Source organism: Tasmannia lanceolata, unplaced genomic scaffold, assembly GCF_043159265.1.
Source record: "Tasmannia lanceolata isolate RefF3 unplaced genomic scaffold, GAP_Taslan_0.1 ptg000004l, whole genome shotgun sequence".
NCBI classification, from domain to species: Eukaryota; Viridiplantae; Streptophyta; class Magnoliopsida; order Canellales; family Winteraceae; genus Tasmannia; species Tasmannia lanceolata.
Window position 1 is genome coordinate 2,035,655 of NW_027518681.1, and position 72,089 is coordinate 2,107,743.

General features: G+C 39.1%; 1 protein-coding gene and 2 long non-coding RNA genes across 5 annotated transcripts; 2 read left to right on the forward strand and 1 right to left on the reverse strand.

The window, feature by feature from the left end:
* The first annotated feature begins 1,815 nt into the window (after positions 1 to 1,815).
* Positions 1,816 to 3,536, forward strand: LOC143875904 (uncharacterized). The gene is made up of 3 exons (XR_013250237.1): positions 1,816 to 1,856; positions 2,488 to 2,539; positions 3,364 to 3,536. It is a non-coding gene; the product is annotated as an uncharacterized LOC143875904 (long non-coding RNA).
* Positions 3,537 to 19,121: 15,585 nt separating this feature from the next.
* On the forward strand, positions 19,122 to 58,379 carry LOC143875700 (uncharacterized). 3 transcript variants are annotated; one of them, XM_077377302.1, is made up of 10 exons: positions 19,122 to 19,756; positions 20,253 to 20,402; positions 20,588 to 20,737; positions 34,495 to 34,584; positions 34,716 to 34,874; positions 35,718 to 35,942; positions 48,917 to 49,014; positions 49,520 to 49,589; positions 55,904 to 56,238; positions 57,594 to 58,379. In XM_077377302.1, exons 1-10 carry the CDS (start codon positions 19,225 to 19,227, stop codon positions 58,200 to 58,202), a joined length of 2,418 nt encoding a protein of 805 aa, XP_077233417.1. In that variant the 5' UTR covers positions 19,122 to 19,224; the 3' UTR covers positions 58,203 to 58,379. The 3 variants fall into 3 exon arrangements, with proteins under 3 accessions (XP_077233417.1, XP_077233418.1, XP_077233419.1); XM_077377303.1 differs by having other exon boundaries at positions 34,725 to 34,874; XM_077377304.1 differs by lacking the exon at positions 34,716 to 34,874.
* Positions 35,559 to 39,517, reverse strand: LOC143875701 (uncharacterized). Its single transcript, XR_013250175.1, has 3 exons — positions 39,496 to 39,517; positions 39,279 to 39,332; positions 35,559 to 35,932 (listed from the first exon to the last, which is right to left on the reverse strand). It is a non-coding gene; the product is annotated as an uncharacterized LOC143875701 (long non-coding RNA).
* Positions 58,380 to 72,089: the final 13,710 nt, after the last annotated feature.

Sequence of the window (72,089 nt, forward strand, 5' to 3'; positions counted from 1 at the left end):
TATGTTCCAAAACGACAAGAAATGAATGGAGAGATCCAAATTAGGGTTAGTATTTGTTGAACTTTTTTTTCGGTTTTTTGTCTACATTTACTGAAGTATAGAAGGATATTTTTGTTGACAAATGCTTTAACTAGAGCATGACCATGCTGATTTTGGGGCCTAATGAAAAAATCTTTAGTCAAGCCTACTTTTGATTTTTGGGTCTATCTCATATCAATCAAAAGTAGGCTTGGTTAAGGATTTTTTATTTTGGCCCAAAAAATCAGGCTATCATGCAGTCTTAACCCCTGTTTGGGATTGCAGGAATTTTCTCAAAATGTTTGGAAAAGGAGAACTTTTCGCAAAATTTCATGCTTCTCATAGTTTGGTTGCACATGAAAAAATGTAACTTGAGCCACCTCAGTTGGAGTTTCATTTACAAGTAGCTTTAATTTATAATGATAACTCTACAATTTATCATTTATATCTAAATTGTGTGAACAAAAATTTCCTAGTAAAAATTTTTACAAGAAATATTATTCCGGCAATCCAAACAGGCCGAGCTTATTGGCGAGATCCTCGATAGTGTGGAGGGTCGTATAGTTCAGCTCCACCGTATCAGAAGATCAGCTAACAGAAATGTCGATACACTAGCCCGGCCGAGTGTGTCTGCATTACTAAGTAATTGTATGCCTCAGTCTAGGTGGCCAATTAGACCAAATAGTCTATTTCATAGCTAAGGCACTTTGGGGTATTTTTCTTCTTTTCAAATTTCCAAGAAAATGGAGTTTTGATGTACTAACCTAGTAAAAGATGAACTCATTGATTAACTAACTAACCTCTTGAACTCTATTTGAATTCATGCCCTCTTAGAACAAATGATCCCAATGTATGCTTTAAGCAATCATTGTACAGAGATTTTATATCATGTGTGAGCATCCAGTATTATTCAAAATGTGCAGTGGGGGGCACTTCTTAATATGATCCAAACTGTTCATTTCATGGGCTTTACAACGTTAAAAAAAGTTGTACCCTGTCAATCATCTCCATAGGATGATCCTAACCCTCAGATCTGCAGAGGTTTATTTAATGTGCAGTCGCTCTAAAAAAAAATTTTAAAGTCATTGAGAAGTGATTAAATAAATTTTTGGTGAATTTTGTTAGAAACATTGGTAAGGGGGTTCTAGTAATTCTCCCTATATTGCCATTCAAAAAAGTACTTCTCCGTACATTTTAAGAAAAAGATATCAAAATAGGAAAAATTACAATGGGGGACACCAAAATACGAGAATTGCCAACGGGGGACGTACTTTTGAAAAATTATTTGAGAGGGACGAAATGGGGTTATCAAGTCTCTAAAAGGGGGTTATCAACCCTCTAAGTGGGGTTATCAAACTCTCAAAAGGGGGTTATCAACCCTCTTTAACAATTTTTCAAAATTGGGTCAACCGTTGGCCATTCTCATATTTTGATGTCCCCCATTGGTAATTTTTTCATCAAAATATGCATGTCATGGTTGTCTAAAACAGTCACCCAACGAGACCTCTTTTTGCCAAAGTCACAAGGTATCGAGATTTGGCTTCTCCAGTAAGAACAAAAACAAGGTCTCCCTTTTCCCCATAAACGATGAAGGAAGGCTACCTCAAACTTTGCTTTAATGGTGATTTCATTAGATGCCTAATCCTCTACTACTCTTAAAGCCTGAATGAAAAAAATATTCATGGGCTTCTTCTCCTCAAATTCCTTTATCTGTCCTGCCACATGTACCTCTCAGCAATAGACTTCATTTTGTTGATTCAATACTAAATTCTATTGTATTTTCTGTATTCGTTCCAGAGAGATGCGCCATTTACCTAACTGGATCCGTGAAACCTGAGGTTTGTTATGCCTGCATGGATTTTTCTTTGGGTTTGCATTTTTTCGTTGATTATTTGGTATAATATGTATTAATTCCCCATTAACATTATGGATGTCATTGACCTTCAAATTGTAGTGGATTTTCACTAAGAGGACGATTCTCATACTATCTATTAGTCATGAACTTTATTTTTATATCTTGAATAATTCATCTGCTATTTTTTATCCAAAGCCTTTTTTTTTTTTCTATCCAAAGCTTTTTGACAGGAAAAATATCTTGGTATTCTTTGAGTTTCTTTTTCTTCCTTTCTCAACGTTGATCTATGTTAAATTGTATGATAAGCTTTTGCTTAATGTCTGACAAGTAGTCTTTCTACACTAAAATGCATTTAAATATGACATTGTTGAATTTAGGTATCAAAGAACAGAGGTTGTGCAGTTGCAAATATCTTTTTGTCAGCACAAAAGCCTGTGACACATCTATGTCAATATCTATTATGTTTTTCTTTCTTTTCTTTAGCTTCTGCATATTCCAATGGAGAATGCAAGTTCTGTATTTTTCTTCTTTGCTATTTATTCAAATAGTTCAAAGAAAGCATTATCGGTATGTTACATCTCATGACATTGATTACTGGCTCGCACTTTGAGTAGGATATGAAGAGAGGATGCAAGGATCACTGCGGTAGACGGCGTTGGGCCATCGGTATGTGAAACATTGAAATTTTCATGGCTCTTTCCAATTTTAATTATAGTTCATGGCTTTTTTTTTTAATCCTGAATTTACTAATTTGCTTGTATATGAGTTACAAAACTTTACATAGTCATAAGGTCTTTTGATGAAGGACAAACGCTTAATTTTTTTTATGAATTTTATTAATTCGCTATAGAGCTTTTTGATGTATAACGATGGATAAAATTACGCTATTTGTCATTTTTCTAGGCTATTTTGGATTGTGTTCTTAGAGGCACAGAAATTAACAGATTTTTATTGATTTTAGTGGAAGCAGTAGCTATATAATTCTACTCATATGTTGAGAGTTCCTCTGAATATGTTTGTTTTTGCTTATATGTTAAGATTTTCTTTTATTGTTTTTTATATAAAAAAATGTAAATTTGTGGATTTGTTTTATTGGTTTTTTCGATATCGGAGACCAATTTCAAGTGGGTGCATGTTAATTTTCTTTCTTAGAAGTATTTGAGATATTTTTCTCGATTCTGAATATTTTGGTCATTCTTATGGAAATAGGTTTTGGTTTTACTCAATAAATGCAAAATCCCATTAGATCTATAGTTGTTGATCTATTTACCATAAATCATATAAAAGTAACTCATATTAGATGAACTTAATAGTGCTTTTTTTTTTTTGGGTCTTTTCGTTTGTATTGGATAGAAGATCTCAAATCTCTTAATTTCATTGTGTGATTGTGGGCGTTGTAGAGTTACTTGATTCCTATGATTTTATATTTGTGATCCTTGAAAAGCAAGTTTCCTGATCGACGGCTATACACCGTGTTTTGATCATTCCAGATGGGTCTCTTAAGTGCCAATTCGTTTTGGCAGCATATACATACCACATTTGTCGACAAAGCCTCCGAAGAGGAAAGAACTAGGAAGGCATCATTGGTGGATCCTCCTTGAAATCATTCTCAAGTTGGTCTCCTTCAAATGTCTCTGCTTTTGTGAACATGCGTTGCAGAGTTGTTTATGGTAATTCAATGAAATCTACCTCTCTTTGTAAATCAGAATTTTAATTTATGTTGTGTTGTGTTTCCTCTCTAGGGTCTTTCCTTTTTTTCATTCTCTCTAATATCAAGAAGACATATTGTTCAAAAATAATAATATTTCTTTCTTTCTGATTTCTTTTATTCAGAGCTATTTTGCTTTTGCATATATGCAGTGGATTTGCAGGTGAAATTTTCCGAAGGGGTTACCTTTTTGAACAATTTCTTCATCTTGCCAGGTGGTTATTTTTTTTCTTTTTTTACTTTTCATATGTTTGCTTTCATATTTGAAAAATCATAGAAATATATTAATTTTTTATGTAATTTTGAGGAAATCAATCTCATTTTTTTATGTATAGTGGAAAAATACCCATGTCCCCTTTTATTTTGGGTTATTCTCTTTTTTATATGTTTTATTTTATTTGAGTGAGTGAGTCATCCAAATATAATGAAAATCAACATGGCTTTGGGGATGGCGGGTACACATCTTCATGTGTCCTCGATCCTGTTGAATTGATATTGTGTTACTCTTTCCACAATAGCTACAAGAGCTTTAAGTGTTTATCACATAAAGCTCTCACAGATAAAAGTATGAAATAGAGAACAAGTTTAAAGGATTTGTTACATTCTTGATTCCTATTTACTTTCATTAGATTTCTAGATAAATTACTTTCATTAGATTTCTATTTATCTAGAATTGGTTCTTTTCTCATAGGGTACACGAAACTGCAGTTTCAAAATCCATAACGAACAGGGCCTAAGGTGTTTAATAGCTATTAGGTGCATCCTCCCTGACCGAGTTGGTCCCAGGTTTTACATACCCGAGCTCCCCATTCAACAAGACCCCGACCAAGTTGGTCCCACAATTTACCCGAGTTGCCCATTCAACAAGCCTTACTTTGGTTATCTAATAACCCAACAAATCAATGAAAAAACAAGATCAGCATAATCGTCATGGCCGCATAGTGGTATTCGTATCTTACAGTTGTTTGGAAACAAGATGCATACTGTTCTGTTAGAACTTGCAATTGTTTGGTTTTTTTTTCCATATTTGGGATCTTATATCTACCCTGGGTCTATTCTTGCTCAAACTAATTTTTTGTTTCTGTTTTGTAAGCTGCATGAGTTGTGGTTTTGGTGTCTAAACTCTAAAGCATGTTCATGTTTTTTTTCCCTGAAGATTGAGGCTGAGGTTAGTGAAGATGGAGGACTTAGAGGGCTCTGATTCAAAATGTATCGAGAGGCTAGAGCTATCAAAGATCATTGCGATCCTAGCCAATGTATCCTTCAATATCATGCTTATCATTTATGATTAAATAGCTGTGTAAAAGGTGAAGGGATTTATGTGCTATTTTTTTACATGTTGTCACTTCCATACTTTTACCATGGTGTCGTGTGACAGTGTGAGCATCGGGTTCATTTTGGGACTTTCTCTATGCATGCAGTTTATTGTTTCTTATGTGTACTTGTGCGAGCAAACACATCTATTTCTCTGGGCCTATATATTTGTTTGTGTACATGTCAATGCAAGTGTATATATGGGATTACTATTTTTTTCTGTCGCTTATTCCTAAGTCGGTTGTATTAGTTTGATATCTTATAATCTTAAGTATTGTTTTCAGGTCATGGTAAAGTGCGAAATTATTTATTGATTCTGTACCATGGTTTTTCTTGCTTTGTTAGGTTGATGCTGATGGGAATGGGGACTTAATTTTGCAGAAAAATCACTTCACTCCTTGAATGGATGCACAAATATGCTTCATGCTGGCAATGCTAAAGTAGTTTCACATCATATTCGTATAATTTCTTTTTGTGTTTTCTGCTGAAAACGGGAATCTAAGTGTGATTTTATGACTGATATGTTGGAATTCCTACTCATAGTGCTTAATTGAATATGGAATTACATATTTTGTTTATTTATCTTAGTTTGTATTTGTCTTTCGAAAGTTATACAGTGATGTTCCATAATTCACTTATAACATTAGTCATATGTGAGGTAATACCTAGGCAATGCTTGTGAGTGCACATGTGTTTAATATTTGCAATGAGCTTGCAGAGCATAGTGATTTTTACAGTGGAGAGAAGAGTTATGTAGTTACCATTCAAGAAAAAGAAAAACTTTATCATTTCATGAGAAGGATGTCTACTTGGGTTTCACTAATTCAACCCAATTTTTACACCCCATCACTTTCTACACTAAAATGCATTTAAATATGACATTGTTGAATTTAGGTATCAAAGAACAGAGGTTGTGCAGTTGCAAATATCTTTTTGTCAGCACAAAAGCCTGTGACACATCTATGTCAATATCTATTATGTTTTTCTTTCTTTTCTTTAGCTTCTGCATATTCCAATGGAGAATGCAAGTTCTGTATTTTTCTTCTTTGCTATTTATTCAAATAGTTCAAGCAAAGCATTATCTGTATGTTACATCTCATGACATTGATTACTGGCTCGCACTTTGAGTAGGATATGAAGAGAGGATGCAAGGATCACTACGGTAGACGGCGTTGTGCCATCGGTATGTGAAACATTGAAATTTTCATGGCTCTTTCCAATTTTAATTATAGTTCATGACTTCTTTTTTTAATCCTGAATTTACTAATTTACTTGTATATGAGTTACAAAACTTTACATAGTCATAAGGTCTTTTGATGAAGGACAAACGCTTAAATTTTTTTATGAATTTTATTAATTTGCTATAGAGCTTTTTGATGTATAACGATGGATAAAATTAGGCTATTTGTCATTTTTCTAGGCTATTTTGGATTGTGTTCTTAGAGGCACAGAAATTAACAGATTTTTATTGATTTTAGTGGAAGCAGTAGCTATATAATTCTACTCATATGTTGAGATTTCCTCTGAATATGTTTGTTTTTACTTATATGTTAAGATTTTCTTTTATTGTTTTTTATATAAAAAAATGTAAATTTGTGGATTTCTTTTATTGGTTTTTTCGATATCGGAGACCAATTTCAAGTGGGTGCATGTTAATTTTCTTTCTTGGAAGTATTTGAGATATTTTTCTCGATTCTGAAAATTTTGGTCATTCTTATAAAAATAGGTTTTGGTTTTACTCAATAAATGCAAAATCCTATTAGATCTATAGTTGTTGATCTATTTACCATAAATCATATAAAAGTAACTCATATTAGATGAACTTAATAGTGTTTTTTTTTTTTTCGCTTTTTTTTTTGGGTCTTTCCGTTTGTATTGGGTAGAAGATCTCAAATCTCTTAATTTCATTGTGTGATTGTGGGCGTTGTAGAGTTACTTGATTCCTATGATTTTATCTTTGTGATCCTTGAAAAGCAAGTTTCCTGATCGACGGCTATACAACGTATTTTGATCATTCCAGATGGGTCTCTTAAGTGCCAATTCGTTTTGGCAGCATATACATAGCACATTTGTCGACAAAGCCTCCGAAGAGGAAAGAACTAGGAAGGCGTCATTGGTGGAACCTCCTTGAAATCATTCTCAAGTTGGTCTCCTTCAAATGTCTCTGCTTTTGTGAACATGCGTTGCAAAGTTGTTTATGGTAATTCAATGAAATCTACCTCTCTTTGTAAATCAGAAGTTTAATTTATGTTGTGTTGTGTTTCCTCTCTAGGATATTTCCTTTTTTTCATTCTCTCTAATATCAAGAAGACATATTGTTCAAAAATAATAATATTTCTTTCTTTCTGATTTCTTTTATTCAGAGCTATTTTGCTTTTGCATATATGCAGTGGATTTGCAGGTGAAATTTTCCGAAGGGGTTACCTTTTTGAACAATTTCTTCATCTTGCCAGGTGGTTATTTTTTTTCTTTTTTTACTTTTCATATGTTTGCTTTCATATTTGAAAAATCATAGAAATATATTAATTTTTTATGTAATTTTGAGGAAATCAATCTCATTTTTTTATGTATAGTGGAAAAATACCCATGTCCCCTTTTATTTTGGGTTATTCTCTTTTTTATATGTTTTATTTTATTTGAGTGAGTGAGTCATCCAAATATAATGAAAATCAACATGGCTTTGGGGATGGCGGGTACACATCTTCATGTGTCCTCGATCCTGTTGAATTGATATTGTGTTACTCTTTCCACAATAGCTACAAGAGCTTTAAGTGTTTATCACATAAAGCTCTCACAGATAAAAGTATGAAATAGAGAACAAGTTTAAAGGATTTGTTACATTCTTGATTCCTATTTACTTTCATTAGATTTCTAGATAAATTACTTTCATTAGATTTCTATTTATCTAGAATTGGTTCTTTTCTCATAGGGTACACGAAACTGCAGTTTCAAAATCCATAACGAACAGGGCCTAAGGTGTTTAATAGCTATTAGGTGCATCCTCCCTGACCGAGTTGGTCCCAGGTTTTACATACCCGAGCTCCCCATTCAACAAGACCCCGACCAAGTTGGTCCCACAATTTACCCGAGTTGCCCATTCAACAAGCCTTACTTTGGTTATCTAATAACCCAACAAATCAATGAAAAAACAAGATCAGCATAATCGTCATGGCCGCATAGTGGTATTCATATCTTACAGTTGTTTGGAAACAAGATGCATACTGTTCTGTTAGAACTTGCAATTGTTTGGTTTTTTTTTCCATATTTGGGATCTTATATCTACCCTGGGTCTATTCTTGCTCAAACTAATTTTTTGTTTCTGTTTTGTAAGCTGCATGAGTTGTGGTTTTGGTGTCTAAACTCTAAAGCATGTTCATGTTTTTTTTTCCTGAAGATTGAGGCTGAGGTTAGTGAAGATGGAGGACCTAGAGGGCTCTGATTCAAAATGTATCGAGAGGCTAGAGCTATCAAAGATCATTGCGATCCCAGCCAATGTATCCTTCAATATCATGCTTATCATTTATGATTAAATAGCTCTGTAAAAGGAGAAGGGATTTATGTGCTATTTTTTTACATGTTGTCACTTCCATACTTTTACCATGGTGTCGTGTGACAGTGTGAGCATCGGGTTCATTTTGGGACTTTCTCTATGCATGCAGTTTATTGTTTCTTATTTGTACTTGTGCGAGCAAACACATCTATTTCTCTGGGCCTATATATTTGTTTGTGTACATGTCAATGCAAGTGTATATATGGGATTACTATTTTTTTCTGTCGCTTATTCCTAAGTCGGTTGTATTAGTTTGGTATCTTATAATCTTAAGTATTGTTTTCAGGTCATGGTAAAGTGAGAAATTATTTATTGATTCTGTACCATGGTTTTTCTTGCTTTGTTAGGTTGATGCTGATGGGAATGGGGACTTAATTTTGCAGAAAAATCATTTCACTCCTAGAATGGATGCACAAATATGCTTCATGCTGGCAATGCTAAAGTAGTTTCACATCATATTCGTATAATTTCTTTTTCTGTTTTCTGCTGAAAACAGGAATCTAAGTGTGATTTTATGACTGATATGTTGGAATTCCTACTCATAGTGCTTAATTGAATATGGAATTACATATTTTGTTTATTTATCTTAGTTTCTATTTGTCTTTCGAAAGTTATACAGTGATGTTCCATAATTCACTTATAACATTAGTCATATGTGAGGTAATACCTAGGCAATGCTTGTGAGTGCACATGTGTTTAATATTTGCAATGAGCTTGCAGAGCATCGTGATTTTTACAGTGGAGAGAAGAGTTATGTAGTTACCATTCAGGAAAAAGAAAAAGTTTATCATTTCATGAGAAGGATGTCTACTTGGGTTTCACTAATTCAACCCAATTCAGCCATTTTTTCTAAGAAAATTACATCACACTCGATTGTTTTTACATTGGAGGAGAGTTATATTAATTTATGATTCTATGAGATCACTATTTTAGTTCCTCTTGAGAAAACGGGCTATATGAAATTTTCGGGAATGTCTTAAGAAGACATGCAAGTAGTGAGAGGTTACAAATCCAAAGTATTTCGGAAAAACAAGGGAAAGCCTTCATAAAAGCTTACAAAATTGCAGCCACCGGTGTCTTTCATGGAGTTACTGACATTTGGATTTATTCTGAACCATGGTTTTTCTTGCTTTGGTAGGTTGATGCTGATGTGAATTGGGACTTAATTTTGACGAAAAATCATTTCACTCCTTGAATGGATGCACAAATATGCTTCATGCTGGCAATGCTAAAGTAGTTTCGCATCATATTCGTATCATTTCTTTTTCTGTTTTCTGCTGAAAACAGGAATCTAAGTGTGATTTTATGACTGATATGTTGGAATCCCTACTCATAGTGCTTTATTGAATATGGAATTAGATATTTTGTTTATTAATCTTAGTTTGTATTTGTCTTTTGAAAGTTATACAGTGATGTTCCATAATTCACTTACAGCATTAGTCGTATGTGAGGTAATACCTAAGCAATGCTTGTGAGTGCACAAATGTGTTTAATATTTGCAATGAGCTTGCATAGCATAGTGATTTTTACAGAGGAGAGTAGAGTTATGTAGTTAGTTACCATTCAGGAAAAAGAAAAAAGGTTATCATTTCATGAGAAGGATGTCAACTTGGGTTTCACTAATTCAGCTTCAGCTCAGCCATTTTTTCTAAGAAAATTACATCACACTCATTTTTACATTGTAGAAGAGTTATATTAATTTATTATTCTTGAAATCACTATTTTAGTTCTTTTTGAGAAAACGGGCTGTATGAAATTTTCGGGAATGTCTTTAAGAAGACATGCAAGTAGTGACAGGTTACAAATCCAAGGTATTTCGGAAAAACAAGGAAAGGCCTTCCTAAAAGCTTACAAAATTGCAGCCACCAGTGTCTTTCATAGAGTTACTGACATTGGATTTATTTGAAAAGGTTAATGTTTACACTCTTTTTTTTCATTTAAAATGCGTCAAATTTTAGTTAGTATCAATATCAAATTCAGAGAACTAATGATTTGGTTTTGTTAATTAATTGCCTCTCTAGATAAGAACATTTGCCCGTATGAAAAAGGGTATGAAAAAGGGGGTGAGGCACCCGATGGAGATGAGTTGCTTGTGGGGGCTCAATCTAGATTGACCAAGGGAGGTGTGTAGCAGGATTTGCAACTCATCTTGGAGACCGGACAAAGCTAATGCAGAATTCACTACGACAAAAGGAACTTCAAATTTGAACATTGCAAGCAATTTCTTCATGAACATCCAGATCTTGTGATTCGATTTTTTTTGTTGGTTGATTCACACATGCTTATATGAATTTCTCTTTTGTTACTATATGTGAATGTTATGTGAATGTTTACCATTGGAGGGAAAAACTGTATAGGTGGAGGTTTATCCTCTCTAATTTGGATTGTAGGGAAAATATTTCTCACAAGCTGTATTCTTGTGCAAGCTATATTCTTGTAGTCGGTGCTGTCATTTAGGCCCTGTTTGGATTGCAGGAAAAATATTCCTTGCTGAAATTTTTTCTATGATTTTTTTTCTTCTTTTCAACAATTTAGAAGGAAATGATATATGGTTATGGCTTATCAAAATATGATATCCTTTCCCTATTTTTTTTCATATGTAATTTGTTGGATACGTGCAAGAATATTACCGTTGGAGCTCCTTACCATTCTTGCAAGATTACCATTGCAGCCTTGTTGCTACAAATAATCGGCTGATTCTATGGGATTAGATTGGGAATGAATATTGGCAAGATATTGTATTCCTTCTCTTTATATATTGTTGATGGGTGTATGTATTTTCAGTATGAATGAAAGAATAAACTGAGAGATTTTCGTGGAGTAGGCATCTTGCCGAACCACGTAAAATGTCGCCCTCTTGTGTTCTTCTTTGTTGCTTTCATGGTATCAAAGCACACGAATCCTGCGCCTGCCAGAGATCACTTCAAAGAGAACGAAGAATCATCTTATTGCCGAGTTCTCTAAGCAAGCCAACTCGGTGTTTATTGTTTGATGTGAAGAAACGAAACTAGATTTGGTCGTTGTTTTTTTTTTTGTTATTGCCCAACCCACTGAAATCTCACAATCGTCTTCCTCTTTGGAAAACCATCTTCAACAGACCACAAAAATAAAAATAAAAGGCTATCTATCACCCTCTCTTGGCAAAGGAGCCGTATGTGAAGTGTTTCTATCCTATTTTATTCTCTACTCATCATTACATACTGCAGCCACTGTTTGCTTTCCCATTTTTATTACTACTCCCAACATTCATCCTTACTCTCCTGACTCTTTTTTTTTATTTTTTGCCTTTTCCCTTCATGATAACCCAAAGGCTTTAATACTACCATTGATACCTTTGGCAATATCAATACTGCCATTCTTGCCATTGATATCTAGCTTCACCCGATCTAACCTGTGTTCGTCTTTTTTCAATTACCCACGTACACCTATTTGATATAGGCACCCTTTGCCCTTCAAGATTTGATAAGCACAACCATTTCGCTAAACGGCAAAAAGAAGAAGGCTTGAGGTGCTAGCCGGGTTTATGTTACCGCCAAAGTCATTTAATGATCTATGTCTTTCCATGCATTCTGCCAAAAGGACATCTTACGTGTGAGGAAGTTGATCGTCACTACTGGTACCTTCGCTCCTTTTTTTTAAAAAAAATTATAACCATGGATGCTACTGATAAATCGAAGGGTAAAGCCACTGTTCATGAGTTTGACCACAGTACTGGGATAAGACTTACATATGTCCCTCTCAATGGGTTAAACTACATGAAGTCTCGAACTGCCACCTTGGCACTTGGTGGGAGATCAAAGTTTAGATTATATAAATGGAAAAAAGGAAATGCCTAAAATCACCGATCCTAATTTTGTTGAATGGCAAACTAATGACCAATTAGTTATGTCTTGGATCTTAAATTCTATAGAGCCAGCTATAACTGAAATATTCACACATTCGAAGAATGCTAAAGATTTGTGGACTGCCATTAGGGAGATTTACGGGCACCAAGATAATTTTGCTAGAATATTTCAGCTAAAGCAAGAAATCTATCAGGTCAATCAAGAAAATAAGACAATAACTGAACTTCTAGCTACATTGAAGCCCATGTGGGATGAGTTAGCTGTTATTGCCCTCTTACCAATGATCTTGCTGAATTAAAAAAGAGGGATGAACAAGAGAAAATTTATCAATTGTTGCGTGCTCTAAAGCCTGAATATGAGCAGGCTAGGAGTCAAATTATTCTCTCTTTCTCATTGCCCAGTTTGTTTAATGTGTGCGCCACCTTAATGAGGGAAGAAACGCAAAAATAGGTTATGCCAGTTGTAGCAAAGTCTGAATTTGAAACCAGTGAAAAGTCTGCCTTTGTTTCGACTAAGGCAAACTATGAGCAAAACAAAAGGGGTAAAAATAATGTGGCTAAAAAGGAAAAAAATGTTGGAACCAGTAGAGGTCAAGGTAATCGGCCCCCTCTATGGTGTAATCATTGTGGGAAAACTAAGCACACTATCAATAGATGTTGGGTGAAGTACCCTCACCTAAGACTCAATCAAAATAGAATGGGAAAACCCCCATCTGCTCATGCACAGACTTCTGATACTCACATTACTATTGAACATCTAGCCCAACTTCTTCAACAATATGGAAAAATAGTTCTTTCTCCACACAGGACACTACTCTTGAAACAAGTAATCTCTATGCTCTCCAATCAAGTGCCTCATTTGATAATTATAGTTGGATTATTGATTCGAGGGCTACAGACCATATGACCGGAAATAAAAATTCCTTAAGTACTTATCAAGATGTGTCTAATAAAACTCCCGTTTCAATCGCAAATGGGTCTCTTGTTCCAGTTAAAGGAATAGGAAGAACTAATTTTTTCTCAAAAACTACTAATTCTGATGTCCTTTTTATGCCCTCATTTCCTTCAAATCTTTTATCTGTTAGTAAACTTACTCACACCTTGAATTGTAATGTAATTTTTTCTCCATCAAATGTCTCATTTCAGGATCGGGTCACGGGGAAGACGATTAGTGAAGGAAGAATGTCAAGAGGGCTCTACTACCTTGATCAGAAGAATAAAGCCTTGATGGCTAATAATGATGACTTAAGTAAGACCTGGCACTCTCGACTTGGCCATCTTGCTGATAAGGTTTTACATTGTTTGAAACCTGATTTACCTCTAGTCTCTCATAATTGTGATGTGTGTCATTTCTCTAAGCAGCCAAGACTTCTTTTTCAGTCTTCTAAAAATAAGGCTAAAAAACCTTTTGACTTGATTCATTTCAGGACCAGCCCCTATTGAGTCATATAATGGATTACGCTATTTTGCGTTGTTCATTGATGATTTCTCTAGAATGACATAGATTTTTCTACTCAAATTTAAAAGTGAGGTTTTTGAAAATTTTCAAGAGTTTCAAATCAAGTTAAAACTCAATATAATGCTAATATCAAGATTTTACGTTCAGATAATGGAACTGAGTATAAAAATAAAATATTTTCAGAATACCTCATAGATCAGGGCATTCTTCACCAAACGTCATGCATCTCCACACCTCAACAGAATGGTGTGTCTAAAAGGAAAAACAGACACTTGTTAGAGGTCGCTCGATCGATTATGTTTGAGAAGAATGTCCCCAAAAGTTTTTGGTCTGAAGCCATTCTCACTTCATGTTATTTGATTAATAGGCTCCCAAGTAAGATTCTTGGAAATAAGTTTCCCCTTGAAATTTTAAAAGGTAGAACAATTGATTTATCTCATTTACGTATTTTCGGATCTGTTTACTTTGTTTATAATAATTCACAACTAAGAGACAAGTTGGATCCATGTGCCATTAAATGTGTTTTCTTGGGTTATTCCTCTACAAAAAAAGAATACAAGTGTTATGATCCAAAAAATAAAAAATTTTACATCTCTCGGGATGTCAAATTGAATCAAGATGAGTGCTTCTTCCAAGAACACAGTTTAAATGATCCTGGAAAAAGGACCCAGGGGGAGTATTCTGGGATGTTTCATATAACAAATAGTGAAAATAAGAAAATTGTTGTCCAAACTCAAGAAGATCAAGAAAGTCCTGTAAATAATGATGAGGAAAGTGGAGATCAAGGAGGACAAGGCGACCATGAACAAGAAGTACCTGTGGCCCGATCCCCTGAAGAACCCTCTTGACTCTCCACCCTTACGCAGGTCTGATCGTACCTCTCATCCTCCTCTACACCTGAAAGATTTTTTTACATATCATGTGTGTTTGTATCTCATCCAAAATCATTTGTCTTATTGTAACGTATCTGCTTCACACTCTTCTTTTCTTTCAAAAATTTCTGATAAAGTTGAACCCACCTTCTTTCATGATGCTAATTCCCAACCTGTGTGGAGGAGGGCTATGCAAGAAGAACTTTTTGCATTGGACAAAAATCATGCATGGGATATAGTCCAATTGCCTGTTGGGTTAAAACCAGTAGGGTGTAAGTGGGTTTATAAGATTAAACACAACAGCGATGGCTCTATTGAGCGATACAAAGCAAGATTGGTAGCCAAAGGGTTTACCCAAACATATGGGATTGATTATAAGGAAACTTTTGCTCCAGTGGCTAAAATGGGATCCGTTAGAATCCTTATCTCTATTGCGGTTAACCATGGATGGAATCTTTATCGAATGGATGTAAAAAATGCCTTCCTGCATGGGGATCTAGAAGAAGATGTTTATATGAATCTTCCTCCAGGACATCCTATGGAAGGAGAGCATGGAATTGTGTGCAAATTAAAAAAGGCACTATATGGGTTAAAACAGTCTCCTCGGGCTTGGTTTGCGAAGTTGAGCGATGCTTTGTTTAAGGCGGGATTTAAAAGAAGTACAGCTGATTCTTCTATGTTTACAAAAAGAAGTTTGAAAGAGATAATTATAGTATTGATTTATGTCGATGATATTGTTATTACAGGAAATGACGAAGATGGAATTTCAAACTTAAAAGCTTATTTTCATAAAAGATTTGATATCAAGGATTTAGGGAAACTAAAATATTTTCTAGGGATTGAAGTCGCATATTCAAAAAAGGGGATTTTCTTATCTCAACGAAAGTATGCTTTGGACTTACTAAAAGAAACTGAAAAATTAGGAGCAAAACCGTGTGAAACTCCACTTGAAACAAATAACAAAATGAATCCCTCTGATGGAAAAATATTTGAAGATGTTGGGAGATATCAAAGAATGGTAGGAAGATTGATATATCTTACTATTACTCGTCCTGACATAAGTCACGTTGTGGGTGTGTTAGTCAACATATGCATGCTCCTAGAACAAATCATTTAGAAGTTGTTGAAAGAATTCTAAGATACTAAAAAGGTTCTCCCGGTAGAGGAATTTGGATGAAAAATAATTCCCATATAGATATTATAGGATATACTGATGCAGATTGGGCTGGAAGTATTGATAGAAGATCTACAACTGGCTACTGTATGATGGTAGGTGGTAATCTTATCACTTGGAAAAGTAAAAAGCAGTCTGTGGTTGCCAGATCCAGTATTGAAGCTGAGTATAGGGCTATGGTGACTAGAGCCAATGAAATTGTCTGGATAAGGTCTCTTCTTCAAGACATGGGTTTTTATACTAAAAACCAATTAAGATGTTTTGTGATAATCGTGCTGCTATTCCATATTGCTGCTAATCCCGTGTTTCATGAACGAACCAAACACATAGAAGTTGATTGTCATTTTGTACGAGAGTAGGTTCAAGAGAAAATTATTAGCACTCCTTATACTCGAAGTGAAGACCAACTTGCGGACATATTCACAAAAGCAGTTTCAAAGTCAAGACTTCAGCAGATTCTTTCCAAGTTGGGCTCCATTGGCATTTTCACACCAACTTGAAGGGGAGTGTTGGATACGTGCAAGAATATTACCGTTGGAGCTCCTTACCATTCTTGCAAGATTGCCATTGCAGCCTTGTTGCTATTTGTGGATGATTGGCTGATTCTATGGGATTAGATTGGGAATGAATATTGGCAAGATATTGTATTCCTTCTCTTTATATATTGTTGATGGGTGTATGTATTTTCAGTATGAATGAAAGAAAAAAGTGAGAGATCTCTCTATGGAGTAGGCATATTGCCGTACCACATAAAATATCGCCTTCTTGTGTTCTTCTTTGTTGCTTTCATGATTAAACAATGTAAAAACGAGAAATTCTGGAAAAAAACTATTTTCCAGAAAATTCCTGCAGTCCAAACATGTCCTTGTTTTTCGGTTCACTCATGCTTTCATGTGTAATTGGTAAAAAATCATCTTACGGCCTAACATTTACTCTTAAAATTATTCAAATTTAGCTATGTGGATATAAAAATCAGAATATAGTAGTCGTTATTTTCATCAGTTGATAGTAGCAAAATCAGTTTTTGACAGCTATGCAAAACCATGTTGTAAAATATCTTAGAAATGCACGTGCATTTTTTCCTAGTGTTTAACGAAATGAGAAGTGTCGTATTCAATGCAAAGGGAATGCAGACATTCAATAACTGCAAAGGGATGCAGACATTCAATAACTCCGGAACATCATTTTTAATTAAAAATTACATAGGGTTGTTTGGATACGTGGATTTTAGAATATATCTAAGTTTTAGTTTGAAAGAGGTGTAAAAGTCTGGATTTTACATTCCATTATGTTGTATTTTAAATTAGAAATCCGGGTTTTAGAAATCTCTCCCCCAGCTTGAGATTTCTAAAACCTGAAAACACGGGTTGTTCTCCTACTCTCTCGCTCGACAGAAAGAAGGGGGAGAAATCAGAAAATGAAAATGACGGACTGTCTCCTTCTTCTCTCGTCTCCCATCTAGGATTTTGAGGAAATCCAAGATCCTAAAAGTGTTTAAAAACATGAAAAGTGCAGTTAAAAAAAAAAGGTTGTGCCCATATCATTTCCTTCACTGTTATATAACTCCAAAAAGATGGGGTGAGATGTGTTATAGATCACGTTAGTTGTCGGGTTCCGATCTCATGAGGCATAGATACAAGAAAGCTGCCCTTCCTACTCACAGAAGGAATAAAAATAATAAAATAGTATGATGTAAGTTTATATATATATAATAGAAACAAGTAGACTTATTATTCAGATTGCGAGCAGTATAACTGTTGCTTTGATGTTCTTTTCTCTTTATTCTAATGTAGACATCATGTGACAAGGATAACTGAAGTCACTGGGATTGGCACATGAGTGCAATCAAAGACAAACTGTTGAGAAAGGAGTAAAGTCAGGGAGGATTGTGCACCTCCCCACTTTTTGTAGCCCACGCAATCTATATGGCATAAAGCAACGCCCCGGGGGAGAATTCATAGGATGGGTGGCCGTGAAAACACCTTAAGTTTAAAAAAGTAGGTACGGCCCACTTTTTTTTATGATCCAAACCGTTCATCTGTTTGGATTGGAGGGTAAGGATCATCCTATGGAAATGATTTTTGGGGCACAACCTATTTACGTTGTGCCCAAACAAATGAACGGTTTAGATCATAAAAAAAAGTGGGCCGTACCTACTTTTTTAAACTTCACGTGTTTTCACGGCCACCCATCATATAAATTCTCCACCCCGGGGTGTTAATTCTAGTATTTTGGGCAGGGGATCTACTTTTATAGGCCTATGGGATTCTCAAAATAAGCATGAAGAAGTGGAGGACCTTCCAAAAGTCTAAAATTTTGTAGAAGTCTCTTGGAGAAGTCTACAAGTATGTAGACAAGAGATTTAATCAAATTAACAATAAAAGATTTATTCCTCTTCATAACATTAAAGATCTATTATTTTAAATGGGTCTAACCATACAAATAAACTAGAATACAAAAGGGCTTAGAGCTTACCTTGATTGGCCATAGCAGTGAGATCTGGGCTGGATTTTCTACTGTCTCTCTGGTCTCTTTCAAAAAGCAAAAGAAACAATAGCCCAGGGACCACGCTATTTTTAAAAGCCCTTGAATTGGGTCCCCAAAAACCTCTCTTTACCCTAGAAAAGAACATGAAGGTGGCCCACAAAAGCCTTTCTTTAGTATATAGTAGAGGTACAACTTGGGCCGGGCTCAACCAGATTTCAACTGGGGTTGGGTTGGATTGGGTTGGTATTTCCTTGAGTTGGGTAGGGTTAGGAAAAGACAACCTGATTTAATTTCGAGTTGGAATAGGGTTGATGCTTTATGCAACCTGGGCTACCTGACCGGAACTGGACCCTTTCCCCTTAATTTTATTGTGATTGTATGGCTATGTCAAAAACTTAGGGTTATTTTTTTTTCTATTTCTTTTTCTTTTTCCCCTTAGACCAACTTGAACCCAATTCGTTCCAACCCGACTAAACCCGGCGTGATTTGGAAAGTTGGGTTGGGTTGGGTTAGGTTTGAGAGATTTAAAGGCAGGTTGGGTTAGGGTTGACCCTCCTTGACCAAAGGCTGGGGTTGGGTCGGGTTAGGGTTGAGGTTCTAGGTCCTCGGGTTGGGGTAGGGTTGGCCACAACCAGGTCGGACCTGCACCTCTAGCCTAGAAAAAAGAAGAAAAGAAGAAGGCTCACAAAAGCCTCACTCTAGAGTACAGAAGAAGGCCCACAAAAGCCTCACTTTAGAGTACAAAAGAACAAGAACAAAATCCTCTCTTTAGTGTAGAAAAGAAGATGAAGGTGGCCCACAAAAGTGTAAGGCAGAACAACAGAAGCCTCTCTTTATTCTAGGAAAGAACAAGAATTTGGTGCAGCTTAGAAATCCAAGATAAAATAACTAGTTTGGCCTCCTCTCTTCTCGGTCAGTGAATTTTGCAAGAAGGGAAGGAGATATGGAACCTAATGCAAGAATGGAAGGAGATATGGAACCTCAATGGGATCCGCAGCTTGAGACGATTTCTAAATCTATGTTCAAGGATGCCATGAAAGGGAAGTGGGAAGATGTGATAAAATGCTATGAGAAGAATCCAAAAGCACAAGGCGCCAAGATCACGAGATGGGACGACACGGTTTTACACTTAGCAGTCTCTAGTGGAAACACAAACATAGTCAAGAGGCTCGTGAACTTCGTGGCAAATCCGGAGACGTTGCGGATCGGTGACCATAGAGGGAACACCCCATTGCACTTGGCTGCAACATTGGGGATGGTGGAGATGTGCGATTGCTTATTGGCGAAAGATCAAATGCTCATCACAGCTCGAAATAAGGCGAAAGAGACACCACTCTTTTTGGCTGCTCTCCAAGGCAAGAAGGAAGCTTTTCTTGCACTCCACAAAAAATGTCATGATCCTCATGACAAGTCACTTTGCAGGAGGGATGATGGAGACACCATTCTTCATTGTACCATTTCAGGGGAATACTTCGGTATGTATCTATGTGAAACAACCAATTCCTCCAAAAGCTAAAGCTGTTAGAGTTGGTGTTATTTAATCATTTATACTTCAAACACTCCCCACTCACTTGTGGCCCCTCTGTTTTTTGGGTTGAGCACGCACGTAGATTTTAATATGAGGGAGTTGTTGGGTTTTGAACCCAGGACCTGTCTTGAGGCAATAGGTCTGATACCATGTGAAACAACCAACAACTCCAAAAGCTTAATGAGTTGTGTTATTTAATCATTTATACTTCCACAAAGTCTAACTATTAAAGTTGGGTCCCACATGGAACATTTGTTTGTAATTTGGACCCTTGATTTGGTGGACCATCATGAGGGGGTTCTACAATTCCACATGCCATATGAATCGCTAGAAACATGTGAAGTGTATGGCTGACCCAATCGCGAAAGTTTCATGAGCGGACTGGAGCAGTCTCGTCGCTGTATATTTAAGTTCTTATACTTTCTCCTACTGTGTGCTATCAGAATTGGCCTTCCAGATAATTTATCTATATGGAGATCTTGTTAACTCCATTAACGCGAAAGGGGAGTTACCTCTCCATCTTCTAGCCAACAAGCCTCACGCTTTCAGGAGTGGAACCCGCATCCGACGCCTCGACCACATCATCTACTCTTGTAAGACTTTCTAACTCTGCCAGAGTCAACTCAGTGGATTTCTAACCATAACTCACAAGAGATATGTCATGTCTTTGAGAAGAACATTACCTTAAAAAAAGCCAAACAAGAACTTACCTGTCACTGAGTTGAGTTTTTAAACTTAAATTTGTGAAACTTCTCATGACTAATGCGGTTCTTTATAGGTGTATTTGTTGATCCGCTGATGGGGGAGAACAAGTCTAATGGTTACAGCCCACAGGATTCTTCTACAGTAAGCAATCATTACATCCCAGAGAACTACCAAACATGCTTCATCGTCTGGAAGATATTGAAGGATATAGTCTGTGTTTTGGGTAAGACTTCGAGCAATTCCAACTCTTAAAAGAGGCAAAGTTGCATAGAAACCACTTTGAAGCCACTACACTGATCTCAGGACATACCAGTACCAAACAGTTTCTGGGATATTTCAAAAATGTCATTGAAATGCTTTTTTACTCAATAGAAACCCATTTGTTTAAGTTGGAACCTCGAGACTAAGGGTGCCAGAGAAATCAGCCCATGACTTTTTTGTGAAGGGCTGAGAGTAAAATACCTGTTTACAGTTGGACTAATCTCAGCCATTCTCCAAAAAAGTGCATGGACTGATTTCAGGTCGGGAAACTCACTTGGTCCGATGGAGGAGAAACAACCTTTTTTTTTTACCTGGTTACTTTTTTAAGTGGCAAAATGTTAAATTAACGAAGAAAAACGACACAGGAGAGACCATGGCGATTGAAATCATAGTTACAATACAAAAGAAAACAATAAATAAGAACACACAACACAAAGACACCTCGAGGGGGGAGAAAATCAAAGGTTTCCATAGCTGCCCTGGAAACCCCCTCCCTCATCAGCCTATCGGCCTCATATTTGCCGACCTCCTTACATGACAGAATGAAACAGAGGATCCCTCCACACTATCTACGATCTAGTCCATCCAATAAGCAAACCTCCAAGGATGCAGAGAACTCCCCCTCAACTACCTAATAACGTTGAGGAAGTCTCCCCCTCCACCACTACCTGATCAAGAATCGTCATACCTATCATCCTTAAACCTTGATGAACTGCTCTAATCTCCCAGTAGAGTTTGTAATCCCTATTGGGCCTGAAAAAGTCTGTTGAATAACATGTAAGGGTAGATTAGGTATTATATGTAGTGTAGAGGGTATTGTAGTCATTGTACACATGTTGCCCTATTTAAGTCTATATATACATCATTTACATGAGGATCTCCCTAGCGGAGACTCTCTATCCTCTCCATTCCTCTTCTTCTTCCTCTCTTTAACCCTAACTCCATTTATAACATGGTATCAGAGCAAAGATCCGAAGGGAAGAAAAGAAGAAGAAGAAGAAGAAGAAGAAGAAGAAGAAGAAGAGCATCTCTCTCTCTCTCTCTCTCTCTCTCTCTCTCTCTCTCTTTTGGTTTTTGCGTTCTCTCAATCTCTCTAAAAAATCTCTCCCAAAATCAATAAAATCTCTCCTCCATCTCTCAACTCACACGCAAACCCTCGTGTTGGGTTTTCCATAAAACTCACTCCTTCCCTTTGCCGTAAATCCAAAAAAAAAAAAAAAAAAAAAAAAAAAAAAAAAAAAAAAACCAACAAACCAACAAACAAACTCTTCCGTCTTTGCCGTAACCCATTTTGGGTTGTACTCCACCTCCAATTCCTCCATTATCTGACATCCAAAACTCCAAATCTCTTTTCTTTTCTAAATCCATTCCCTTGTTGGGTTCTTTCTATTTTCTTAATCTCTTTCTTTATATTCTAAATCCTTTCTTTCTTTCCCTTTTGAATCTCCATCTCCCCTCCATCCTAATCTTTATATTCTAAATCCTTTCTTCTCATTGTCTTCTATGTCTTTTGTGTTGTTCTTCAAGTTGCACGCCAAGTGTTTGGTGAAATGTCTGAGAGAGGTGTGGTGCCTTGAAGTCATTCCTTTTGTTGAAAGTTGAAGGCCTCCGACCTCAACTTGAGGGGGAGTGTTGAAGCCCTTCATGTAGTTCCATGGATGGAGTGTGTTGTATCTTTGTCTTGTTGTTGCCTTATGGTTGTCGTGTTGTTGTCTTGTAGTCATTTCTTTCTTCCCATTATGTATTTTATGTTGATGTCAAAGGTGCACTTTAAGTGTTTGATAAAATATCTAAGAGAGGTTTTATGCCTTAAAAGTCTTCTTCTCTTTGCAAGTTGAAGGCGTTCGGCTTCAACTTGAGGGGGAGTGTTATCATGTAGCTGATTGGTGTTGGTCTTCCTCGTTCTTTGTTTCTTCTTCTGTTCTTTAAGGTGTTCACCCTTCTATTCTATGGCTTGTTTCTTCCTCTCATTGTCAATCCTTCATAGTGTGAGTTGCTTCTTCACATTGTCACTTCTTGTTTCTTCCTTTCATTGTCAGTCCTTCGTAGAGTGAGTTGCTTCTTAGCATTGTCACTCCGTCACATTGTTTGTTGCTCCTTCTTCATATTCTTGGCGTAGTTTTACACGTTCATCGTGGTTTGCGGTGCAATCCACTTCTCTTTGTCTTGCTATATGCCTAGCGATGTGATTTCCACTGTCATTGGTCGTTTTTCTCTTCAGGCGACGATGTCTCTGTTGACCTTGTCTCCAGACGATGGTGTCCCCATCGTTGGTTGGTTCTCTTCAAGCGATAGTGTCCCCGTCGACCTTCTCTCCAGACGATGGTGTCCCCATCGTTGGTTGGTTCTCTTCAGGCGACTGTAGACACCCCATTTTGACCGGACCCAAGTTCGCTGTGTTTGTGCGAAACCCCATCCAATCACCAAGTGGGGATCCCAAATTACATCATAAGCTAGATTGGGGTCTCACCAAGGCCCTCGCCAAATTTCCTCAAATTCCGAGCAAATTTGTCAAATAGGACGAGCGATGCAAGAAGCGGGGTACAAGCAATGAAGGGGGGTGATTTATCCACAACAGGGAGTATCCAGTTGAGGAGGGGGGTGAATTATCCTGTGATGGGCGCTCCCGGACCTAATAGGACAAACCTGGCGGGCGCGCCTCATCCTTTCCGCGCGCGTCATCAATTGGAGGTGCCATTATCAGCACCGTAATTTTCATATATATATAAAAAACAAAAAAAATGAGGGGGCACTGTTCATGCTCGTTCAAAACAGAGAGAGAGAGAGAGAGAGAGAGAGAGAGAGAGAGAGAGAGAGAGATTGCAGAGAGAGGGTGGGTTTTCTTCTCCTCCGGCAACGGTGCCGGAGCTCCGATCGCACTTCACCACCATCTCTCCATCCTAATCCCCGACTCCTCTTCTTCTTTTTCTTCTTCTTCCGGTTTCCTCCACCTTCATTAAACCCAAATACCCATCGAGAACCTCCAAGCTCCGGCCGATCGTTGCTAAATTCTGAGATCTGAGATCTGAAATCTCAGATCTAAGATCTCATTTCTTTTCTTCTTCTTTTTGCTACAGATTTTTTTTTTGAGAGAGAGAGAGAGAGTGAGAGGAGGATATGGATCTTGTCTCCTTCTTCATCTTCTCCAGCGGCTCTTCCGGTGGCAATCCTACCGAAGATCTGGCCCAGCATCGACTCCATTATCACCTTCAAGCATATCCTTTCTCAGCCGCACCTAATCTTATTTCTTCTCCTTCAATCTCTTCTCATTTCTTCTCCGATCGATCTCTGATTTACCCACTCCTTCCGGCAATCATCTTCTCCACCTTTTCGCATCCAACCTCCAACAGATACATCCTACCACCGATTTTAAGAGGAAGAAGGAGATAGAAGAAGTAGGGTTGGGCATAGAGATTGGAAGAGGTAGAGAGAAGAATAAGAGGATTGGGTTTTAGGGTTTCAATAGGGTGAAATTGCAGCAAATCTGAGTTAGGAAAGGGGATTTAGGGCTCTCATTTCGGGGAAATTGCAGAGAATAAAAAGAGGAGGAGGATCGAATCTGTTTGTGTACTCCGATGGATTTTGCCGGAATCCGGCAGTAGCTCTTTATTTGCCGCCTTCACTGCTGCATTTTTAGGGCTGTAGCAGAGGAGATCAAAAGAGAAAATTAGTAGCAAAGAAGAGAGAGAGGGAAGGCTCGACCACTGTATCTACCCGCTATCCCTCGGATCCGTGCCCCAACTTTACATCCTACAGTCACTACTCCACCATCTCCTCTGGCTGAGCATCATTTCCATCTTCTTCATCTTCACTTATTATGCCTTTCGGGTAGCCTCTCAGGTAACTCTTTAACCCTTGCAGACATTAAAATCCAGCATTATTAGATTTGATGACTACCATAGATTTTCTTGTTGGTGTTGAGGAGTGCACTTAATTCTCTTTTCTATATCAGTTTAGTAGTTCTTTCATAGTTCTTGGGGATGAAATGGGTTCTATGGATGATCAGTAGCTTAGATGGGTTTGGTATGGATATCGAAACAGGGGAGTGGCCATACTTCTAACTCATTCTGGTAGTATTGGCATTGTCTGCATAAACCATGATTATCTCTTCCATCTTCATGATTCCTTTAATTTTCTTTTGAAAATCTTAATGGCATCAGTTAGGACTTGGTAGTAATAGAAATGCAATTCCAATACAGGGTTATAATGATGTCAGTTCTTTAAGGTATAGAGGAATGATATTGGCACTATTGGTGTTGTGAGGATGGCACCAGTTGATGTGTCACCTGATTGAAATTAATTCTAATTGTGAGAGTAGTTCCAGACAGGTGACATGTTTTCAATTTAATTGATATCCCAGTGGAAGTGTGTAGAGCTGAGTTAGTTATGTCTTCATTAAGACATAGTAGTGTAAATAGAGGTGAAGAGAATTTGGGTAGCACACTTGAGTTGAAATTTTGGTAACTCAGAGAAGTAATAATTATAAGGGCAGAATAATGAAAGAGTGTCGTCAATTCAAACCAGTGCACTTGGTGGGGCAGATTTTGAGTCTGTGATTACAACTTGCTTGGGTTTCAAGTCTGAGGGCCGAGAGGGTTTCATATTTAAAGTTTAGATAAGTCCTCTATCAGGCTTGCTATCTGAATTTCCAAATAGCTGCAATTTATCATAGATTACACTAAAAATAAGAATGTGACCCCTCCTTGTTTGAAGACTTGTTGGAAATGCACCTGGAGCTTGGACCTTTGCTTCTAAAATTTCATGGCCGTTGAGGGGATCTTATATTTTAGATTTTTGTTCTTGACTATGCTGTTTTGAGGGCAATGATGGCGATAGTCGGAGCCTCCCCTTTAGAGAGACAATTTGTGCCTCTATAGAGCAAGCCCATCCTTAGGGGACTTGCTCAGTCTTAGTAGAGCTTCCCCTCTTTTATTTAGAGACTTCTCTAGTCTTTTAGAAACCTTTAAGTGGTAGTTTCTCTTCCTCATTGTGGTCTTATTAGCGAGTTCCGTGCTAGGAGACACACTCTGTCTCATTGAGATAGTTCTCTTTTGGAGACAAGCCTCTTTTTGGACCTACCCTTAGGGAGGTCGCTTTAGTTTGGTAGGGAGTATACCCATAGGAAGCATGCCTTGCCTCATTTATAAAGCCCCTATTTGGAGACAAGCCTTGTCTCATTTAGAGAGTTTCTTTTTTTTAGAAGGCTTACCCAGCCTTATGTTGGAGCAGCTCCTTTTAGAGAGTCTTTGACTCATTTCTCCTTTAAGTTGTAGTATTAGAGAGCCTTTGGCTCATTTATCTTCTTTAGTGTTTTTTATTAGAGAGTCTTTGACTCATTCGTCCTTTGGGTGGTATTATTCGAGTCTTTGGCTCATTTATCCTTTTTAGTGGTGTTATTAGAGAGTCCTTGACTCATTTGTCCTTTTAGGAGTATTATTCGAGAGTCTTTGGCTCATTTACCTTCGCTTTTGGCAGTGTTTTCTGTTAGAAGTTTCTCCTTAGTGTTGTCGTCGTTCTTCTTTGTTAGAGACTAGCACAGTCTCATTAGAGCTTTTTTTTTTGTGGTCTTAAACCATTCCTTCGTCTTCGGCGTTGGTTTACCTGGTTTAGGGGTTTCCCCTGTTAGCCCTAGAGTTCGGCCCTAGGTTTTTGCTTTGTATATTCCCTTAGGTCTTTGACTAAAAGGGTAAAAGCATTTTAAAAGTTCAAAAATATTGGAAAAGTTTTTAAAATGCAAAAACATTAGAAATTTAAAACCTAAAAAATATTAGAAATTTAAACCTTAAAAAAAGCATAAAGTGTCGAATGCTTTAGAAACAGTAATTATGAGAGTTCGTTTCGAACTACGTTGGCTTGATCCTTTTCCACGAGGTACGTAGTGCAGCTTGGGATTTATATCCCAAGTCCAGCCAAACTTTTGTAAATAGCGTTTTAAACCTTTTTGAATAAGCAGCATTTGATTTCGAAAAGCTCTTCCTTTAGAGTTAGGACTTTGTCCTAGATAGAGAGTTTAGAGTTAGGGTTTGACCTTTGTTTTGTTGTGTGCTTGTTTGTGATTGTTTTAGAGTTAGGGGTTTGTCCTAGAGTTATAGGAGCGCCTCCGTCCGGTCAGTGGGCGATTCACATCGCCGACTGATGACTAGAATAGGATGCGTTAATCAACCCTTTGTTTTCCTTAGGAAACACAGCCTAGTTACACATAGGTTGTAGGAACCACCTGCATTAGCTTAGGGTTAATCTGCATTTAGTTAGGGCATATAGGGTGTCCTAAAATTCACAATTCACTGGAATTTAAATAATCGTACAAGAAATTTTAATAACCGGTCCGATCTTTTAGATCGAGTCTAGGATAGAGGTCTAGGTGTCTTAGGCATCCTAGCTTAGAATAGGCGCGAAGAATTACGTTACCTTGATTCTCGTTGAGGCGGGGATACGTAGGCTTCTTTGGATGAATACCAGACCATCTGAGGACTCGGGCTAATCATTTAGAGTCTTATGATTTGTTGTGTAGTTATTGTATTTTTTTTGATGTGTTTTCTTGTTTTCTTGCACTGATCCTATACCTTTAGCTATAACTTGCATGTGTTTGCACATCAGAACTTAGATACCCATTAGGCTTGTCACTCATAACCTAGCTATGCTTAGGTGACACATCTTTTATTTTATTTTATATGTGTTTATTATCTTTATCCTCAGGAAATGCATGCTTAAGTAGACGATTCCTGAGGATTGTTCCCATTTCACATGATTTTTACCCAAACTTCTTTGGAGTTAATAATAAATGGCATAAGAGACCAAGTGCTTGCACTCGGACGAATTGGGGGTGCTCTCAGACCTTCTCCATTCGTAATCAGGCACGAACCCATATATATTTCTGGTTATCCATTGCACAGAGGATTTGATTTTAGGGTTCCATGGCATATCCATGGATGGCGACTCTGAGTTTATTTTAAGTATATCTCGGTTTCGAACCTTGGTTCCGGATCAAGACATATCTCTTTCTTTTTATCGCCACTCGTGCTATGCTATGAGGGTGGCATCCATTTTGAGAGTTCCTTGGTAGAGCTGTCCTTTCACGTGGATGATCCAGAGAGTGTCAGGGACTCGTTCCCTCACTCGTCCTCGGATCGGGATCCACAGCGACGGTGTCCCCATTGACCTTGTTTCTTCAGACGATGGTGTCCCCCGTCGTTGGTTGGTTCTAATCATCTTTCTGATGGTTGTTCTTCTTCTCTTGGCGATGTGTTACTCAGCTGATGTCTCTGCCAGTTAGTGCTACTTCTTCGTTGCTCGTGAGTGCCTTCGGTGCTTATTTTGCTCGATGGATCGCTGCTATTTCACTGACGAGATGTCACCTTTCGATCCTTCGTGGTTTGCAGATTTATTTGTCACGCTCTCATTCAGGGGGAGGGCCTGTTTTGATCGCTCTCATCGTCGTGCTGATTCAGGGGGAGCTGCTCCATTCAAGGCCTTTGATCTCACTGTTGTACTCTTGTGGCCATTGCTATCTTTTTATTATGCTTTTTATTATGTACTCACCACACCAGCTTGAGGAGTGCTGTGCCAAGCTGGCTATGTGTATGGTTTTATTGCACTTTTTGTTGTATTATTATTTTTTGGTTGGTTGTTGCTTTCTTTGTAGCAAATTGGAGCTCCGTAGCATATACACTCCATCTTGAGGGGGAGTGTTGAATAACATGTAAGGGTAGATTAGGTATTAAATGTAGTGTAGAGGGTATTGTAGTCATTGTAAACATGTTGCCTTATTTAGGCCTATATATAAATCATTTACATGAGCAGCTCCCTAGTGGATACTCTCCATCCTCACGATTCCTCTTCTTCTTCCTCTCTCTAACTCTAACTCCATTTCTAACAAAGCCCATAGTGTTTCTCATGCTCGTCTCGCAAGAGACCTCCTAATCCAGTTGGACCAAGGCTCCCTATACTTGAACCGTCAAAGTTCAATTTGAGAAACCTGCAGGGAGAAACCTGCAGCAGGGAAGCTCCCATGACTGCGAAACGATTGACCTATGATCGATACTATGACATACCTCTCTATACCTTGATGAAGAGGAATTGAGAGGACTTCACTAAGCCTCTAAAAACTCTGGAATTTCTTTCCTTTCATAGCACCCAGATGGTAGATAGCATTATCACATTCCATAATATTTTACCTTTTCTTCGCCAAGGCACATGGGACCAGCTTTCCAATAAGTCTGATAGTTTTGCAGGGAAAACCCAAGAAATGCCAAATATGCGACTCCACACAAACCTGACAGTTTTTTTTTTTTTTTTTTTTTTGAAAATTGACAATTTCATTGATACTATGGAAATTACATTGGGGACCAGGGGTCCCTACTTGCATTACATAGAACACAAACCTGACAGTTTTGCAATGAATGAAAATGTAGTCGACTCACTCACCTGCCTCCACACGCAAGGCGTAGTGGTCAATGATCCACATGTTTCTTTTGCGGAGGTGATCCACTTTGAGGATTTCATCTAGTACTGGCGACTACGCAAATGCACAAACTCTAAGGGGAGCTGGGATATTTCATATCTAGCCACTAGCGAAGCTAAAGAATTGGATGCAATCAGGTTGCAGAAAGATTTGATGTTGAAGGTACCTGAAGAGGATTGGATCCAAACCCTTTTGTCTTCACCTGATCTCTTGATGTAACATGATGCTAGCAGAGGCAAGAGCCTCGCTACACCCCTCCAATTCTTTGCCAAAAAGATTCCTTCTGAAGCTAATCTTTCATACGACCCCATCCTCATCGCTCTCAAAGCAATCCTTAACCCAAACCTCCTTATCTGCCACCATGATATACAAATCTACTAAGGCTTGGCCTGGTATTGCTTGTTGACCTGTGAAGGGAGTCCCGGTTGCCTAGTCTGACTATTCATTGCCTTTCGTTGGCCCGCTTATGTACTTTAAGCGAAATCTCGTATTTAGTCAATGTCACCCCGTTCTTTCATATGGGTCTCTCCACACCACTTATGACCCCAAAACTTGATTCTCTCACCAGAGTATACTCTGAACCTTACACCTTCAGAAAACTTGCTCTTCCGGATAAGAGTGTCCCTCCTCTCTAGCGAAACTTGTCATCTGATACCCAATTCCCAAGCAACATACTTTCTTCTCAATGACTTTCACCCAAAGGTGGTCTCTCTTTCCCAAACCTCCAAAGCCACTTCCAAGGAGTGCCTTATTCACCTCTTTTAGTCTTCTAATCCCAAGAACTCCGCCTAAATTGGTTTGAACACGTCCTTCCAGCACACTAGATGCATCTTTTTCATATCATCTGCCTCATCCCATAGAAATCTCCTTTGGATTTTATCAATCCGGTTGATCATGCTCATAGGGCATTTGAACACTGATAAGTGATATACTAGAATATTTGATATGACTGCCTTAATTAGAGTTACCCACCCACCCCCAACCACCACCCCAAATGAAACCATGTTTCTCTTCCAAATATCCAATCTTTTCTACACCCTCTCTACTACTTGATCCCCCTAGTTCTTTGATGGCCTACCCCCTCCCAATAAGAGACCAAGATAAGAAAATGGAAAATTGTCTACTGAACATCTCAATAGACTCATCAGCCCTTCTACCTCTTCACTTGGAATGTGCATGTCAAGGATTCGAGACTTTCGAAAGTTTGATCTTTGACCAGGGTGCATGATAGCCTTAAGATTTAGCACCTTTTGGTGTCATCGGCAAACTGAGGATGAGAACCTCCACCCCTTGATTTCCCAACATGAATCCTTCAAATAGCCCTAAAGACTTCCCTTTATCAATCAACGACTAAGAAAGGGGAAAGAGAGTCACCCTGCCTCAAACCGCTAAAGATTTGACGAATCCCTTCGGAAACCATTAACCAACAAGAAAAAACACACCTATGGATCCATCCTCTCCATCTCGCACCAAATCACATCCAATCGATTAAAAACTCCAAGAAGTCCCATTTCACTCGATAGTATGTTTTCTCCATATCTAGTTTGCACACAATCCCTTGTTCTCCCTCCTTAAGGTAGACATTCACCACCTCATTTGCAATCATCGCACAATCCAGAATCTGATCCCCCCTACAAAGACTGACTGATTTGAAGAAATTATACTATGAAGCACCTTCTTTAGACATTCCGCCAACACCTTAGCCAAGAGCTTGTACAAGCACCCCACCAAGCTAATTGGCCTGAAGTTCCCAATCTTTACTACACCTTTCACTTTAGGTATTAGGGTAATAAAAGTGGCCCCAATTCCTTCGTCCAACTTCAAACTGTCAAAGAACTCCTTGAAAAAGTTGCGAATGTCAGCCTTTAAAATGTCCCAGCAGCTTGGAAAAAATGCTAAGAAAATCCATCCCGGGGTCCTATCCCTGCCTAAAGAAAAGAGAGCTAAACTTATTTCCTCCTCCTCCTCAAATGGTTTTTCAAGATTTCCCCTTTGTCTCTCATCCAAACAACTGAAGGGCACTCCATCTGGTCTAAGGCGCATCACCCCTCTAAGGAATACAAACTCTCAGCAAAAGACACAATCTCCTCCACTATAGTGCATTTATCCTCCACTAACCTTCCATTCACCTGAAGAGCACTAATTCGGTTTCCTTGTCTCTTGTCTCTGGCACTTGAGATCCCATGAAAATAAGCCATGTTTTTGTCTCCTTCAGATAACCATCTCACTCTGGATCTGTCTCCATGAAATTTCCTTCTGAAATGCCATCCTATTATGCTCTTCCTTTACCCCTGACTCCAGAAACTCCTCCAAGATCGCTAACCCCCCTTCATCTTCAGCTACTATTTCCTTAATTCTAAACATCAGTCTATCCTTTTTTTTCTCCTTCTGAAATACCATCCTATTAGGATCAACCCTCTAATGTGTGGTCCCTCTATAGATCGGAGGGTTAGGATCAACCTATGGAAATGATTTTTGAGGTAGAACCTATTTAGGTTGTGGCCCATCTAATGGACGGTTTGGATCATCATATGGTGTGGACCGTACGGTACTTCTTAAAAAATAAAGGACTATAAGGCCTTTCATGCATACATAAGTTACATGAAATTATACAGAGTCCTTGACTCTTAGACTTTCTCAAGACTCTTAGATTTCTTTTAGACTATTAGAAGGCTGTTAGACTTTCACAAGGCTGTTAGACTTTCACATGACTCTAAATAATATTGTTAGGTCTAAAATTGGTAACAGGTTATGGTAGGGCCGGAATGGCTGATCTGGCAAGCCACAGCTGAAGGGCTAATGGAGTCATGTGCTGCACAAGAGCACAAACAAGGATACAAAGGGTCAGAAGACCAACCCGGAGTGGTGCTCTGGACGGGCGCTTCGACACTCAAGTCAGTATGAGCAGGAGTGCAGAGCAATGTCAGAGCAAAAAGCTTAGGGTTTTGATCTCAGATCCCTCACCTTAGCACAAGTGAAGGCTATTTATAGTGATCCTGAGCCACCTGTCCAGGACAGGTGGTAGCCCCTGTATGGACCAGGTTTCATACCTAGGAGGGGCAGGTGGAAGTCCCCGATTGGTCCAGGCGTCATACTTAGCAGGGACAGGTGTTGGCTTTGCAGTGGTCCCTGTAAGGGCCACGTGTCAACAGCCGATTGGCTGCAGATTTTGGACCCCATCAAATATCATTCTAGTATCTTCAATTAAAGATAATACAAGAATAACAAATGACACGCTTTTAAACTCATGGCACATTATATTTCAACAGTCGTAATTTCACTGTCCTTGAACTCCTAATTTTACTTTCCTTGAACTCCTAATTGATAGATGTATGTGATACTAAAACTTTCTGTCATCAATTCCTCTGTGAAGAAGTATGCCAATTGATTATCTGTCTTACAGTACTTGAATTGAATTTCACCTCTTCATAAGTCTATTTGATGAAGCGATACTTGATAGCAATACATTGCATAGTGTCATGATTATAATGATTCTTTATGATAGTAAATTTTGATCTATTATCACAAATATTTTAATTCACAAATTTTCATCAATTATCACAAGTTCTGAAGTAAACTTCTTAAGAATATTTTCAGAATATATTTATTAACAAATAAAAAATAATATTCTTCTCTTTAAAAGACTAAGGTAGGATCCCTCTTATTCTTTTAAAAAACCTTATTGACATCAATTTCAGTGTACCAAACATAGTGCTTTGCTTTAACCCATAAAATACCTCCTTCAACCAGCAGATTAGTGCTTGCTTTAACCCATAAAATACCTCCCTCAACCAGCAGATTTTATTTTTTCTCCTTTTGAAATAAATTCTTTTGCAACGTAAATTTTTCTCATCCAAAAAATCATTTAGAAAAGTTAATTTCACATTTAACTGGTAAAGAGGCCATTTCTTTTGTATTGCAAGGACAATTATTATCATGATAGTGTCGAACTGAATACGATCTAAGGTTTCATAAAATTTAATACTTGGTTGCTGTGAGTACCCTTTAGTAACAAGCCTTGCCTTATATATTTTTTTTAATAGATCCATCTAAATTTTGTTTTATTGTATAGATATATTTCACTCTATTAATATCATTTGTTGTGGGCTACCTAACAGTTCAGGGGAATTATTTCTCTATTATTTTAATTTATTTTTTCATTGTTTTCACCCAATTTTCGTTATGAGAGAAAACTTGCATGTCTCCTAAATATCTTTTAGACTGCTTACCGTTCTTAGCTTGACTTCTAAGAGATGAGGGTGACCTTGTCCTTGGATATTTGTGAAGAACCTTCTCCTCCTTGTATTGATCTTGGAGTCTCTTGATTCTTCTTTGTATTGATCTTGGAGTCTCTTGATTCTTCTTCCTTTAATAAAGTTGGTCACTCCTATACTTTCTTTTCATCCCAAATTTATGATGTATTTTTATCAAAAATTGTATCTCTAGTAATAATTAATTTCTTCATTTCAAGATCACAATGTCTATTGCCTTTTGGGCTACTACTATATCCAATGAAAATACATCTATCTCTTGTTTTATCTAGCTTGTCTATTTTCATATGGGATGAATATAGCAAACGCAAGCAAAAATTTTGAGATTTCTTACTAATGTTTTCCTCTACACCAAGCTTCAATGGGCGTTTTATCCCAAATAGACTTAGTTGGGAACATGCCAAGCAAATAAATTGTAGTGGTGTATACAGCTTCCACTCAAAATGATTGAAAAGATTTTTCTTCAGGATTAATCTTGACATCTCCACAACCATACTTTTTCTACACAAATAGACTACATATATAGACATAAATAACACCTAAGATTCCTAATTAACCACATTAATTACATTAGTTGTAGTTCTCATTAGACATTTAGATAACACAACCAACCACATAGAACTCCTCATAAGTCTCTAGGATAAACTAATCAAACATAGTGAACTCTAGAAAGCTCACAAAAACTTTTTATTTTATCAATACCTCGTAAATAACCTAGAAGACTACAATAACACTTCACTTTTCAAGACATTAATTTTGATTTACCAAAATTCAACAGTTCTGAGGCCTGATGTCCTTGTTATTTATCTCACTTTTACAAAGCTAGCAAGATGTTGAAGAGACAACATTCCATGGTTCCATAAATTTTAAAATATATACATAAAAGAGATGGAATAAATACTAAGGATGGTGAGAAGTGTCGCATTAATTTTCTCTACACTTATGTTCTATACGTGTTTTTATAACTCTGAATTGTCCTTCTTCTAGTTAAAAACTTCGGCAAATGGAATCGGAAGTCTAATTGCTTGATTAGAGACACAGAGAATCCACAAGATGGTGTTCGTGCTGAAGTTGGAGGTGAGTGTTGCCTTGGTGCAATTTTAGCTTACTGTTAATCAAACATGTTTAATTTAATCAGACTTCCAAGGCGCATTTATCCTTATTTTCTTTTTCTTTTTTGTATTTTTTAATCTTATTCTCTCTTTAAGATGGTGCAGAAGGTGAAAGAAAGAAAGAAAATGTTAAGAAGGGGCAGCCAGTGAGTTATGGTTCATCGACTTCACCTCAATCTTACCCCTCCATTTATGTTACATGCTTCAGTTTCTTCAAGCTTATCATGAAGATTTTGCTAGTCATCCTCGGATTAGGTTAGTACCTAGTATTTGAAAGAGATCGATCAAAGTGTCTATTAAACACAGATTGAACTCAATATTTTATATAATATAGCTTAGCTTAGCTTAGCACCATCAGATGGGAAATACAGAGGTTGAGAGAGAGAGGGAATCCTCTTTGAAGGACCATTACTTCTTATATATTCAATAGCATTCCTGGCCCGTGCTATGCATGGGTGTAAAATAATGGCCTCACCCCATCAAAACATGGTGGGCCCCACCCGATGCAAGGATGTGGGTGGAAATGGAGGGACTCATACTATCAAAACATAGTGTAAAATGGTGAGGCCCACCCCAATGCAAGGACTTGGGTAGAGATGATGGGCCTACTCACGATGGGTGTAAAATGGGGGTGGGCCCCACCATATGCATAGGTTTGGGTAGAGATGGTGGGTCCTACCATATCAAAACATGAGGCGTAAAATGGAGGGTCCTAGCTATGCTATGCGTGGGAGTAAAATTATGGGCCTCAGCTTATCAAAACATTGTTGTAAAATGATGGACCCAGCAGGTGCTATGAATGAGCTGTAAAAAATCTACAATAAAAAAGTCCAGTAAAAATTTCCCATTGAAAAATGCTTCTAATAAAACATTCTATGGAAAGAAAACGAATGATTTAGTATATATTATAGATAGATTAGCCATTCCGTACAAGAGAAATGTTACACAAAACTGAAATAATTGGTAAAGAAGCAGGCCAACATCATTTATATGAAGTCATTTGATAAGAAAACTGATATTACATCCCTTAATTTTATTTTACTTTTAATGTTCTTTTAATGTTGCTACAATTCTAACAGTTGGCCTTATTTTGCATAGGTTTCTCAAGAATCCAAAAGATGGAAGAAAAGAAACAGAAGCATAAATGGGCATGTCAAATCATGGATGAACTTGTGAATCGTGCTTCTTCTTGGGAGTATGATTACACAGGAAGCACTCCCCTTAAACATCCCGAAGATGAGTCCAGCCTTCGAGATTCAATTGTCAAAATGACCGAACCTCCTTCCGAACCTCCTTCCCTGGATAAACAACCGCTGCAAGGAGGTATATTATGGCTTCATTTTCTTAGACTATTTCAAAAAGATAAATGAGAATAAATCAAGATCCTAAATGTGGGCATTTCAACCACTATTTAGAAACTCTTCGAGTCAATTAAGAACTCATCTGAGTAGACTTGCTCACTGAGGCACTTGCCAATTTGTCCGAGTAAACTCAGATTTAGCTAGGCTGAGTTTTTGTTCAAGTCACTATTTTGCCCTACTAAATCAATAAAAAACTCCTTACCATCCAAAAAAAAATCAATAAAAAGCTCCTTTGACTCTTACAAAATTCAGTCCCTCAAAGTATCTATATATGATTTTTCATTTGTTGTGTGCACGTTAAAAGAGGAAGGGGCAGACTGAAAACAACTTCAGAAACATTGAGGAAAGACTTGATGGCTAGGAACATAGCAGAGAACATGACCTTGGATAGGAGAAAATTGAAGAAAATGATCCATGTAGATGAACCCAACTAGTGTCAAGATTAGACTTTGTCAATTGGAGCCGGGTCTTCATAAATTTTTTCTAAAGGATTCATTAGCCGACCCCAACTAGTTTGGGACAAAGGCTTAGTTGAGTTGAGCATATGTTGTGTTCACGTGAAATCCAATGTTTCTTGAAAAGTACAGTGGGGCAGCCCACTGTATAGGTGTTACAGGAAATTGTGTGATTTAAAATTATACCAATAAATCTAATGAGAATGCAGCAACAGACCTGTAGAAATAAAAGGAATAACAAAAAAGGTAAAGAGTGACTTATAAATGAGTCGAGACATGAATCTAAATTCATTGTCCTTAAGACAAATATCGCCCCCCACATACGATGAATTGTGGTGCAATATAGGAACTCCGGCGTATGTCTCCAAGATACAACAACTCCGCTCGAGGGGTTGTGCACTCCCGCTTCCCGGATGCCTAGAGGACACGCTTTATGCAACATTGGTCAGAGAGAGAAAGAACTGAAGTCTTAATGGAAGGAAGCTTAAAAGAAATCTTAATGAAACGACATGATTAGGAAACGTTTTAGAATGTTTTCCAACGGATATATAGATAAATTTGCAATTATGTCGTTGTTAAAATCAAAACAGAAATCGCAACATTATTTCCTACGTAAAATAAGAGATTTATGGTGGTAAAAATAAAACACCACTTACCTACATACTTTTTCCAGGGAAACCAAAAGATTAAGAAAGGTAAAGTGAGGCACACTTTACCGACGTGCACTTTACCGACACACTTTTCTGCCGAAAACATAAGATTGGCTGCGAAAAACTCATGAATAATGGAAAAAAAAAGAAAAAGGAAAAAGAAAATTTTACACACACCACGACCCAACACGGCTTGACACACCACGTGATAAAGATTTTTCGACAAACCCAATGGTTTACTCTCTAAGAATCCCCAACCCTTAGAGATCCAACTCCAATATATGTACTTATATACAGTCTCTTCTCCTTTCATTCTTCCAATGTGGGACAAGATATCTCACTTAAAGGCCAAGAAGATGGAGGGAAATTCAAATTTTAAGGTAAACTAAAAAAGAGGTAAAGGACTAGAGGGCATCACTTTTAATTTTGAATTACACAATGGCATTTTCCTTGAGAGCAAGGAAAAGTCAACAATAGTACAATCCAAACAGTTCATTTGTTGGGAGACAACATAAATAGGATCTACCCCTGTAGATCATGTCCATAGGATGATCCTAACCCTCCGATCTATAGAGGTTTCTATAAAGCAGTCCCTCTACATGTCAGAGAGTTAGGATCATCCGATGGAAGTGATCTACATTGTACAGCTTATTTACATTGTGGCCCAACAAATGAACGGTTTGGATCATCCTTTAAAGGGGACCCATTGTACTTTTCGAAAATAGACTTTATGCGTACACACTGTATAAAATCTACTCTATATATACACACACACACACTAACCATGTTTCTTTCCATTGTTTTTTATTTCCATTGAGATCAATATCTACAGTTCTCAACTATCTATCTAATCTATTATCTAAGAAATTATATGGTGCCCAAGCGTGAAGTCCCTTGTAGGCAGTAAGTCGGTAACACCCTTGATATTTGATCGAAGAGCAGTATCTTAAAAAGTGGGCTGCCATTGAATCAAATATCAAGGGTGGTACCGCCTACATTGGACTTCGCGCTCAGGCACCATATAAAATCTCCTATTTATCTATCTATAAGCTTTACTATCCGTGTTTGCCTCTGCATCAAATCAAAGGGAAATACTGGGTTTCCTGTTCTGTGGGTATCTTATTAAGATTATCTACCATTTTCAACTATCTATCTAATCCATTTAGGGTCCATTCAGTTGTTTTACTCCAGTGGGAAAGGAAAAAGGAAACGAGGTGGCAAATGGAAAATAAATGGAACGGAAATCCTATGATATGGGAGTTTAGTTGTCATAAAACTGTAAAGAAAATGAACGGAGAATAATAAAATGAGTGTTTGGTAGGATAGAAAGTAAATGAAAAGTTTACTAACTCCACCGTAAAAGGCACCAACAACAACTACTCATATTTTGCCTAGAACATTACAAAGGCACCAACAACAATTACTCACAAAAGAGTGAGAAAAAAGACTATGGCCTCTTTAGATAGCACCAAAACACAACATTCTTCAAGACAAAATGGATGTGGTTAGTAAAAAGGAACTTATAATGTTCATTTGGTATGTCATTTGAAACCACCTAGAATATAGCAAAGTTCTTGGCTAAAAAGGGACTTATAGTTGCATTTTACATGCTCTATACTAATGACACAGTATTAGGAAAGATAGCCACAAAACAGAATATCACATAATATCTCATACACAATCATCTCAACATAACAGAATATCACATATAATATTAAAACATAGGCATCTATTAAAACAGAAATACATCCCGAAATAATATCTCATAGAGTATCCCATTGTAAAGGGTATCCCAACATAATATCACAAAATACATTCTTCATAGATCCAATGTTTAAACTAGCACGCTTCAAAAAAACGTAGCATGCTTCTATATATCTACCATGAAATAGAAAGATGATGCACATAGACAAAAACAGAGAAAAGAGAAGCAAAACAAAGGCGAAAATACTGTGTTGTAATACAGATGCAAGTGATTTCAAGCATATTCCTGGACTACTACAGATACTACGTAGCAACCCATCTTGTTTGTAAGCACATTCCTGGAGCAATGAATAACACCCATAAATAGATCAAATTCAACAAGAAAAAATAGATCGAATACAGTATTAGCAATGAACAACACCCACATATTTGCCAAAAACCAATCTAATATTCTAGAATCATTTCAACAGAGTATCCATGGCTTTTTACCTGATTTCTGAATTGCTGAACAAATCAAATACGGCACCCAGAACTTCAATCCACCTGCAAAGTAAAAACAGAAGAGCATCAGAGAGAGGGAGATGGAAAGGAGGAGAGAAATAGAGATGCAAGGACAGATCTACCAGAAACCCATAAAATATTGGACAAAAAACCCCCCAAAATCTCTGATTAAAGACCAAAAAAATCATGAAATTAGAGTTCTGACCAGAGAACTCACATCACTTCACCACAACGAGATCAAGTACCGGGATATTTTTTGTCTTTGGCAGCAGAAGAACCACGCAAGCTCACTTTTTTAGCAGATTTTGTCTTATTCATTTAATTCATCTAAGGTGGCATTTCTCTCCTGCGAAAGTGAGCCATGAAATGGCTTTCCACGAAATTGCCTAGCAAATCCTATACACACATAAACACAAACACACACTCTGTTGTTTTAATAGTGCCGCTCACCTCTTCATTAATTTTAATCTTCCCTACTAAGCTATTAATGATGCTATAGTTCCCAAAACACTATCAACAACTAATATAGATATCAGTTCTCAATAAATATTGTGTGTGTGTGTGTGTGTGTGTGTGAGAGAGAGAGAGAGAGAGAGAGAGAGAGAGAGAGAGAGAGAGAGAGAGGGAGGGAGGGAGGGAGTTTATAATATTCTAGAAGTTTTGGATACATTGTGGCAGGTGATCTTTATGATCCCAATCTCAATGTGGATAACATTGAGTGGATAATCTTCTTACCCAATTAGCTGATCGTAATGGGACTTGTTAGGCCCAAAATTGGTAACAGATGAGGCAGTGACGAAGGAGCTGATCTGGCGGGTCCAAACTGCTGAACTGATTGAGAGTTATGTCCTGCACAGAAGTACACGAGGTCAAAAGACCAACCCGGAGTCGTAACTCCGGACGGGCCCTTCGACACTTGAGTCAGTAATTGGCACAAAATTGGGAAAACCAAAGCTAGAGATGATGGCTTTTTTGGGTATTGGATTACCCTTTTGCCCTTGGGGACAGGTGTCAGCCTATTAGTGGATCAAACTTTACCCTTTCCTTCATGCCCTTGGACATGTGCAAGATTGTGGTTGGGCAAGGTTTACACTTTATCTTTCCTTTTTTAGGCTGTAATGACCCTATTACCCCTTGTTGGGTGATGAGCATGTGGGCTTACCTTGGTGCCACGTGTTGATCCGTGAGCGGGGGATCTTTTTACACCCCATCAAATGCCACCCACTTCCTTAGACCGGTGAGGGGTGAGGAAGTAGTTGTGCACCATAGCTTCTGCAGTTTGTCTTAGTATGCTTATCTTCGAGGTCGGCCATGGTAGGTCGGTGGGCTCAGGTCAGCCGATTCAGGTCGGCCGGCTAAGGTCGTCCGGATCAGGTCGACGAATTCAGGTTCGTTGGCTAAGGTCGGCCGGCTCAGGTCGGCTGGTTCACGGATGAACTGGAAAATGTTTCAGGTCGGTCGATTCAGGTCGGCTAGCTTAGGTCGTCCGCCTCAGGTCGGCTGGTTCACAGATGAACTGGAAAATATTTCAGGTTGGCTGGCTCAGGTCAGCCGAAAAATCAATGAGCTACAACTTAGCCTCCTGCAAGTTAAGTTTTAGCCACACGTTATATCCGGTTCGGCTGGAGATGTTCTGAACGGCTTGAAGAACTGGATTTTGAGGCCAAGTATCCTGGTCGGCCTGAGATGTTCTGAACGGCTTGAAGAACTGGATTTTGAGGCCAAATATCCAGGTCGGCCTCAGATGTTCTGAACGGCTTGAAGAACTGGATTTGGAGGCCAAATATCCTGGTCGGCCGAAGATGTTCTGAACGGCTTGAAGAACTGGATTTTAAGGCCAAATATCATGTTTGGCCGGAGATGTTCTGAACGGCTTGAAGAACTGGATTTTGAGGCCAAATATTCTGGTCGGCCGGAGATGTTCTAAACGGCTTGAAGAATTGAATTTTGAGGCCAAATATTCTGGTTGGCCGGAGATGTTCTAAACGGCTTGAAGAACTGGATTTTGAGGCCAAATATCCCGGTCGACAGGAGATATTCTGAACTGCTTGAAGAACTGGATTTTGAGGCCAAATATCATGTTCAGCCATACTTGTTCTGCACGGCCGGATGAACTGGATTTGCAAGCCAAATATTCTGCTCGGCCTAAGACGTTCTGGTTGTCATGATGAACTGGATTTGGAAGCCAAATATCATGTTCGGCCATACTTGTTCTGCACAGCCGGATGAACTGGATTTGCAAGCCAAATATTCTGTTGTTCGGCCATACTTGTTCTGCACAGTCGGATGAACTGGATTTGCAAGCCAAATATTATGTTCGGCCTAAGACGTTCTGGTCGTCTTGATGAACTGGATTTGGAGGCCAAATATCCTGTTCGGCCTAAGACGTTCTGCTCGTCTTGATGAACTGGATTTGGAGGTCAAATATCCTGTTTGGCCATAGTTGTTCTGAACGACCGGATGAACTGGATTTGCAAACCAAATATTCTGTTCGGACTAAGACGTTCTGGTCGTCTTGATGAACTGAATTTCGAGGCCAAATATCCTGTTCGGCCTAAGACGTTCTGGTCGTCTTGATGAACTGGATTTGGAGGCCAAATATCCTGTTTGGCCGTACTTGCTCTGAACGGCTTGAAGAATTGGATTTTAAGGCCAAATATTCTGGTCGGCCGGAGATATTCTGAACGGCTTGAAGAACTGGATTTTGAGGCCAAATATCCTGGTCGGCCGGAGATGTTCTGAACGGCTTGAAGAACTGGATTTTGAGGCCAAATATCATGTTCGGCCATACTTGTTCTGTACGGCCGGATGAACTGGATTTGCAAGCCAAATATTATGTTCGACCTAAGACGTTTTGGTCGTCTTGATTAACTGGATTTGGAAGCCAAATATCCTGTTCGGCCATACTTGTTCTGCACGGCCGGATGAACTGGAATTGCAAGCCTAATATTCTGTTCGGCCTAAGACGTTCTGGTCGTCTTGATGAGCTGGATTTGGAGACCAAATATCATGTTCGGCCTAAGACGTTCTGGTCGTCTTAATGAACTGGATTTGGAAGCCAAATATCCTGTTCGGCCATACTTGTTCTGAACGGCCGGATGAATTAGATTTGCAAGCCAAATATCCTGGTCGGCCTGAGATGTTCAGAATTTTGTCTTGAATCACGCTATATCCTAGTTAGCTTGAGATGACCAGAAATTTGTCGCGCTATATCCTGGTCGGCTTGAGATGACCAGAATTTTGTCTTGTAGCGGATGACGCTATATCCTGGTCTGCTTGAGATGACCAGAATTTTGTCTTGTAGCGAATCATGCTATATCCTGGTCGGCTTGAGATGACCAGAATTTTGTCTTGTAGTGGATGACACTATATCTTAGGGGTGGACATGGTTCGGTTCGGTTCGGTTTTGGGGTATACCCAGAACCGAACCATATATAATCGGTTCCCTGAAATTGGAACCAGAACCAAACCATATATGTTTGGAATCGAACCGAACTAGAACCATATATAATCGGTTCGGTTCGGTTCGGTTCTGGGTTTACCCAACCTTCACCAAATGTAGATATTTTGCCTAATCGTATTTATAATCGGTTCGGTCCTCTTTTATATATGAACTACAAAGACTAACATGCACGAATTTGGAATAATCAGGCACAAATTTGCACAAATTTGGGCAATGCAAAAATTATATATGACTTACAAACATGCACAAATTGGAATAATCAAGCACAAATTTGGGGGGTGAATTAAAATTTTAAAAACAAAGCAACATGTTAAAGAGGGGTGAATTAAAAGGGGGTGGGGTGATTTTATCAAGCGATAAGGCATTGGGTTTTAAGGTGAGGGTTGGTTCTCGGTTCGGTTTTCGGTTCCGGGATCCCAAACCCAGAACCGAACCGAATTTCAATCGGTTCCAGGATATCAGAACCGGAACCGAACCATATAAATATGGAACCGAACCGAACAGAACCATATGTGCCGGTTCGGTTCGGTTCCTCGGTTCGAACCGGAACCATGTCCACCCCTACTATATCCTGGTCGGCTTGAGATGACCAGAATTTTGTCTTGTAGTGAATCATGCTATATCCTGGTCGGCTTGAGATGACCAGGATATAGCGCAATCTGCTAAAAGACAAAATTGAATTTTGTCTTGTAGCGAATCACGCCATGTCTTGGTCGGCTTCAGATGACCAGAATTTTGTCTTGTAGTGCATCGCGCTATATCCTGGTCAGCTTCAGATGACCAGAATTTTGTCCCGTAGCGAATCGTGTTATATCCTGGTCGGCTTCAGATGACCAGAATTTTATCCTGTAGCGAATCGTGCTATATCCTGGTCGGCTTTAGATGACCAGAATTTTGTCGTGTAGCGCATCACACTATATCCTGGTCGGCCTGATATGACCAGAAATTTGTTGCGCAATATCCTGGTCGGCCTGATATGACCAAAAATTTGTTGCGCAATATCTTGGTCGGCTTGAGATGACCAGAATTTTGTCTTGTAGCGGATGACGCTATATCCTGGTCTGCTTGAGATGAACAGAATTTTGTCTTGTAGCAAATCATGCTATATCCTGGTCGGCTTGAGATGACCAAGATATAGCGCAATCTGCTAAAAGAAAAAATTGAATTTTGTCTTGTAGCGAATCACGCCTTGTCCTGGTCGGCTTCAGATGACCAGAATTTTGTCCTGTAGCGCATCGCGCTATATCCTGATCGGCTTCAGATGACCAGAATTTTGTCCCATAGCGAATCGCACTATATCTTGGTCGGCTTCAGATGACCAGAATTTTATCCTGTAGCGAATCGTGCTATATCCTGGTCAGCTTCAGATGACCAGAATTGTGTCTTGTAACACATCGGGCTATATCCTGGTCGGCTTCAGATGACCAGAATTTTGTCTTGTAGCACATCGCGCTATATCTTGGTCGGCTTGAAGAACGAATGAACTGGAAACTGATTCAGGTCAGCCGGTTCAGGTGGTCCGTCTCAGGTCGGCCGAAAAACAGATGAGCTACTACAACTTAGCCTTCTTCAGGTTAAGTTTTACCCACGCGTTATATCCAGTTCGGCTGGAGACGTTCTGAACGGCTTAAAGAACTGGATTTTGAAGTGAAATATCATGTTCGGCCGTATATGCTCAAAACGACTTAGGACGACCAGGATTTTGAAGTGAAATATCCTGTCCGGCCATGTGTGCTCTGAACGGCTGGACGAATTGGATTTTGGAATGAAATATCCTGTTCGGCGATATACGCTCTGAACAGCTTTGGACAACCAGGATTTTGAAATGAAATATCCTGTCCGGCCATGTGTGCTCTAAACGGCTGGACGAACTGGATTTTGAAGTGAAATATCCTGTTCGGCCGTATATGCTCTGAACGGCTTAGGACGACCAGGATTTTGAAGTGGAATATCCCGTCCGGCCATGTGTGCTCTGAACGGCTGGACGAACTGGATTGTGGATGAGATGCCACTTGCTCTCTGTGGGCAACTCTGAAAGGCTGTGTTGTATCCAGGTCAGCCAAATTCTGGTCGAACTGGTCATCACGACGAGCTTCAGCTAATCCTTTTTGGATAGGTTTATTCATTGCATTAGTAACGACTCGATCTTCGACCTAGCTCGAGGCAAGCTTTTGGTCCAAAGCGAGCACGTTCAAATCGAGTTAGAAATTAGCATTTTACAGTTTCAACCGAACGGATCAGTTTCAGACCCTACCCAAGGTGGACCTCAGGCTTTAGGCATGTCTAACCCGAGCTGGGACTCAAGTTTTTAGACTTATGTTTATTCTAACCGAGCAGGTCGGTCTTAGGCCCAACCCGAGGTGGACCTCAGGCTTTAGGCATGTCGAACCCGAGCTGGGACTCAGGTTTTTGGACTTATGTTTATTCTAACCGAGCAGGTCGGTCTTAGGCCCAACCCGAGGTGGACCTCAGGCTTTAGGCATGTCCAACTAGAGCTAGGACTCAGGTTTTTGGACTTATCCCTCTTTTTTCCTTTGGAAAGCCTTTTCGATGACCACCTAACGAAATCTTCTTCTCTGGTCGCAGCCAAGATGGGGGTTCTGGACGTGTTGAGGGGCGTGTAGCTCTCTTCCCTTCTCTGATGGCTCCTTTCTCTTCTTGGAGGCTTATCCTCCCTACGTTGCTTCGTAGGGTTTCTGTTTCGAAGTTCTCCTCCTGTTCGAATCCAGTGCAGCTAGCGTCTCTTCTACAGATGTATACTCTTCGGCTCCAGTCATGAGATCCGCCAAGGAGTGTGGGTTTCGACGGGCTACAGTTCGCCAGAATTCATTGGATTTGGCTCCCGCGATGAGCGTATTCGTGGCGGCCGAGGGATCTAGGTTCTGGACTTGGAGGGCCTCCCTGTTGAATCGGCTCACGAACGCTTTCAGAGACTCGTCGTCCTCTTATCTTAACGCCATTAAGGATGCCGCTGTCTTTCGTGGCCTTCGACTACTCATGGAGTATCGGACCAGATCATCCCCAAACTCCTCAAAATCGTCGATGGAGTTTGGTTTAAGGCGTGAGTACCAATCTCTTGCAGCTCCCGTTAGTGTGGTTGGGAAGGCACTGCAAAGGAATCCATCGGAGGCACCATGCAGGAGCATCAAGGTTCAGAACATCTCCAAATGATCCACGGGATCAATTGTTCCATCATATTGCGGGACTAATGGCATCTTGCACCCTTTGGGCGCTGGCGCGCCTAATATTTTCTGTAAAGGGAGGTCTACTTGAGAATGGTCTTGAAATGGGCCAATTATGATCATTTGTCAGCTCCTCGATTCGATGATCTATTTATTCGATTCTTCATAGCATTGGGTCGGCTCTCCTCTCTACTCGGCTAGCTGGTCTGTTCCTTCTCTCCACAGTGGGACTTGCCGCTGAGTCTGAATGACTTTCTGAGCTCTTTCGACGGTGTCGAGATCTCGCCTATTCTGCACGATCCTCTCTGGCTCGGTGTCTATGCACTGAGCGAGATCGGAATCGGTGACGGGGATGAGGCTCTGTTTGTGCATGTCTTGTTCTGGAGTGATGGGTCCCCCTCGAAAAGGAGTGGCGGGTCTGATCACGGCAGAGAGGTACATGCTCTTCTCTAGGGGGGTTCAACCTTCCTTGTGTAGGTCGGGGAACTTCTGGGAGATGTTGCTGAGGCGCTTGTTGGATCAGGTGCGTGTACTGATCAACAAGGGTTGTCATTTGTTGGAAAAGGGTTTGGATTTGCTCAGGCGTAGGAGTTGAGATGGGGATCGGATGTTCAGAGCGAGTTGGGCTGTGCTCTGCTGTCATTGGGGGACAACCCAAGGAAGCAGGATTCTTCCCTGGGAGCCTTCGATTCCCGCTTTTGATTCCCGCTCTGGTAACCTTGAGCAGGATTCTTCCCTGGGAGCCTTCGATTCCTACTTTCGATTCCCGCTTTCGATTCCCACTCTGGCAACCTTGGAACAAACTTTTGCCCTTGGGGACAGGTGTCAACCTATTAGTGGATCAAACTTTACCCTTTCCTTCATGCCCTTGGACAGGTGCAAGATTGTGGTTGGGCAAGGTTTACACTTGATCTTTCCTTTTTTAGGCTGTAATGACCCTATTACCCCTTGTTGGGTGATGAGCATGTGGGCTTGCCTTGGTGCCACGTGTTGATTCGTGAGTGGGGGATCTTTTTACACCCCATCAGGACTCGTCATAACTAACTAGGACTCTATGGATACATGTTATAGCCCATTTTTTTATGGGATTGTATACATTAGATAGTTGTAACTAACCTCTTGATACTTATCAAGAATACTAATATAAATATGGGATCTCTGCAACGTAATTAGCATGCACATCATTTCCAAATCTATATGTTTTCTTCTCATTCTCAAAGATATCTCATTTTCATGGTATCAGAGCAGGGCACGAACCTGTTCCTGTAATTCTGCTTCGTCTCCTACTCGTAGCATTGTCCTTCGTGTCTCATGGTATCTCCTTTGCTCTTCTTCTCCTACCCGCGGCATTGGCCTTCGTGTGTCTCTCTCTCTCTCTCTCTCTCTCTCTCTCTCTCTCTCTCTCTCTCTCTCTCTCTCTCTCTCTCTCTCTCAAGCTTTCAATCACTTCTCACTATTCCAAGACACATCTCCTCTTCTCCCTTTTAAAAATATAAATATCACTCTTGCCTAAACATATCTCCCAATATCACTCTTTTCCCAAGACGCATCTCCTCTTCTCCTCATCTCCACTTCACACATCCCTGCACCCCCCCCCCCCAGTTTATCAACCCTTTTTCCCACAACTCATTCAAAAACCTTTTTCCTCCTTTCTTATCTAAAGTATCCTCTCCTTTCATTTAAATTTCCTCTTATTGTCACATCTCAATAGCATCGCCCCCAACTCCACCAATGATTCCGATTCATCTACTCGCACCCCTTCTCTTAAGGCTCATTCACAATGATGACGATCTCCAATATTCATCATCTTGTCTCGATTCGACTCAATTGCAACAATGATCTCCTGCGGAGGAGCCAACTACTTCCCATCCTCCATAGTCAGGATCTTCTGCGATTCATGGATGGATCTATGCCTCCACCACCTCGTTTCCTTCATCCTACTAACGGCAAAGATCCCATTCCTAACCCTGATTTCTACCTTTGCGATCATGTGGATTCCACATTTCTTGGCTGGATCAATTCTACGTTGGCCGAATCAGTTCTCTCACAAGTTGTTAATCAGCAGACTGCTCGCGCTGTCTGGCTTTCCCTTGAAAATTCATTCTCTGCTTGCTCCTCTACTTGCATGGTTCAACTCAAGGTTGCCAGGGCGGGAATCGAAAGCGGGATTCAATTCGGGATTCGAAAGCGGGAATCGAAGGCTCCGGGGATGGTTGGGAGCGGGAATCGTGGGTTTGCCGGAGAATCGCTGGGGATTCGTCGGGGATTCGCCGGAGAATCGCCGGGGAATTGCCTAGGAATCACGGTTCTAAAAATTGGGAATCGGGCTTCCCATAAAGTGGGAATCGGGGTTCTGACGAATCCGAACCCCAATTCCCAATTTTCGGGGATTCGAACCGATTCCCGAATCGGATCCGCGTACTGGGGAATCACGATTCCCCAGTCCAGGGAACGAATCCTGCTTCCTTGAAGCAGAGTGCCTCCCAAAGAAGGTATTATTTTCCTTGAATGTGTAAGCAGCGTGATACACAATCTCTTTCATCACATTTGATGTTTGGATTTTGGTGTGTAGCAAGGAATGTTCCTCAACTTTTCTCACGAACCCTTTTTGCTTAAAAGATTTTGTCATTTGTTGGAGTGTCATCGCTTACAAGAAACCTACACCATCCTTATATGATTGCAATTTTGAGAATTTGTTGGAGTGTCATGGCTTATTATGACCTTATATGATTACAAGTTTGAGAATCTATTGGTTGGTTTTACCTTCTTTAACAATATTGATTTGGATGATAATCTTTGTTGGCCTAGATCAAATTCCAACAGTCTTTCATTACCACTCCTTAATTCTATAAAATGCAATTCATGTGTGTAACCTTCATTGCATATCATATGTTTTACTTTATTTTTATGTGACTGTTTTTATATCATTCATTGATAATTGAAGTATGACATTATAATTAACAAATACTTTCTCTTTTCAGGAGAGAATCTCACGGTGTTACATAGTGAGTTAAAACCCAAAAGAAAGCTTGTAAAGGGATTGAAAAAGAAATCTCTTTCGTCCAAAAATTTGGGAGAGGTATATGATTACACGGATACTTGTTCGTCACTTACTGCAAATATGCATTAGCATCACAAGTTTCAAGGAAGCTTTTGAAGTATTGCATCTCCAATTTCATTTTTTGTATTTTTCTTGCAACACCTGCCATTCTCTGCTGCCCTTATTTTTGAAATAGGTTTGTTTTATTATATTGTTTCTCAACTCAACTCAACTAAGCCTTTGTCCCAAACTAGTTGGGGTCGGCTAATGAATCCTTTAGAATTTTCTATAGGATTCATTTCATAGAAAAATGGCAAAGTATACAGCCGGCTGCCAACCTAACGCCTACCCTCCTCCTTTATCCTGGCTTGGGACAGGCTGTGTAAAACACAGGCGGAGTTTTTATTTTATTGTTTCTACGAAATTTATTTTGTACTGTTGTTCCTTCCATGCACGGGACGAATGTTTGTATATGGCATTTAATGTTCCACGCATTTGCTCGAAATAAACTTTCCAAATTAAAGTGACATGGAATCTATTGCAGGTCATGGAGAAACTTGTTGACATTGTTACCTTTCTACATCCGGAGATCAATGGGGCCTTTTCCAACAATGGTATGTTGTAGAATTTCATCGCAATTGGAATTGGCAACACTGTAAATCCTATATATACTTGTTACAACTTATATTATATTATGTGTATGTAGATCTTAATGTACATAGCCTCATGTATATCCAAGGAAATATCATGGATGGATTTATATACTGGTGTTTGGTTTTTCCTAGTAAGAAATTAACACATACACAAATAGATAAATTTGGTTTTCTCAATTTATTTATTCTTTTTTGTTTTTGGTTTTCTCTTCCCCTTTCTTCTTCGTCTTCTCCTATTGCTCTCCATCACAACCATTCCACACCCACTATGTCACTATGACTGCCATTGCTCCATCGCAACCATAATTAGTTTGCCATTATGACTGTAGCCATCATTATCATTTCCGCTGTTCCCATTCTCTCACCATCGCTCTTACCATCCCTACATCCAGTTCAGTCACTTTCTTCCCAGAAAGATGGGGTTTAATGGAAAAACAAATTCTTGTATCAGGTGGTTTTGCAATAGCCAAATCCTCTTATAAACTGCATAGGCATGTTTTCCTTGTACCAGCAATCTAAAAACTGCTGGTGTTCTAGTTGGTTCACTACCAATCATGATGGCTCTTGCAAACAAAATCATTGATCAGCAGAGGAGGCTTTCTCGTGGCAGATTTTGGTTTTAAATTTTTGGTGTTTTATTACTATTTTTTTTGTGGGAAATAAATGTTTAACTAAGTTAATAGCCCTTGGGTATTGTTAAAAGTATAAAAGATAAATAACGCCTTTCTCCAACAGCTTAAGCTTTTGGAGAAGTTGGTTAGTTAACATGGTATCAATTGTGAACTCGGGAAGCATCATCGAGTGTCTTTCCCTTCCCGAGTCGTTACTAGGGTTGATAGTTTATTTCAGTTAGTTCATTGCGATATATGGGGACCTTCTCGGGTCGCGTCAAATAATGGATTCCAGTACTTTGTGGTTTTTATTGATGATTACTCACGCATGACTTGGTTGTATCTTCTGAAAGACCGCTCTCAGGTTTTCTCTGCTTTTAAAATTTTTCATGATGAAATAAAAAATAATTTAGTACTAATCTTAAATGCCTGCGTACTGATAATGCTCGTGAGTTTTTCTCTACTACTGATGGCTTTCAGGACTATCTCTCTTGTCATGGCATCCTTCATCAATCATCATGTGCATACACGTCGCAGCAGAATGGCGTCGCTGAAAGGAAACTGCGATATCTACTTGAGGTGGCTCGCACACTCTTCTTTGAGATGCATGTTCCTAAATCCTTTTGGTCTGACCCCATTCTCACTGCTTGTTTCCTATCCAATCGTCTTCCATCTTCGGTGCTTCACGGTGATTCTCCATTTCACATAGTTTATCCACATCAGGACCCATTCTCCCTTACACCGCGAGTCTTTCGCTGCGTATGTTTTGTTCATCATTTGGGTCCTGGCCGTGATAAGCTGGATCCTCGTTTAGAATGGTGTATTTTTATGGGTTACTCTCGCACCCAGAAAGGATACCGTTGCTACGGTCCACGTCTACGCCGATGGTATGTATCAGCTGACGTCACATTTTTCGAATCAGAACCATTCTTTGGCTCTTCCTCTGGTCCTTCCAATGTCAGATCAGACCCTGAGGTGACTATTTCACTTCCTGAGCTTTCTCCCATTCCTACTACTCCTATTGCACACCTCCTGCTTGCCCTTCTGAACAGGTCGACTCGTGTGCTCCCAGGGTAGCTCGTCCCCCTACTACAGTCCAATATAAACGTCGTCCACAGCAGGCACGTCCCTCGCAAGCCGAGAAATCGTCCTCACAGGCAGAGATCTTCTTACCCCCTCCTCAGGTATCTGATTCTCCTATTGCTTCCCGTACTCGTTCCCATTCTACTGCTCACCCGCTTTCTAATTTCGTTTCTTATGATCGTCTAACTCTCCCTTTCAAAAGCTTTGTCTTGTCTATATCTTATGCTGTGTTACCACAGTCTTTGGATGAGGCTCTCCTTCACCCAGGCTGGCAGGCTGCAATGGACCTTGAAATGGGCGCTCTTCAGTCCAACAACATATGGGATCTTGTCTCTCTACCTGCCGGCGCTCGACCAGTTGGCTGCCGATGGGTCTTCTCCCTTAAGTATCTTCCTGATGGCACGGTTGATCGACTGAAGGCACGTCTGTTGGCAAAGGGTTACACTCAGACATTCGGTGTAGACTACCATGAGACGTTTTCTCTAGTTGCGAAGATACCTTCTGTCCGTGTTCTACTCTCCCTCGCCGTTAATAATGGTTGGCCTCTTCACCAGCTATATGTGAAGAACGCCTTTCTGCATGACGACCTACTTGAAGAAGTGTATATGGAGCAACCGCCAGGTTATGTTGCTCAGGGGGAGTTGTCCTCATCTGTCTATCGACTCAGAAAAGCGATTTATGGGTTAAAGCAGTCACCACGTGCTTGGTTTGGTAGATTTAGTGAGGCAGTTATGAGGTTTGGTCTCAAACAGTGTGTTGTAGATCACTCAGTATTCAGCTATCAGTCATCAGCAGGATGCATTATGTTGATTGTATACGTCGATGACATCATTATTACAGGCAGTGACTTAGGGGGAATTCAAAAATTGAAAGACTTCTTACAAAAAGAATTTGCAACAAAGGACTTGGGACGTCTCAGATACTTTCTTGGGATAGAAGTTGCGTACTCCTCTCGTGGTTTATCTTTATCTCAAAGGAAGTATGTTCTTGATTTGTTAGAAGAGACATGAAATCTTGGTGTGAAACCAGTAGCTGCACCCATGGATCCAAATGTGAAATTGGTTCCAGAAGAGGGTGATTTGTTGAAAGATCCTGGTGGGTATAGAAGACTTGTGGGCAAGCTCATATACCTAACCGTTACTCGTCCTGATATATCCTACGCCGTTGGGGTAGTTAGCCAGTACATGATCTCTCCTCGCACATCTGATTGGAACGCAGTGGTTCAAATTCTCAAGTATCTGAAGGGTGCTCCAGGGAAAGGATTACTATTCAAACGGCATGGTCATACACGGATTGAGGGGTTCTCAGATGCTGATTGGGCTGGATCTCCTGCGGATAGGAGATCGACTACCGGGTATTGTACCTTTGTTGGAGGTAACCTGGTTTCATGGAGAAGTTGGTTAGTTAACATGGTATCAGAGCCAAAGGTCTCGAGTTCAAACCTCCCGGATAGCAAAAATCCACATGCAATGGTCGGCCCAAAGTGGGACCACATGTACCACGTGTTTGCCAAGTGGGCCACACGTGTGGGGGAGTGTTAAAAGTATAAAAGATAAATAATGCCTTTCTCCAACAGCTTAAGCTTTTGGAGAAGTTGGTTAATTAACAAGTATTACTTGTATTAGTATTTTTATTTTTATTTTTGTGCGTGTGGAGTGGGGGTGGACATTTATGTCTTTTCTTCAGCCATCAAGGGCTTGATATAAATACATAGGAATCACCCATCACAGTGTAATAATTCTATTCTCTCCAACGTTTTCCCCTTCCTCTCTTTTCATTTTCTCTTCCTATTCTCTTTTCTGTTGCATTCATCTTCCTTGAATTACAACTTAGTGTCAAAGCAAGATTTACAATTGTTTGTGTATGCAAATCAACCATTGTGACTGATCGCACCATTGGTGACATCATCAAGCCGTAAGACTGACACCATCTGTCGTACGGTCATGGTTTCAGTCTGAAAAACTTCATGGTTAAAGAGGGCATATATTTCTCATGAATTTGGTGTTTTTTCGAGAATTTTTTGAGACCTCCATAGTGTGTTTATGATTTTTCTAGAAAAAATACATAAAAGTGTACTTTTGGGGTTGATGAGAGAGAACCCTCTGCCCTTGATCTGCTAAGAGGGGAAACCTAACCCTTTTGGAACATTTTTTGATGAGGATCACATTAGTGATGACCTCGCTTCGATCCAACTCCGATTGAGTAAGTTCTAGTTTTTTTTTTTTGAAAATGATAGCCATAATACCATTCAAAAAAAAAAAGTTCTATTGATTTTTGTGGTATCCTATTTGGGCGTCACGCCCTGTTTTGGGGATTTTTTTGTTGAAATCTACGTTTTAGCCAGCTTTCGACCATTTAGAGGGTTGAGAATCTCACTCTAAGATTGGTTTCAGGCAATCTCCTAACTCCTGTGGCTTCGGCTGTTGGATCCGAAGTGAGCTCCATTGTTGCTGTTGCGGGGACTCTGTGCAATGTGTTTGAACCAAGGTTGCCAGAGCGGGAATCAAAAGTGGGAATAGAAACGGGAATCGAAAGCGGGAATTGAAGGCTCCCGGGATGGTCGGAAGCGGGAATCGTGAAGTCATCGAAGAGTCACCGAAGAGTCACTGAGGAGTCGTCGGGGAATTGTCGTGGAATCGCTAGGGAGTTGGACATCGCCAGGGAAACTCCGTGGAATTGCCGAGATCGCATTTCACATAATATTAAACCGCGGTTCCCAAAAGTAGGAATCGGGTTTCCGGGGAATCATAAAGCTCGATTCCCAAAAGTGGGAATCGGGTTTCCGGCTGTTAAAGTGTAAAAGATAAATAACGCCTTTCTCCAACAGCTTAAGCTTTTGGAGAAGTTGGTAAGTTTACATGGTATCAAAGCCAAAGGTCTCGAGTTCAAACCTCCCGGATAGCAAAAAAAATCCACATGCGATGGTCGGCCCAAAGTGGGACCACATGTGCCACGTGTTTGCCAAGTGGGCCACACGTGCAGGGGAGTGTTGAAGTATAAAAGATAAATAACGCCTTTCTCCAACAGCTTAAGCTTTTGGAGAAGTTGGTAAGTTTACACCGGCGAATCCAAACCTGAATTCCCAGTTTTTTGGGATTCGAGAAGATTCCCGTTTCGGATTTGAGAACCCGGGACTCGAGGTTCCCCACTCCCATGGAAGAATCCTGCTTCCTTGGTTCAACTTCACCAAGAGATCCTAAATATTTGCAAAGGTGCACTATCCATGCCTGATTACCTTCAAAAGGTGAAGTTTATAGCCGATGCTCTTTCGACTATTCAACGTCCTCTCGCAGATGCTGATCTGGTCAGCTATACCCTCACATGTCTTGGCCCTGAGTGCTCTGAATATGCCAACTTCACCACTGCTCTTTTTGTTCATCAGCCACTTCCATCATTTGCAGAACTCCACTCTCTATTCTTTGGTCATGAATCTTTCTAGAACGGACACAATGTCTCCAATCTGACCATTTCACCGCATTTCTCACTCAGATGAACAGCGACTCGACCTCCAGAGGTCGGAATGCATCTAATCGTCGCCGTAGAGGTGCCCCTTCCAATCATGGCAATAATCGCCCCCCGGAATACTCTCCTCTAATTGTCAGCAAGGTATCCTTGGTCGAGAACCACCGCCACCTGAGTTGTAGCCAATACCTTGCCAAATCTGCAAACGTTGAGGTCATGAGGCTGGACACTACTACCAGCGATTCAATCAAGCATTTCAGTCAAATGATCTTCCAAGATCCTTCTCCGCCCTCAACATCAGAAGCCTTGATCAGCAGTGGTATCCCGACACAAGAGCAATGAATTACATGACTACGGATGTCAACTCCATTCAAAAAGGCATTGAATATACGGGTAAATCCTCTATTCAAGTTGGTAATGGACATACCTGCCTATCACTCATGTTGGATCCGTCACTACTCCTGTTTCTGGCCTCACTCACAATAATTTTCTATGTGTTCCTGTGATTAAGAAGAATCTTATTTCAGTTGCCCAACTGACTCGTGACATTGATCGTGTGTTCTTCTTTGATTCTCATGGCCGCATCATTCAGGACCGTTGATCAAGGAGAGTACTTCACAAAGGAACAACTAAGGGAGGGCTGTATCTGTTGCTTCATTCACCAATTTCATCCCCGGGCTCTTCGCAAGTTTTTATGGCGACTAAAGTTCCTAGCACTACCTAGCACCAACGGTTAGGTCATCCCTCTAATTAGGTGCTCCGCCAATTAGTTTCTCATAAAAGGATTACTGTTAGCTCCGCTCCCTTCAGATATTTCAATTTGTTCTACATGTCTGGCCAGAAGACATTGCAAACTTCCGTTTCAATTATCTGATCTACACACTACTAATGCATTAGATATATTACATTCTGATTTGTGGGTACCAGCTCCCGAGCAATTATGGCCATCGATTTTATTTATTGTTTATGGATGATTGTACTCGTTTCTCATGGATATTTCCACTCCGCTCAAAGTTACCCCGTGGAGATTGTGATCATGAAGATCATCTAACCATTGAGCTTATAGTAGCGTTGCATATGTTTTTGGTACTATACAGACTGTATTTCCACTTGTGACAGGTATGAATGGGACGCCGATCCTAGAGACACCGATCCTGGTGGCAGCAAAGATGGGGGTGGTAGAGATAGTAGAAAAAATTCTCGACACATTCCCAGTTGCAATGCAAGACATGAATCAGGATGGAAAGAATATAGTTCTCTTGGCCGTGGAGAACAGACAACCCCATGTGTATAGGCTCATGCTAAAGAAGACTGTGTTTAAGGAGAGTGTGTTTAAGAAAGTTGATGTTGAGGGAAATAGTGCCCTACATTTAGCAGCAACATTAGGCGAAAACCGACCATGGCTCATTGCTGGTGCCGCTCTTCAAATGCAATGGGAGATCAAATGGTACAAGGTGTGACTAGTCTCTCTCCTTAATTTTTCCAATGTCTACTTTAATGTTTAGCATTTATCTTTATTAAATTGATCTAAAATAAAATTTAAATCTTAGATTAATTAGGCCGTGTTTGGCTGCCATGAAAAAAATTTCCATGAAATTTTAGCTTATCAAGTGATGAGGGAGGGCTAGGGAGAGTGGGAGAAGGAGAGACTAGAGATGAAATGGGGAGAAAGTGAGAAAAGGCTGAAAAAAAAGGGAAAGAAAAACTCTAATCAAAATTCAATTTTTCCTGCTTTTTAGCCACCTCTTCTCAGTTTTTTTATCTTAAGTCTCTTCTCTCCTCCCTCCCCCCAACCCAACCCTAGCCATCTCTCACCACTAGATAAAGTAATATTCCATGAAAAAAATTTATGGTTGCCAAACGTGGCCTTAGACCTTTTCATATGAATAAACATAAATATTATAAAATTTTTAAAAAATAGGGTTATCTCATTTAGCAGATAAAATGAGGCCTCTTAGGATTCACACATTTTCCTCTTCATCCTTTTTCCAAAAGGTGCTTCACGAAAATTAGAGATAATGAACCTCTTAAAATTATTGTTCCCTTAGAGTATAATTTATGAGCTAGGATTTCTAAAGATGTTGGTTAAGTGTGGGACCTTTTAGGGATCTTTTGCTTTGGTTGTAGGATCCAATGACTACTCTCCTTAATTCATGTCAGCCCTCTGATGCAATGCTTTGGTTGTTGGTTAAGTATCATGTTTACAATCCAACATATTCATGGATTCTCTTAATTGGGCTTCAAAGTTTGGTAATATCAAGTTATACAAATAATACACAAGATAATGTGAACCCCACATGTAAGAATTATCTGTATCCTGCAAATTCGTATCAGCTGACAGTGATCACTTCATTAGGTTTTCTATACATTAACCTCTTCAGTTTATGAAAGGGTTCAGATAAGCATAATTTGCTATTGTTTGTTTACTTCATTTCAAATATTTGCCATGAAATGTTTTTTCATGGAATATTAGTTCATAATGTGGTGAGAAAGGCGTAAGGAGAGACTTGCGGGCATGACCGAGGAGAAGGTGAGGAAAGGATAAAAACAGGGGGAAACCTCCACAAAAACAGGGGGAAAATCTAATATTGGTGTGAAAGGGGTAAGACAGACTTAGCGGGCATGACCGAGGAGAGGGTGAGAAAAATCGATCCTATTTTGTGGAGTTTTTTCCCCTGTTTTTCATCCTTTCCTCACCCTCTCCTCGCTCATGCCACCCTCCCTCACTGTTGAGTAAACTAATATTACATCGAAAAAAACTCATGGTTGCCAAACATAGCCTTAAACTCACACTTGTATCTCATCTCAGTTTGTCAAGGCCTCCATGGACCGCCATTTCTTCATTCAATACAACCATGAAGGCCAAACACCGAGGGATATCTTCACAAAGACACACCAAGACCTGGTTAAAGATGGGGGTACATGGTTAACCAACACCTCCCAATCATGCTCAGTTGTGGCGGCACTCATCGCCACGGTCGCCTTTTCCTCGGCCACCACCGTTCCTGGAGGAGTAACCAACAACGGCCTCCCAATATTCGAAGGCAAACCGGCGTTTGATATCTTTGCCATTTCTTCACTTGTTGCACTATGCTTCTCTGTTACTTCCTTAATCATGTTCCTGTCCATCCTCACTTCTCGCTACCAGGAATCTGATTTTGGGAGGGATTTGCCACAGAAGTTAATAATGGGCCTCACATCTCTCTTCTTCTCAATTGCTGCTATGTTGGTTTCGTTTTGTGCTGGTCATTTCTTTGTCATCAAAGACAAGCTAAAGTATGCTACTTATCCAGTCTACGCGGTCATGGGTGTGCCTGTTACATTTTTTGCTATGGCTCAGTTTCCACTTTATTTTGATCTTATAAAGTCTACCATTAGAAAGGTACCTGAACGTACCTACCAGGCACTTTCTGTTTAGTTGTGTTCTTCTTTCTTTTATATATATTTTGGTTTGTGATTTTTTCTTCATTGGAGGTTGTTTGCGACAGTTATGCTCCTGGGTTTGGTTTTTGTTTTTGGTCTTTCTTGTGTTGAAGACATGGAGATGTACCACTACAACTTTATTAGTTATGTAACTCTCTTTCTTTCTGCCTTACTTTCTCTATCCCACTCTCTCTTCATCTGATATTTTACTTGTTTAGTAACATATCATTGGGGCTGAATGCATTATTGAAAAATAGAATCTGTGCTAATGTTTTATGAGGAAAGGAGACTCCGTTGGAGAGGTCTAATTAGGTTGGGGAGGTTGAAATGAATGTGGTGTGCCTTATATACATACATACATACATACATACATACATATATATAGAGAGAAAGAGAGATATACACATATATACTAATGCACATATATATCTACTAGTATGAAACCATGTGCAATGCATGAGGCATGAAAGAAGACAAATAGCAAAGAAATCTTAACAACTGTCCATCTAAAGAAAGAATATAGGAAGAAGAACTGCCATTCAATATATATATAGGAAGAAGAACTATCTATAATTCTATGTATCCATCTACAAAACATGTATATCCTGCTCATGAAGATTAAAAAAATCATAAGCCAAAGAAAAACAAGTAAATAAAAAAATAAAAGCAAACAAATAAATCCTCTCTCTTTTAGAAAAAGTAAAATATATGGTTTTGTTTTCCTGATCTGTTTTGAAGATGTTACGTATCTTTCTACCAATGAAGAAAACACGTCCACCAAAAAAAAAAAAAAAAGGAAAAGCCATAAAGTCATATAACTTTTTGTCGTGGAAGTTTGTTTAATGAAAATTTTAAAAGAAACTCACCTCTTTTGAGTTGCACTTGAATTCTCCTCTTCCTAAAGCTTTCGACAATATTCCTGTTTAAATCTGTCCAAGGCATGCAACTCTTGGTATAGTTCTTGTGAACAAAAGAGGTGTTTCCATAAAACAAACATATGACAACACTAAGCTTGCAAAAATTATTCTTCAAAAAGAAAAAATACAATCAAACTATTCAAATGCTACAAATATGAAAGAAGTGGTAATGATTCTTTCCATTGAAAATAGATGTACATACAATGCATCAAGACAAATTAGTAGAAAATATTTCTTCCACTAATTTGCAGAAAATAACACATAATCATGATTATGATCAATAAAGGAACTTCCCCCAGGCCGGAGAATCAATAAAGGAATAATAAAAGAAAAACATGTGAGACAACCGGAACATAGAATACCATAAACAATACAGCATATAATATCCATTTTTATTATACTTATCAAAATAGCGATTAAAGAATCAAAATACCATTGGGGATATTTCAAGGATTTCTTAAACGAACCACTTCTCCTGCAAAACTTTCAACTCCTCCATGTAGAAAGGGAAACAGAAACCAACAGATTTACTCTCCAAGATATAAAGGTAGATTATAGTCAAATATGGCAGTCATAACCACGCAAAGTAATCACATTCATGAATACAACAACAAACATAAAAAAGATTTAGTTATTTCTCCATTATCCACCTCTTGTCAGAAGCATCAATTCTTAGTAGTTCATCCATATCTTTGGATCCTAAAGTTGCATACCGATTGAATTGGGCGCTAGCGGCTGCCAAATCCAACTCTTAAATGAATTCAAAAACCTGCTTAAAGCCCTATATAAGCTATAATGAAGGCTATAACATAGTTTCTCATAACCCCTAAAAAGAAAGAAAAAATCTTCAGGGGAAGTGGAAGCCCTGTTTCTCATTCAATGGCAAAAACCCAAATAAGGCAAACCCAAAAGTCCACAAATCCACATGAATTGGCATGAGGAGAGATTCAAAAATAAAAAAAAGCATACAAACCTCTCACTCAAAACCATAAATCAGAAAGCACAAAGGCACAAGCCCCCCATGAAAATACATCACCCAAGATAAAGAGAGCAAACTAATATTGAAAAACACATACCCATTAGAGTAGATAAGAAAAAGCTCTCAGCTGGCTTCAGTTGTTTGTTTTGGTTTCTGTTAACCTTTTTCTTAGCTTTTACTACTGAAATGAAAGTCCCACTGAAAAACTGTTGATCTCCTCTACTTGGCCTTCCAAATTATCATTTCCAGTGAGTTCTGATGTTACTTTGTCAAAGCAAGAAACAGAAAAAGTTTCATGATGAATTTAAAAAAAAAAAACAGAGAGTTGTTACTAATAAGAAAGAATAGAATCCAGATACAAATACGAATCATGTGCCTAAATGAAATAGCCAAAGAAAATAACATATTCTAGGGTTCTCCACTATTCTCATAGTGAGTGCTTACAGTGTCTTGATGTTATCCGCAGTATCACCTATTCCCCATAGGAATCCAGTCTGCCCATAATCTAAAAGAAAGTATCAAAGCAAGAAAGTGATGAGATTCTCATGATCACATAAAAATTAAGTCTTAGAAAGAAGGAATCAAAACAATGCACTGATTAAATCCAGTCATGAAATACACATTGCTTGAACAGAAATAAACCATAACTTGGAAGAAATAACGAAAGCAAGATACAATAAATTCTGGTTCTTAATGTAGGAATACCTACAACAAAAAAATTTGAAAAATGATATTTTTATTTCAATCTTTCAAACATCTTTACAAGGGTTGGGACTAGGAGTCCCAAGAACAGAACAAAAGATACCCTATGCTAAGACCTTGAACACCAAAAACTTCCTCTAAACCTCTGCTGCACTTATGTCATCAAAAAAACCTAAACTTCTAACAATATCCCGAACGTTATGGGAACCACCCTCCTTTCAGAAGACTCCAGCAGCAACTCACCTTTAAACGGCTCACCTATGCCGAACACTTCTCCAACTCCTCCAGGATGTGCTGAATTTGAAAATCCGGCATATCAATGAAAAGATACTCCGGAACCCTATCCATGAATCCAGGTTTTTTTTCTGCTAGCAATCATTTGCCGTGCCGATCACCTTGTTAGCTTCCCAGTTCTGCCTCCTCGCGGCCCTTTCTTCGTTCAATATTAGTTTGAAGAAAGGATGTTTATACAACGGCAAGTGGGTGTCTTTGACTGTGTCTGTCCCACAGAGGCTATACAAAGTGAAAGGGCAGTCTTGAGTCTCTAGCTTAAATAATTTCCACTGCTTTCGAAGAAGATCTCCCGACATCTCTTTGTGGGTTGGTCATTGATGGAAGCCCTTTCTTCATCATAGGTCATCGACCTCATCCTCTTGAGAATTTTTACTAATACCAGAATCTCCATAAATAACCATCTGTTCCGACCTCCTGAACAAGAAGATGAATCGTGTGTATTACCTTGATTATCCATTTATGCTTGGTTGAGGATGAGAACGGACTGCCCAGTAAACCAAGTAAATCCAATGAGCTCTCTTTTGTGCTTTTTACTGCTCTTCAAGATACTGTACTAGTGATGCACTCTAATTCCAATCCCAAGACCTTACAACTCTCCGCTTCTGAGATAAGTAAAGAGAGATGCGCTCAAAACACGGAGACCTGTCGAAAAGGGTAGCGCAATCCTAACAGAACGCTTCTTTTAGCACCAAATGTTAAATAAATAAGGATTATGGCCCACTCCCCGACATCCAAGAAATAATAAAATAAGGGAAACTTCTGCAATACGCTTTGGCCTCTATGGCCTCACGTCTGGTGAGAGTACTAAAAGGTGGAGCCCCCATTCCCAAAAAAACTAATGTCTTCTAGTGACTGGGGAAAGCTACTAGTGACTTATCCATAAGTGAAACCTACCCTAGCCGAATGTGAAAATAATTTGAGAAGACTTGGAAACCGGCTATTGCTTTTCTCCCGTACCCCTACTAAATTAGTTCCCGAAGATTTCTCCAAAATTCTTCTAAGAAACTTTTCATTTGACCTTGCCACCCTGGCCTTGAGTTTTAAACCAAGATGACTTTCACCAGAATAAGTGTTCCTTATTCTTGAATAATAGCCAACTTTTTTACTCTTCTTGGTAGACAAATCCAGCCACGCAACTTTTCGCCTAGGGGCAGGAGGGTCCTTTGACTCGGGCCCTGCCAAAGACAGGCAAGTTTGACCAAAGCTCTTGTTTCCAGGTGCAACCATACTGAAATAAACAAGAGTGGGGGTGAATTGTTTTTAACACTAAATTATGCCTTTTTAAAATTAATTATGAAACCTAATTTGAATTTTCTTCTCTTGATTAGATTTTGGTTAGTTCAAATGAGATCAAAACAAAATGAAATGCCAAACCAAAATCAAGAATGAAAGTGCAAGAAAAAGAAGGAACACACCGATATATAGTGGTTCGGGCAAAGCCCTACTCCACTCTTCTTAAGATCGTCCTTAAGGATTTCCACTATGCGAGACCTCCACGATGCCCAGCTCCGAGGCGATTAAACTTCCAAGGGATATTAAATGAGGATGCCCTTGACACCTTTACACCGACTCTCCTTCTTCGCCGAGTTCTAAGCGATACTCCCTAGGGTATTAAATAGGATGCCCTAGCCACCTTTACAAGTAAAGAAGATGAATAGCTTGGCTTCTCTTGAAAGCTTGATGCACGTTGTAGTCCCTTGAATGCTTCTCAAAGTAGGTTGCAAGTTGAAAGCCCTAAATCCAAACTCAAAAGATTTGCAAGTGCAAGGCAAGTTTGGGGAGAAAACAAATTCTTAAGCTCAAATGGGTTGCAAGTTTGTTTAAATGCTTAAGGAGGTTTTTCCAAATATTCAAGAGAGGAAAATGATCATCTTGAATGTGTATATATTGCCTCTCAAGAAAATATGACCGTTTGGAATTATAAAAATCAAAAACTAATTTTTAATTCAAAAACCAACAACTCTTTTCTTGGCTGTCGCGACGTTCTCGGAGTTCCGAGAACCATTCTCGGAGTTCCGAGAGAACGGCCAGAAGTTGGAAAAATTCTACTGGACCATTTCTCGGAGTTCCGGGAAAATGACCAGAAGTAAAAAATACTACGGGACCATTTCTCGGAGTTCCGAGAAGCCTAAAATCAGCAGACTTTTTATATTTTTTGTTGCTATTTGATTTTGGGCTTTTGGAACTCAATTCCTAAGATAATTTGGAATGTTATGAGGGTCCCAACATGTTGGTCCACCACATAACCATTCACTAAACCATTTAAGTTCTTAAGTGTTTTTGAAAAACTATTTTAAAACACTTTGCCTTGACTTAGAAATCTAAAGAGAAAAGATGTACATTGAATTCTAGGTAACTCTCAACTTCTCTTTAGCCTTGGTTTTCAATTGGTCTTCCATCTTGTGTATGCTTGCTTGAGAGATGATGTGAGCTCCACTTAGCTCCTTTGACTCTTGTGTGGTACATCTTCAAGCATGACCATGTGGTGTGTTGGTTTCTTCAATGATCAACCTATCTTAACACAACACTTCAAGGCAAATTAATTAGTATTCAAGAACATAATCAATTATGTTTAGAATCATCAAAACAAGATAGGAGAGTAGACCCTTGGGCTTACAATCCCCCCCTTTTTGATGATGACAAACAAAATTGATTATGAGGAGTGTGTGGAGTGACATAATAGGCAAGTGAATGCAGGAACTCCCCCTCAATATATGCACAGTAATAAATGATAACAATTAAAAGGATATAGTGCATATAGGCAATTGAATAGATAATCAATTTCAAACTTCTCCCCCTTTTGTCATCGACAGAAAGGGCGAACTAAAATGTATAGCAATTTAGGAGTGAATGAAGATTGAGTTAGGTACTCCCCCTAAATCAATGCTTATGGTATAAAATATCTATCCAAGTAATGCACATATACCTGTTCATGATCGAGATGTTGACATATTGTCAAATTGTTAGGTATTTTAATTAAGGTGAAGGTACGTCTCCATCTTAGAGAACTAAGAAGGCTAAGAGTACCAATTGAGTGATTTTTAAGATTAATGTTTGACATCTCATTCATGCAGATACTACCAAACAAGGATGATATATATATACTATATAGATAAGCTGGTGAAAGGCACAAAGTATTTATTTGGCAATTTCTTTGACTTGATCCGCACTCCAAATGTTCAAGGCACTTCAGATATAACATATTCTATCATCACTAAGGGATTTTGTAAAGATATCAGCCAATTGTTCCTCAGTGTTGATATATTTTAAGCAAATATCCCTTTTTTGTGAATGATCTCTAATGAAGTGGTTCCTAATCTCAATATGTTTTGTTCTAGAGTGTTGTATGGGGTTCTTTGTCAAGCTTATTGCACTAGTATTGTCACATTGGATGAGAATATTTTCCATTTTAATTCCATAGTCCATCAATGTGTTTTTCATCCATAGGACTTGTGCACAACAAGCTCCAGCTGCCACATATTCTGCTTCTGTTGTGGACAGAGCTACTAAATTTTGTTTCTTGCTAAACCAAGAAACAGGTGATTTGCCCAAGAATTGACAAGTCCCACTAGTGCTTTTCCTATCCACTCTACATCCAGCGAAGTCTGCATCTGAATATCCAATGAGAGTTAAGGCAGTAGATCTTTCATACCATAGTCCCAGACTTTGGGTTCCTCTTAAGTACTTGAAGATCTTCTTGACTGCCGATAGGTGAGACTCCTTTGGATCCGATTGAAATCGAGCACAGAGACAGACAGTAAACATAATGTCTGGCCTGCTGGCTGTCAAATAGAGTAAGCTACCTATCATAACCCTATACATCTTTTGGTCCACAAATTTGCCAAATTCATCATTTTCTAGCTTAGCAGTTGTACTCATGGGAATTCTTGATGTCTTACTGCTATCCATGCCATACTTCTTTAATAACTCCTTTGTATATTTTTCTTGGTTTATAAATATCCCATTTTGGTATTGTTTAATTTGGAGTCCTAAGAAGTAGGTTAACTCACCCATCATGCTCATTTCAAATTCATTTTTCATTAGAGTTGCAAATTCATCACACATTTTTTGATTTGTTGAGCCACAGATGGTGTCATCCACATAAATCTGGACAAGGAGGATATCTTGATTTTCTCTTTTGATAAATAATGTTTTATCCACCTTTCCCATCTCAAATCCTTTTTCCACTAGGAATGTGCAAAGCCTCTCATACCAAGCTCTAGGAACTTGCTTTAATCCATATAAAGCTTTATCAAGCCTGAAGACATGATTTGGATGTTTGTAGTCTTCAAATCCTGGAGGTTGCTCAACATACACTTCCTCTTAGATATAGCCATTTAGGAAGGCACTTTTGACAAGAGTATCCTAATAGCTTCCATACGGGCAACATGAGCGAATGTCTCATCATAGTCTATTCCTTCCTCCTGATTGTACCCTTGGGCTACAAGCCTAGCTTTATTTCTAGTGATAATTCCATTTTCATCCATTTTGTTTCTATACACCCATCTTGTGCCAATGACTGGATGACCACTAGGCCTAGGCACTTGCCTCCACATCTTGTTCCTTTCGAATTGACTTAACTCTTCTTGCATAGCCATCAACCAATATTCATCCTTTTCGGCTTCCTTGATGGACTTAGGTTCTAATTCGGATAGGAACGCCAAGTTATTACTCACACTTCGATAATATGATCTAGTTCTTATTGGCGATGTGGCATCACCTAAGATTTGGGATTCAGGATGATCTACCAATATTCTCCTATCCCTAGGCAATGAGTCATCATCTACATTCTCAACTTCCTCACTAGGTAATGTATTACTTGTAGATGTATGGGGAGGAGTATTTGTCTTAGGTAAGACATGTTCAATAGGTTAATCTTCATCATGTGGCATTTTTTTAAGTGTTGGCTCTCTCTCATCAAATGTCACATGCATGGATTCTTCTACAACTAGAGTTCTTCTATTAAATACTCTATATGCCTTGCTATGTATAGAATATCCTAAGAATATGCCATCATCCGACTTCTTATCAAATTTGTGTAAGTTATCTTTAATGTTCAAGATATAGCATTTACAACCAAACACTCTAAAATAGCTTATATTTGGTTTCAAGTTTTTCCAAAGCTCATAAGGTGTTTTCTTATAAATTGGCCTCATATATACCCTATTTATGATATAGCAAGCGGTGCTAACCGCCTCTGCCCAAAAATATCTAGGAAGATCATTCTCATGCAACATAGTTCTAGCCATTTCTTGGAGGGTTCGATTCTTTCTTTCTACAAACCCATTTTGTTGAGGTGTCCTAGGTGCAGAAAAATTATGTTTGATGCCATGTTCATTACAGTAAGTGTCAAATTGTACATTTTCAAATTCCGTTCCATGGTCACTCCTAATGTAAGATATGGAAATACCTTTTTCATTTTGGACTTGATTACACAATTTAAGAAAATTTTCATAGGTTTCATCTTTATGTACTAAAAATATGACCCATGTATATCGTGAGTAGTCATCTACAATGACAAACACGTACTTCTTTCCACCAAGGCTACTTGTCTTCATTGGTCCAAAAAGATCCATATGAAGTAGTTGCAAGGGGTAAGTGGTAGAGATCATATTTTTAGGGGCAAATGAGCTCTTCAATTGTTTGCCTAATTGACAAGTTCTACAAATGTGATCTTTGGTGTATTTGAACTTAGGCAATCCTCTAACAATGTTTTTTGAGGAGAGGGTTGAAATGAGATCCATTCCGGCATGACCCAATCTCTTATGCCATAACCAAGAATCTTCACTAATGGCATTAAGACAAGTTACATTTTTAAGTCTAAGATCATCTAGCCCAATAGTGTAAATGTTATTGTCTCTAAAACCTATGAATTTTACTTTTTCATCTATCTTATTTTTAACAATGCATTTGTCGGGGTTGAAGACTACTTCAAAACCATTGTCACACAATTGACTAATGCTAATAAGATTATGAGATAAGCCATCAACATAAAAGTACATCATGTATGGGAGAGGTAGAGTTACCTGTGGTGCCTTCTCCTTTGACTTTTCCTTTCTTATCATCTCCAAAGGTAACATCTCCACCATCCTTGAGTGATAGGGATGCAAATTGAGTGAGATCTCCAGTCATGTGTCTAGAGCATCCACTATCAAGGTACCATGTGTTCTTCTTGTTATGGCTTTTAGGGCATACCTACACATGAATAGGCAAGTGAGATCCCTTTGGTACCCAAATCTTCCTAATCTTGCTAAGTTCATTTATTTTCACTTTAGAGTTCAATTTGATTTTATCTTGTTTAGCATACATGCAAGCAACTTTATAATGTCCTTCTAGACCACAATAAAAGCAAGTTTTGGTACTACTAGAAGAAGCCTTTACAAATTTATTTTTATAGTTTGACAATGTAGTATTCCATTTATGTCCAAGTCCACTTTTATCATGTGACAATCTTTGAATATTCACAAGCCTATCCAATTTTAGTGAACCATGTTCAAATTTTTCAAAGAGTTTCTTTAACTCATCATATTCATGAGATAGTTTACTATTTTCATGCTTTAGCCTGTTGTTTTCAATAGATATTTCTTGTCGGTTTTCATTTAAAATCTTGATGGTAGCATTTAGATTATGAATTTTAATTTTATATTTTTCATTTTCATCATCTAAAAATTCATGATCTTTCTTTAACCAACCAAATTCCTTTGTCATGTTAGAAAGAGAATTTTCAAGTGATGCATTTTTATCAAATTCAATTTCAAGTTCATCATGTGCATTTTGTAAGGAATCAAGAACTTCTTTTAAAACAATAACATCATTTAAGGTACTTACCTCTTGATTGTCATTTGTTGAGGCCATGAAGCAAACATTTGTTGCTATCAAGCAATCTTCTCCATCATTTGGCTCGCCTTCACTTTCATTTTCTTCATCCCATGTGGCGGTCATTCCTTTCTTGCCTTCTCTTCTCTTGAAACGATTGTTTGAGGTAGGCTCATTGTTGAGTGGACAATCCGGGCGAATGTGACCAAGTTTCTTGCATCCATAGCATCGGGGTTGGGATGATCCGTCACCGAGCTCTTCTTTCTTCTTGAATTGAGGATTGGTTCTTTTATTTTTCATGCCTCCCATATTCCTTTGTAAGTACTTGATCCTTCTTGTTAGGAGGGCTACTTCATCTTTCATGTCTTCCTTTGCCTCTTCGTTATCACCTACATTGCAAGCGAAAGCAACACCTTTTCCTTTTTCAATTTCGGGTGCTTTTGTTTTGAAAATCATCTCATGGGTTATCAAGGACCCTATAAGTTCATCTAGGTTTAGAGTGTTCATGTCCTTGGCTTCGGTGATTGCGGAGGTTTTGGATTCCCATGATAAAGGTAAGGATCTAAGGATTTTGGTTACTAAATCTCTATTTAAAAATTATTTTCCACGTCCCCTTAGTCCATTTACTAGATTAGTGAATCTAGTGTACATGTCGGCAATAGTTTCGTCGGGTGTCATTTGAAAAAGTTCATATTGCCTAAATATATGATTCATTTTAGATTCTTTAACTTGATTAGTTCCCTCATATGTAACTTCTAAGGTGTCTCAAATTTCTTTTGCCGAATTCAAGTTTGAAACTCGATTGAATTCTCCGGGTGACAAAGCACAAATAAGGGAATTCATGGCTTTGGCATTGTAGTTTGAGGCTTGTTGTTCGGCTTCGGTCCAATCATTTAGATTTCTAGTAGGTAATGTATATCCATTATGAATGGCTCTCCACATTTGGTAATCTTGGGTTAAAAAGATTTCATTTTAGTTTTCCAAAATCCATAATTTGTTCCATCAAAATAGGGTGGCCTAGTGTTTGAGTAACCTTCATGGTGTTGAGGGTAGTTTGCCATTTTTAGAATCTTTTCTCTAGACCGGTTAGGGTTTTTATAAAAAAAAAGTAGAGACGAGGCTCTGATACCAATTGAAATAAACAAGAGGGGAGTGAATTGTTTTTAACACTAAATTATGCCTTTTTAAAATTAATTATGAAACCTAATTTGAATTTTCTTCTCTTGATTAGATTTTGGTTAGTTCAAATGAGATCAAAACAAAATAAAATGCCAAACCAAAATCAAGAATGAAAGTGCAAGAAAAAGAAGGAACATACCGATATATAGTGGTTCGGGCAAAGCCCTACTCCACTCTTCTTAAGATCTTTCTTAAGGATTTCCACTATGCGAGACCTCTACGATGCCCGGCTCCGAGGCGATTACACTTCCAAGGGATATTAAATGAGGATGCCCTTGACACCTTTACACCGACTCTCCTTCTTCGCCGAGTTCTAAGCGATACTCCCTAGGGTATTAAGATAGGATGCCCTAGCCACCTTTACAAGTAAAGAAGATGAATAGCTTGGCTTCTCTTGAAAGCTTGATGCACGTTGTAGTCCCTTGAATGCTTCTCAAAGTAGGTTGCAAGTTGAAAGCCCTAAATCCAAACTCAAAATATTTGCAAGTGCAAGGCAAGTTTGGGGAGAAAACAAATTCTTAAGCTCAAATGGGTTGCAAGTTTGTTTGAATGCTTAAAGAGGTTTTTCCAAATATTCAAGAGAGGAAAATGATCCTCTTGAATGTGTATATATTGCCTCTTAAGAAAATATGACCGTTTGGAATTATAAAAATCAAAAACTAATTTTTAATTCAAAAACCAACGGCTCTTTTCTAGGGTGTCGCGACGTTCTCGGAGTTCCGAGAACCATTCTCAGAGTTCCGAGAAAAATTCTCAGAGTTCCGAGAGAACGGCCAGAAGTTGGAAAAATTCTACTGGACCATTTCTCGGAGTTTCGAGAAAATGATCAGAAGTAAAAAATATTATTGGACCATTTCTTGGAGTTTCGAGGGAACTTGTCCATCTGAACATATCGAGCTGACGAGCTGTTCTGGCCCTATATCGACGACATAGGAAAGATTGGCAAGTATAATTGGGCGATGGCAGTGTATGACTGGCTCGTAGATTACCTAGACAGAGTCAGCAAGGGTGGCAAGTACCTTGGTGGCTGCTCGTTGGTAATTCAGGTAATTTGGACTCATGACGTTTAATACTCTAACTGCGCTGTTTATAGTATGATTAACATGGTGTTTCATATGTATTCAGGTATGGTTATACGAGCATACAATATTTTGGATTCCCACCAAACCAAGTGCTCGTCCACGTGTGCTTAAATGGGACTGGAAAGCAAACGAATCAAAGATATATCGATTAGTGGAGCAGAAGAAGATAAAGAAATCGGAGGTGAGATATTAAAAATTTGTTAACGTATATATCAATACTACTATCTTGTTAATTGACTATCTTTTCCAAAAATTTAGGTGCTGGTGACATTGAAAGTATCTTTGTTAGAGAAGTCACAGTACCTAAAGGATGAGGTAATGCAGTCGAGCAGGACTATGTTGCCTACGTTATTTTATTTTACTTGTTGATATTTTAAATTTGATCATTGACTGTCATGTTTAAACATTAGGATGTTGAGGAGACAATGGAAGCCGATAAGGAACAGTTGGAATCCGAGGGGATAGTTTTGGGAGTAGAAAGTGAATTGAAGAAAGGAAGTAGTGAAGATGACTGGAAGCATATAAAAATTTTGGCGAGAGAGAGAGATGTAGTGGATAGACAGTGGCAGATGATTAGAGCAGCATGGGAAGAAATAAGAAAAAGAGAGGAAGATGTTGGAAAAAGAGAGGAAGATGTCGGAAAGATAGAGGAGGAATTGAAAAAAGGATGGGAGCATATGCGGAGAAAAAATGAAGGGACAGGGGGAAGAATGGAGGGGGTTGAGGAGGAGAGGAAGGGCGAAAATGCATCTCAAGGTGCACGATTATCTTCGCAGCTGTGCGAGGATTGGACGGATTTAGCTGACCTTGGATGTGACATGGATGCAGCCGCCACCCTAATAGATGTATCGTCTCAGTACCCCAAGTCACATGAAGAAAGATTCGGCACCACACACGGGGTGATCGTTAAACCTTTCCAACGATTGTTCGAAATGGAGGTGAGCAAGGAAGTGGCACCATCTACTGAAGTTGAGCTGAAAGTGAGGAGTCCAAGGGATGAGATGGTGGATTCCAAATTAGGGAGCATTGTAAGGGGTGTGAAGATGGATGGAAGGAGTAGGAAACCTGGGAGAGCCAGAAAAAGCCCCTACTTATCAGGGAAGACCCGAAAGAGGAGGCAGAAGGAAGGGAAGAAAGAGGTGGAGGACCCCAACATACCTAAACCACCCCCCAAGAAGAAAGCGGATGACGGGAAGTTGCCTAAGGGAAGGAGAACAGCTCTGATAGAGAGACTTCTAAAGCATGAAAAAAGGCAAGTAGATGTGAATTATATTAGACCATGATTTAAGGTGATCATAAATGAAAATTATTAAGTAACAATTTAATACAATTTTGCAGTGATATTCTCATGGAAAAGGATGATGTACAGCTGATAGCTGAAGACCTACAACACCTTTGGAATGTCAGACAATACCTCACTGGCACTGTAAGTGTCATTTTTTATCAATAAATTCTACATTACCACAGGTAATAATCTACATCTCACATTTACTTCTCTTCGTTGAAGATCGTGGATATATATGGGAAGCACGTACAATCCTCCAACGAGGATGGGTTAGCAGATCCTAGGGGTGGAATTGTCTTCGTTCCTTCGGTGGTACATGTAAGTGTAATTTCTATCATCCCACATTTCAGTTTACATAAGATTATATCTGTAGTATTCCATTGAATTCCTTTTTTTTTATAGGGAACTCTGACTGCAGTGGGGAGCGAAGTGACTGAGGAGCAGAGGGTAGAAAAGTGGAAGACGGCGAAGGACGCTCTGCACGGTAGACTTATAGACCACCAGCTAGAAGCAGTAAAAATGGTACTATTACCATTATGAGAAGACAGCCACTGGGTTCTTCTCATTGTCGATATGGTGACCAAAATCTTCCACGAATGCAATTCATGTAAAGGAATGGAGTTCCAGG

What these genes read in the sequence shown, in the direction of transcription:
- LOC143875700 (XM_077377302.1), top strand. Translation starts at nt 19,225, where the DNA reads ATGGAACCTAATGCAAGAATGGAAGGAGATATGGAACCTCAATGGGAT. An exon ending in CATTTCAGGGGAATACTTCG is followed by an intron (nt 19,757 to 20,252) that starts GTATGTATCTAT and finishes GTGTGCTATCAG; the next exon opens with AATTGGCCTTCCAGATAATT. An exon ending in CGTCCAAAAATTTGGGAGAG is followed by an intron (nt 49,015 to 49,519) that starts GTATATGATTAC and finishes AATCTATTGCAG; the next exon opens with GTCATGGAGAAACTTGTTGA.